Source organism: Panthera tigris (assembly GCF_018350195.1).
Source record: "Panthera tigris isolate Pti1 chromosome D3 unlocalized genomic scaffold, P.tigris_Pti1_mat1.1 chrD3_random_Un_scaffold_51, whole genome shotgun sequence".
Taxonomy (NCBI): Eukaryota; Metazoa; Chordata; class Mammalia; order Carnivora; family Felidae; genus Panthera; species Panthera tigris.
Genome location: NW_024962167.1, coordinates 1 through 54,649, shown reverse-complemented (window position 1 = coordinate 54,649; position 54,649 = coordinate 1). Strand labels below are relative to the sequence as shown.

Genomic DNA, 54,649 nt, shown 5'->3' with positions numbered 1-54,649 from the left:
AACAGAGAGAGACACCAAGAAACAGACTCTTAACTACAGAGAGCTGATGGTTACCCGAAGGGAGGTGGGTGGAGGGGATTGGTGAAATAGGTGATGGGGATTAAGGAAGGCACTTGTTATGATGAACACCGGCTCATTAAAATAAAAACTTTTTATTTTATTCTGTAATGCTTATTTTTGAAGAGAGAGGGAAAGAGAGAGAGAAAGAGAGAGAGAGGCAGAGCACAAGAAGGAGAGGAGAGGGGCCGAGAGAGAAGGAGACAGAATCTGAAGCAGACTCCAGGCTCTGAGCTGTCAGCACAGAGCCCAGTGCAGGGCTCAAACCCACGAACCCTTGAGACCATGACCTGAGCCAAAGTTGGATGCCCAACCAACTGAGCCCAAATAAAAACGTTTTTAAAAAGGCAACTTATGAAATGGGGAGAAAATATTTCCAAACCATAACCAATAAGAGGTTCATATCTAAAAACATATACGGAACTCATACAATGCAATAGCTAGCTAGAAAACTCAATTGAAAGATGGTCAAAAGACCTGAATAGACCTTTTTCCAAGACATAAAAATGGCCAACACATACATGAAAATGTGTTCAACATCGCTGATTAACAGAGAATGAGACACAACTTTATACTTGTTAGGATGTCTATTATCCAAAAAACAAGAGGAGAGAAGGAAACGCTCATATGCCTTTGGTGGGAATGTAAAGTGGTCCTGCTACCACTAAAAACACTATGGAGGTTCCTCAAGAAATTAAAAATAGAACTACATTGGGGCGCCTGGGTGGCTCAGTCATTTGAGCACCCGACTCTTGATTTCAGCTCAGGACATGATCTCAGGGTCCTGGGATGTAGCCTTGCATTGAGCCTGCTTAAAGATTCTCTTTCGCTCCTTCTGCCCCTCCTCCATCTCTCTCTCTCTCTCTCTCTCACTCTCTCTCTCACTCTCTCTCTCATAAAAAAAAATATAGAACTACTATATGACCCATCAGCCCCATTTCTGAGTATATTTATCCAAAAGAAATTAAATTATTATTTCAAAGAGATATCTGCACTCCCATGTTCACAACAGCACTGTTTGCAATAGCCAAGGTATGGGAAAAAAAAACATGCTTCCATTGATGGACTGAGGGATAAAGTAAATGTTACACACACACACACACACACACACACACACACACACTATGTATATATATGCACATCCCTGGTTGCCACGGATTAGAGAGTGGGGAAAATGGGTAGAGGTTGATAGAAGCAGATAAGGTTTTGTTATAACATGAACAAGGTTTGAAGATCTAATGTATGACATGGTGGCTATACTTGATAATTCTGTGTCCTATAATTGAAATTTGCTACCAAACTAAAACTTAAGTGTTTTCATATATATATATATATATATATATATATATATATATAGGGATTGAATATATATATTCATATATATATATATATATATATATACACATAGGGATTGAATATATTAATTGCTCAGCCCATGGAAATCCTCTCAGAATGTATACATATATCAATTCATCACATTGCACACTTTAACACTGAAAAACAAAAAAGGAACTAAAGTGTAGTCATTCCCATTTTCTGACTTGTGATCCCTACCCTTATCCTTTACATCTTGTTAAAAGCACGTTTTCAGTAAATGATATAAAAACTATATTCTTCACAGAGTAAAAACCTATATTATTTTAATAGATTTTTAAATAAAGTTTACTTATTTATTTTGAGAGAGGGAGCATGAGCAGGGGAGAGGCAGAAAGAGAGTGAGAAAAAGAATCCCAAGCAGGCTCCATGCAGTCAGCCCAGAGTCCCACCCAGGGCTCAAACCCACACACTCTGAGATCATGACCTGAGCTGGAATCAAGAGTTGGATGCTTAACTGACTGAGCCGCCCAGGCACCCCTTTAGACTTGTTTAAGACCCCAAGAAAACTGTTTTAAAGATGCAACAACCAAAATTTCTATAGAGAGTAGATTGGATACAGCATAAATGACAATTAACAAGGAAAATAGAAGAAATAATTGAGAATATAAGAAAGAGACCAAAAAAAAAAAAAAATACAACCATGGATACACGAGAGAGGTTAAGTAACAGGGAAGCTAGATAAGAAAGTCTAAATATATTTAATCTGAGACACTAAATCACAGAATCAAAAAGCCAAATGAATTCAAATTACAAAATATTCATTGTTTATTAAGGGAAATAATAAGACATCAAAACCTAGACACATAATAACATAACTGCAGTAAACCCAAAACCAAGGTGGCTAAGTCAGTTGAGCATCCGACTTCGGCTCAGGTCATGAGCTTGAGATACGCGAGTTTGAGCCCCACGTAGGGGCTGTGTGCTGACAGCTTGGACCTGGGGCCTGCTTCAGATTCTGTGTCTCCCTCTCTCTCTGCCCCTCCCCCACTTATGCGCGCGCGCGCGCGCGAGCGCGCTCTCTCTCTCTCTCTCACTCTCTGTCTCTGTCAAAAATATGTAAACACTAAAAAAAAAAAAAGTAAAATCGTAAAAGTAACCGAAGATTGTGCAGGAAAGGCGCATGGTGGGGAATAAATTATGTTCAAAGGAGAAACAGGTAGACAGCTAATTTCTCAATAGCAACTAGGAAAGACAAAGGACAGTGGAATGACACTTCCTATATGATCAAAGAAAATAACTACCCACCTAGAACTGTCTATTCAGTGAAAATGAGTAGACAGTAAGAGGAAATAAATACATTTCTTAAACAGAGATTCATTACCAGGCCATTCTCACTCATGAAAATTCTGAAGTATGTACATAAATGAACAGAAGAAAAATGGTCCCAGATAGAAATTCTGAGATGCAAGGAGAGGAAAAAAATAATTAAATATATAGGTAAATTGAAATGAACATTGGACGTGTCATATCAGTTACAAAAATGTTGAGTATTTTTAAAAGACACAAGACAGAATTAAAACACAAAGCAACAACACACATAAGTGCAGAGCGATGTTAAGTGAAGTTAAAGTGTTCAAAATTGCTTGCATTATTATTATCCATAAATAGAGACAAGAAAATCCTCACCAAGATATTAGCATATGGAGAGTAGCAATGTATAAAATCAACGAATGAGGCGGAAGGAACTTCCAGAAGGGCGGGAAGCGCGTGGGGGCTGCCTGGGAGCCCGAAGCAAGATCGTGAGGGGCCAGAGTGTGAAGTGGTGGGCGCTTGGAGAACCGCTGGTGGCCAGATGGCAGGAGAGGAGACTCAAGAGGTGGGGAGAGTGACGACCATGGGAGTTTTAGTGCCCGCTGAGGGGGGCGAGGGAGGGGGAGGTTTACGCCCTGGACTTCCAGGGCCAGGAGTCACGGGGCCACGATGACTCTGGGCATATACAGCGATGGAGGGAGTCAGAAGGATACAGGTGGACAAAGCCCGTGCTCCAGTGGCGGTATACTCTGGCCACCTGCACGGACACAGACCTGTGTAGACTCGGTAAAAGGCCTAGCGCCATGCACGCGCCACAATAGAAGCCCAGGCCTCTGCACACGATCATGGATGGGTGTACACGTAAGCACAGCTGCCCAGAGCCACGCACGCATACAGGCCCCAGAGGCCTCTCCACGCGGTCACGGACACGTGCACATAACCCCGGCTCAGGTACAGGCAGGAAGGGCCGCCAGGACCTGGCACACACCTTAACACAGATGTACACGCCCATGCACTCCCGGGAGCTGTAGGTCACACATTCCCATGCACACAGCAGAACACGGGCGCACACATCCACGCACACACCAGAACCGGACACGCGGACCCTGGCACACGCCAGACAGACACACACACACACACACACACACACACACACACACACTTGATCGCGCACGCGGGAGGCGCGAAGCTGTGGCCAGAGACTGCAGCCAGAGGCGCCCCCAGGCCCTGGGCAGCGCAGCGAACGGAGGGGGGTGGGGCAGGGGCCTGAGACGCCAAGCCCAGCGGGAGCCTGCACCTCTGCTCGCCGCGCTCGGGCCTCGCCTCAACACACCTCTTTCCCCCGACGCGCGCCTCCCGGGGGGCCCCTCCCCCGCGCCCGTGCGCTCGCCGGCCCCCCGCCGCGGCCCCGGGGTGCAGCCAGGCGGCCGTGCCTGGACCGCGGGACGGGGTGGAGGTGGGGGTGTGGGGCGGAGATAGGGGCCGGGCCCGGGCCGCGAGGCCCTCGTTGCCTGCCGCCCGCCGCAGCCGCCGCCTGAGCCCGGGATGGGGCGAGAGGCTGCGGCGGACGCCAGCATCTCTCCGCTGGGGGCGGCGGAGCCACCGCCGCCGCCGCCGCCCCCGCCGCCGCCGCTGCTGCCCCTGCTGCTGAGACGCGGTGGGAGATGGGTGAGTTGACCCTGGCGTCCTGGGGAGCCCGCGCCGCAGCCCCTGCATCCCCGTACTCCTGGCCCTCCGCCTCCATCTCCCGGCTCGCAGCGCACCAACCGCCCCCCGACCACGCCGTCACGGCTCGCACAGTCCCCTCCCTCCTGAGCGTGACTCTAGGGGTGGGAGTGGGAGCCCCGGGACCGGGGGTTGTGGGCGTCGAGACAGGGAGGTGGGGACGGGATTCCAGGGAGACTACTGGGCTCTGACGCCCCCTTCCCCAACCTGGCTGGCCCCAGGACGTTTCCCAGGCCCCAGAGGGCAAAGCCTCATGCTTAGATGCCCTCCCTAGGCCTGGGCGGGGGGCGTCCCCGAGGCGCGGGGCTCAAAAGGCACTTTGTGCGCTGTGCCCCCCACCACCCAAGCCTCAGGCGCGGTTCCAGAACAGGGCGGGTGCGGAGGCTGGGAATGGGGCTGCTTGTGGGGACCAGGCGGAGGGGCGTGGGGAGAGCACCCCTAGTTCTTTCCTTGGGGTTGGGGCGGGGGCGGAGCGCGGCGAGGCTCAGGCGCTTTTCACTGCACTGCCCAGGGTGGGGAAGGGAACCTGGCTGGGGAGGGCTCTATCAGTATCTGCAGATAGTGAGTTCTGGAAGCTGGGGTGGGGAGGAGAGCTTGGGTGTAAATGGGAACGGTGGCGTCTGAGCTGGGTGGCGTGCCATGAGAAGCAGAGGTGGGTCTCAGCCAGCCCTAGTAGCGGGAGGTCAGGTGACTCTCCTGGCTCTGGAAGACTCCCTAGAAGGCCTGTGGGCAGGAATACTACCCCAGAGAGACCGCCTCCATGGCGCCCCAGAAGTGGCACTGCCTCATACCCATAGCACTCCTTGGCACTCCTGGGACACCAGTCCTGACCTGCCTTGATGGGAGCTGTGGATACTGGCGGGTCACCTCCCCGGGCAGGGCAGGTGCTGAAGATCCAGGCCTCCGGGTGCTGAGGAGATAGGCACAGGGTCTTGGGAAAGTTTGGAAGAGGTTCTGGCAGCCCAGGGAGGAGAGAGAAGTTGCTGGAAGAGTTGGCTTGCTCAGCACAGAAGGGAAGGGCACTCTAGGTAGAGGGAATGGCTGGAGCAGAAGCTGTGAGATGTGAGCGCCTGGCCAGGGTGGAGAGTTGTGGAAGGGGGGGGGGGCTGGTCAGGCATGGGAGTGACCCACGTGAACGAAGGGAAGGAGGGCCAGGTGGAGGTGAGGTGTCAGGCCATCCCAGCGAGCTGGCACAAGCAAGCTCCCAAGGACAGCGAGGCGCTGATGGGGCGGGCAGTGCTGGCATCTGGCTCAGCAGGCCCTCTGGGAGTCTGCCCAGGGTCCCTGCTGTCGTCAGGGCTGCTTGGCCCACATCTGCCGGTGGCTGGATCACCCCAAGCAAGTCCGCTTTCTGAGTCTCAGTGTCCACATCTGTCAAATGGGGAGACTCCTCCACAGGGTTGTGGGGAGGTCTGCATGAGGTGATGAGTGTAGGGAGCCCAGCACCTGAGAAAGCCTCGGGAAATCCTTGGCCGCTGTGCCAGTTTGCGTACCTGGAAAACGGGGGCCTTGATGTCAGCTGGTGGGCCAGGCTCACTTTACCTGGTGGCGATGAGGATCCTGTGAGGGCTGGATGTGACCCGGGGAAGCCAGGGGCTGGGGGCACTGCAAGTCCGTGTGCTCATGCTATTCTGGAAGAAGAGAGAAGCAGTGGGCGGTGGCCGGGGCGGGGTGGTCCTCCTTGTGCCCCCATGGGCACCTTAGCCATGGCATTCAACGGACCCTGCTGTGTTCCCCAAGGCCAAAGCCTCTTTGTTCTCCATGCTGCACGATGCACCCCTTCCTCCTAGTCAGCCCTAGCCCTGCACATGGGGGACCAGGGCTCCCTTCCAGAAGGGTCTTCAGACACTGAGACCAACAAACACAATATCTTCCTGTGAGGGGCACTGTCATGGGCAGCCGGGTGGAGAGGACACAGACCTTAGCCCCAGGAGAATGGAATGTAGTTGGGCAGCAAGACCAGTCGGGTCTCCATGGTCTTGCGTAGCCCTGTGCTGGCTGCTTAGGGGTGTGTGTGGCGGAGGGCGGTGGTGGGGGGTGGGGGGTTGGGAGATGCAATAATTGCACCATGGGACAGTCAAGGGCAGAAGTGAAAAGCAAGGACTCCAGATCCAGTGGCCCAGGTTCAAATCTCAACTCTGCCACTTCTTACTGTGTGAACGTGGACTGGTGACTCTGCCTCTCCGTGCCTCTGTTTCCTTGCTTCTGAAATGGGAACGAGGCACACTAGTGCTATTTGAACAGCTTGGTTCAGTTTCTAGTGGGCATTTACACCCCCTTTTCCAGAATGGGTCTCCCAGTTCACCCCTGCCTCCTGGAAGACTACACAGCCTGCTCCAGTAGGCTATCGTCTTCCTTTTGTGTGTGAGTCCCTATAGGCGGGGGCCTGCCTTTCTGTGTCCGTTGCTTGGGCAGGGGGCAATGGTGTGCTGGCAACAGGCCCTCTGGGAGAAAAAGGTACCTGATCAACAGCGTTGGCAGGTTTCCATGGTGCAAATCTTCCAGCAAGGCCCATTTGAAGCTAGCAACAGCTTCAACATCTCACAGTGGGAGCTGGTCCATGCCAGCTTTAGCACCCAGGCATTCAGTAGGTGCTTAATAAATGATGGTTGAATAAGGACAGAAGGCTCCAAAGACTTGGAGAGCTGCCAGGCCATACTGTAGCTGAGAGAGGGAGGCATCAGACAGGCTGAGGCCAGGACAAGAGACCACTCTGAATAAGTAACCCGTGGTGAGATGGAGGGCAGAGGGGAAGGAGGACTGGTGTCCTCCCTTCCTGGGAACCTCTGCACCTCTGACCCTGCATCACTTCTGCTCTGGATCCTCTTGACCTTGGCCTGGTTTGGGCTGTCTGCACAGAATGACCTAGCTGGATCCCAAGCATTAACCTGAAAGAGCTCTGAGAAATGGTCCAGACGGGTCTCAAACGTCAGATTCTATTCCCTTGCTTATGCTGTTCCCTCTGCCTGAATGTCTGTTCCACCCACCTCTTCCTATGTGCCCTGAAACTCTGTCACCCTTCAAAAGCCTCCTCCACCCCAAATCCCACAGACCCTTCTCCCCTTCTGCTGTTCCTCTGGCCTTACAGCCCCTCTCGTGTGCACCCTGCCTGCCCATAAAAATATTAGTAGCTAACATTGCATCTGTACAGCAACCTGTGATAGAGGTACCGTGATAATCCCTTTTGTAGATGGGGGAATGGAGGCTCTGTCTTGTTAACGATCACCCATCCTTTGCCTCTCGGCTTGAGCATCCGTTCGTTGTGCAAGGAGGCTCCTTGCTGTGGGCTGGGCAGAGCACCACTTCTCTTTCTTCAGTGTGTTTGCTGTGGCGTGTTCCACTTGGCCGTGAGTTCCCTATCCTATAGGAGCTCGAATGAATGAATGAATGAATGAGTGAATGAGTGAATGAAAATGAATGAGTGAGTGAATGACTTTCAGCCCCAGGGAGCATCCCTGTTCTTCCTCCCTTTTCATCCCTGTGGGAGGAGACAGACCCTCCCGAGGACAGCCTCACACCATGGAAGGTTGGTCACAGGGACCCTGCTTGGCGACACCTGCCAGAAGGGAAGGGGAAGTGAGGCTTTGGCGGGGCCGAAAGCAGGCATGGTAGAAGGGTAGTGGACCACCCTCCTGTGGTCTAGAGTGGGGCTGACATGGGCCCACAGCCCTGCCTGTAACCCAGGAAGTTAACGGGGTCCCCAAATACTTTTTCTTGCACCGCCCCAAGTGGAAATTCCCCTGTTGGCCCCACTTATTTTCGTTTTATCTAGAAAAATAAAGTTGGAAATAATCATTCACACACCCTAATTACTCCGTTGCTTTCTGAATTTAGAGCCGGTTTGGCTCTAGACTTTGGCTCCTGCTGAAGGAGGAATCCCCTGGGAGGGGCAGGGTGAGGGCCAAGGCAGGAGGCCAGAGTCTGCGCTGACACTGGGGCCTCCTCAGGGTCTGCCCTGCAGTTGCCCTCTCTTAGCAGGCTGGGAACTTCCCAGAAGCAGCAGCCCAGATGGGGGTCTGAGCGAGGGAGGGTGGCCAGAGGCAGTCTCCAGGATTCTGGTTGACCGAGACCCATAATGGATGACTTCCCAGGCTGTTCTACCCCACCTCGACCTCTGAGTCATGATAATTTGCTGCTATATCGAGCACTTACTATGTGCTGGGCGCTGGGCCAAGCACTTTGTCTGCATCATCCCAGCTATGCCTGCTAACTTCCCTTGAAGCAGGTACTATTATTCTCCCTATTTGGCAGTTTGAGGGTGCCTGGGGGCTGGGGCTCAGGGCCGGGAAGTGGTGGGGCTGGGATTGTATCCAGACTGTAGAACCCCCAGAGCCCGAAGGGGCCCCTCGGATAGGCCCCTCAGTCACTCAAAAGGGAACGGTCTCTGAAGCCTGGACGCCCGAGACAACCACGTCACTGGTGTCCTGGCCTCCAGGCCACCCTCCTTGTGGCCCTGATTGCCACTCCCTTCTTCCCCAAAGTCCTGGGGCTCTGTCTCTGGAAGCCCCGTGTAGCCTCACCTGGGCGGCTTGGGGAAAATACAGATTTCCCAGGCCCTGCCACACCCCGCTGAGTCAGAATCCCACTGCGGGAGAGGGGGCTGGAAACCCAGATTTTAAAATGTTGTCCTGGGGATACAGAGGCCTGCGGACTCCCAGAACCACTACCCGGCCCAGTGGTGTTCAGGCTGCTTTAAGAGACTCCCTTGCACTTAACCCAGATCCCTATGACCCTGCCCCCGCTTGTGTTCTCAGCCTCTGCCCCCTGCTACCCTAACCCAGCTCTGCACACACCACACCACACTGACCCCCCACGCCCCAATTTGCCTTTATCCAGGTACCTACTGCCGCTGTTTATTTCTGGAAACAGGTCCCAGCTGGCCACAGACCCCACAGAGCTTGTGTAATACTCTGGACTGGTCGATCGCGGCCCCGTTCTTGCTAGCCCGGGCCTGGCACACAGCCTGGGGGAATCGTGGTGGGTGAGCGATGGTGGCCGGGGAAGGCGGAACAAGGGAGGGCTGCCCATGACAGGTGGGCCTTCTAGGCTGGGCGCACAGGCACTCTCTGGGGGCCGGCACCTTGCCTAGCATGCAAAAGGCATTTGATGACTGTTTCTTAACTGCTTAATATATGGTGATGGGTCGTGTGACAGGTGAGAGCCACTTTCGGCAGCAGTGCAGATTGGCCGGTTTAGGCAAAAGATGGAGAAGGTGCCTTCCGGGCCATCTCTGAGGACCGTGAATATTAATGGTCCGAACTCATTTATGGCTCGGATGGGAGTGGGGCTGGTGCTTTCTTGCTTGATTTCATTTCAGTATCTCAGGAGCCCTGGGAGGGGGTGCTGATGTAATCCTTATTTCGTTGAATGGAAACTGAGCCCTAGACAGGTGACTTAGTAGGGTCACACAGCTGGGAGGGGGTCCTACAGAACGGAGCCTTGCCCGTTGTGCGAAAAAAAATCAATGAGTCTGTACTCTACAGTTTATGAAGCAGTAACACCTTACCTCAGTTGGTTCCAGCTGTGGCTTGGAGGTGTGGCTCTACGTTTTCACCTATGCACATATCCCAGCGTCAGAAAACCTGCATCCAGGGGCCTTCTGTGTCTGTAAGGGGCGGTGGTGGGAAGAGATCCCGCCTCCGCGCTGGCCGGAGAGAGAAACAAAGACGCAGTGTTGGGGGCTCTGGCACATAGTAGGTGTTTGGGGACCCCTGTGGTCAGTTCAGGCAGAGCCAGCTCTGGTCCCATCTGGACCTTGGAACAGCCCAGATCAGTCTTCAGTCTTTGAGCCAAGGCCCACAGGGTGTGAGTGACGGGTCCAAGGTCATACCTGCCATAAGGACTAGAGCAGAGGGTGTGAGGCTCCTCCACCACGGCCAAGAGGTCCAGGGAATGGGTCAGGGGGATTCTGTCTGTGCGGGATGACCTCTGTCAGAGCCAATCAACCACAGAGCCTGGCCCCAAAGGGTCCCCAGGCAAACCCCTCTCAGGGGTGTCCAGGACTGCTGTGGGGCCTGGCGTGTTATTGCTGTCACGGAAGTTCGGGGCCATACCTGAGTAGGGGCAGTGGTCCTGTAGCCACCAGTGGGGGATGTAACAGACTCTGTGGTCTGCCTCCAGGCACTGGCATGTAGGGAGGGCGAAATGCACCAGCACCCCACCCAGACTAGAAATCCAGGTGCTGGCTTCCCCCACACACACCTCCCTCACCCCCGCCCCGCCCCGCCCCGCCGCTGGGCCTTTGCAGATGCTATCCCTCTGTCTGCAGTGGCCTTCCCCTCCTCTCCTGGAAGGTGCTGGCTCATCCTTTAAGACCCCTCCAGGAAGCTCTGCCTGACTCCCACCCCAAGGGCCAGGCTGATCTGCCCTGCCAGGATTTCCATCTGGCTGCTCCACAGGATGCTGAAAACCTTGAGGGCCTGGTCTGAGATGCCAGTGGAGTGGACAGGGAAAGCAGCTGTAAGGTGCAGCCCAGTTCAGGCGACTGTCCCTGCAGCCCAGAGAGGAGACCAGGCTGGGGAGCCTTGAGGCCAGATAGCTAGCCAAACATGCCCATTTCACAGAGGGAACGTTGAAGGCCCGAGGTCCTTGGGACTGACCTAGAGCACCCTGGGGAGTGGTTGGTAGTCCCTTTGTGGCTTGTAAGAGGAGAGCCCAGGGCTATGTGGCCGTACCCCTGCCCCACTCCGGTCCCCAGCTGGAGCATTTGTCTGCAGGATCCAGGTCAGGTCTGGGGGGGATGGGAAGAAGCCCAGGAGAGCAAAGTCCCCAGGGCTCAGGCCTGCACTCGGTCTTCCCACATGGAGGACAAAGCTCCTTAGAGAAAATGCTTGCTGTCCTAAGGCTGGCAGGAAATGTACATCGATAGCTCATTCCAGCAAGTAGGTGCAGGGCGGGGGGGGGGGGGGGGGCGGAAAGCCTGTGAGAACTTAGGCCAAAATGTTAGCCCTGGGGATGGTGGGCGATATTAGCCTTCTTTTGCTGTGATTTTCACATTTCCTAGGTTGTAGGTGAAACCTTTATAACAAGAAAAATGAAGTTACCATGGAAAGGAGAGAGGTCTAAGAAAAGGTGCCCTGAAAACAGCCAGCTCCCCATTCATGAGACTCTGGGGTCACCATGTGTGAGTGGCTTCCAGAGGGACCCTGGCCCCGGGCCCATCCCCCAGAACAGGCGTGCCTAGGGCAGACAGCTTAGCCCGTGTGTCTCTCTTTCTCGGAATTTGGGTCAGCGAGAGTCCAGACCTGGGGCTACTGGGATGTAGCACACCCAGAATTCCATTCAAACCTCTGCTGTCCTTCCTGTCGTGCTGGTTAGGCCTCAGGGCCCTCGCCTTCCCACCTCCACCTGGAAAGCCACCCCACCCCACCCCACCCCAGGCTGCCCTCTGCCCCTCCCAGCCAGAGGTGGCCCTAGGGCTATTTGCTTCACCTCCATCCGGGTGCCCAGGTGGGTGCGTAGCACTGTTGACTGCCTTCCTTACCGACTCCGGCCCCAAAGTGCCTTTCCAGGGGGTCCTCCTACAATGTAGTCAAGTTCGACCTCGTGGAAATGGTCTTTGGAATCACAGCTGAGCCTTGATCCTGGGTGAGGATTCAATCTCCGTCTCCCCCATGTACCTAGTACAGAGCACCCATTCATTCGGTCAGCTGTTATTCAGCCAAGTGCCAGGGCCCAGGCTACGTGCCAGGGGCACAGATCTGCTGACTTGAGGGTGTGACGTGTGTGTGTTTTTGAGCACGTGTTTTGTGCACATCGCCTGCACGCACACACAGCGTGAGCATCTCTGTCATATGTGAACTCTGGTCTTTGAGGCTGTGACAGTGTGTAATCCTGCCGGGACTCTGGGCACACGTGGTTGATTCATTCTGCAAGTGTTTAACAGACACCCACTAAGGAAGTACCAGGCTCTGACCCCAAAGAAACATGACCCAAGGTCTCTGTCCTGGGGAAGTGCCGTGTTGGGGGCTGTCTCAGTGCGGGCTGGTGGGGGCAGAGGCCGGCAGGGCTGGGGGTGGTCAGAAACGTGGTCCTGGAGACACGGGGAAGGGTGTTCCTGCCCAGCTGTGAGGATGATCTCCAGTATCCCCTTCAGCCCAGTGACCTGGGGCCTGGGACAGGCCTCCCCGGCCATTTTCATGTCCTAAAGCAGCCCCGAGGGCCGACGGAACCGGAGCTCCAGGTGGTGACCCGTGGGCCCCGACTGCTGGGGGCTGGGAAAGAATACAGGGAATGAAAATGAAGCCTGTTGGCTGGAGAACCTGCCTGGGCTGCAGACCTTTCTAGAGGCGAACTTGGGGACCAGGCACCGGAACACAGCACCTGGAAAGTAGAACCCCGTGATCCAGACCAGAGAAGCGGGATCACGGAACTTAGAGGAGGAAGACGGAGCAGCAGACCTAGAATGTGGGCCTTCTAGAACCTGGAACACTCACGTCGGCCGGAAGCTGGAAGACCCAGTCTGTGCCCCCGGTGGTCAGTGGGGGAAACTGAGGTCCGGCAGGAACGGGGAGGCCTTGAGCATTGGTGAGCTGCAGTGGCACGCACGTGGTCTCTGCTGAGCCAGGACCTCCCCACAGCTGGCTGCTGCCAGACCTCGGGTGAGTCCCGTCCCCTCTCCAAACCTGTTTCCCCCTCTGTGAAATGGTCACGTGACGGTGAGGCAAGATGGAGCACTTCACCTGGTGCTCAGGCTCTCCCGGCAAGCTAGTGGCACGGCTAAGGCCTGGACCCTGGCCACCTGACTCCTGAATGACTCTGTCCCCTTGTGGTGATGGTCTGGTCACTGCTGTTCCTTTCTCTTCTTTCTCACACTCAGTGGGACATTTGGGCACTTGCGGCCCTTTTCCGGAATGCTCTCGGGGTCTAGCAGAGGGAAAAGACTAACTAATCAGAGGAGCAAGAACAGACTGGCGGCTCCATATGAAGGAGCAGGGGCCCGGTGCCCACAGCCCTTCATGGTGCCCTGTGCCATTTGGTGAGGGCTTCTTGAGTGTCCCCTGGTGGAGACGGTCGGGTCCTGAGCTGAGGACGCCGCAGCCCCTCGAAGTCAGGGGTGGGCAGAGGTGGATTGGGAAGGGAAAAGAGAAAGGGCTCATTGTTCCAGTTCCACGGAGGCTCCACAGGGGCACGTGCTCCAGGCCACCTCTCCTGAAGGAGGTGGACGACCTTGCTCGGGCTCCCAGAGAGCTGGAGCTGTAGGATCTGGGCCAGGAGCAGCCTGGTCACTTCCCCAGATCCCTGTGAGGCGGCGTTACCAGCCCCCGCTTTTCTGCCTCCATGAGAGCAGGATTCCAGAGTTGCGGGCGGGGGGCATTGGAGCCAGGGTTCCAGCCCATGCTTTGAGTCAGCAGCAGCCGGGCATGGTGCCAGGCACTGAGCACCTAGGTAGGAACCGAGATCCCTTCCTGTTTCCCCTCCTTCCTTGCCGGGTCTCCTCCGGACCATCAGCCATCCTGCTCAGAGTGCTTGGAAGGCTGGAGTCCTTCCCCGTGTCTCCGCTCTCCACCACTTCCCTCCCATTGTGGGGGACCCGTCGAGTTCCTGTACATGAGCCACCTCATCGGGGTGTGCCTTGCCCAGGCAGGACTAGACTTTTTCGAACCCCAGACCAGTTCTGAGAGCCCAGCAGCACTGACTGCAGGTGCAGGTGTGTGAATTTGGGGGCGGATGGGGGGGTGTCATTTATTCATTCAACAGGCCAAGGTCAGCGCCTCCTTTGCATCAGGCTCTGTGTGGGGCCCCAGGAGAGTTGGGCAGCACTGCCCAGTGTAGGGTGAGGCAGCTCAGTCCTTCCTCAGCCTGGGGGAAGTGCAGTTCAGCTGAGCCTCCCTGGGCAAGGAGTGAAAGATTACACAGAAACTTGGAGCCTCCTAGAGGATTTGGACTTTATCCTGGGAGCAGGTGTTCGAAGCTGAGAGGGGCAGCATCAGATGTGGCTTTTGCTTGGCTCGTGGGGCTCAAGCCAGGAGCCCCTTCCCTGGCAAGGCTGCTGCTGTTGTCCAGGTGAGCGTAGATGGTGGCGCAGGCAGCGTGGGACAGTGGCACAGGGGGCCGGGTGGGACAAGTACCTGGGCATGGAAGAGACATGCCTGGCGATGGGGAGCGCGAGGTCAGCGAGAAGCCAGATTCAGGATGACTGCCGGGCTCCTGGCCTGGGAGACTGGGTGGATGGTCATATCTTGGGTTATCAGCTCAGGTTTCAGGAAGCACTATTTGAGCGAGTTCTTTGTGGCCGGTCTTGTGGCAGAGGGTCCCAGGCAGGATGGGAGCGGACTCTGAGCCCAGGCCTCTGCCCTCCAGCTTGGCCCAGACCCCGCCGGGTCTGCTCCTCTCTCTCCCTTAACCCTACAGGCACTTTAGCCTCTTGAGTGCAGGGCTGCACCTCGCAACTGTGCCCTGTCCACATGGGGGAACGCCACTCCACTCCTGCTGCCTGGGTCCACGGGGACCACCCTCTGACCCGGCATGCCAACCCTGTTCTTTGATGTGTCTCATCCCCTTGCTGTGCAAGGGCATCCCCCCCACGCCTCAAGGCCAGCTCCTGGAACAAAGCCTCTCCCCACTACAGCTTGAATCTGTCACCCTCCTGGCCCTGTGCTAGAGCAGGCTCCCTGAGGACAGGAGAAGGCTGGGGCACACCCTCCCTTCCCCTCCCCCACCTCAGGCCTGTGGGCTAGAGATGGAGCTGAAGCTGCGTGCTGAAGTGGCCCTTTGTACGTTGTCCCCCTGGGGGAGGGGGGGAGCCTGTTGGGAGGGGCTGGCACTACCCGACACCCTGTGCTGATCTCATGGGCACTGAGGATCCAGGTGGGGAGTGCGGGGTGCGGGGGCGGAGCGGGTTCTCTGGGCCTGGGATCAGGGGAGAACACCCTGCCAGGTTGGGCTGGCACTGGCCGGGCCTGCAGCCCCACACTAGATGGTACTTGGCACTCAGAGTCTGTCATCACTTCTCAGGCAAGGTCTGTCCTCAGGGAACAGTTGTCTAGGGAGCGCTGCTCCGGCCAGGCTAGGTCCTGGGAGTGGGGCGCCACCGCGACCGGTGACTGGTGACTGAGGCTTACATGCTTAAGATGAGCCTGCTCTCCTGTTGACATTCTGAGCGCCAGGGTGTGGGTGGGGGAGACAGACCATGAACAGGTAAACAAGGAGCTGGCTAGCTTCCGCTGTGAGTGCTGGGGAGCAGAAGACCAGGGCAGGGGACAGTCGCTGTAGCTGGAGGGCCAGGAGGGCCCCTCTGAGCAGGCAGCCACATTCCAGGCCAAGGAGCAGCCAGTGGGAGGACCCTGCGACTGAAAGGTGGGGACTGTGACTAGGGCCTAGTGGACGAGGGCTGCGAGGGCAGCAAAGATGCGAGGACCAGCTTGGCGGGGTCTGTGGGCCCAGAGAGGAGTTTGCATTTCATTCTGAGGGAGACTAGTGTGCAGGTGGGGTCGAGGGGAGGGGGGGCGTGGCCTGGTGGGGACTTTGCAGTGACAGAATTTGTGGGGCCCAACGCCAAATGAAAATGTAGGCCCCGAGGGGCGCCTGGGTGTCTCAATGGGTTAAGCATGCGACTCTTGATTTCTGCTCAGGTCAGGAGTCCAGGGTTATGGGATTGAGCCCTGCGTCTGGCTCCACATCGAGCCCGGAGCTTGCTTAAGAATTTCTCTCTGTTGGGGCGCCTGGGTGGCGCAGTCGGTTAAGCGTCCGACTTCAGCCAGGTCACGATCTCGCGGTCCGTGAGTTCGAGCCCCGGGTCGGTCTCTGGGCTGATGGCTCGGAGCCTGGAGCCTGTTTCCGATTCTGTGTCTCCCTCTCTCTCTGCCCCTCCCCCGTTCATGCTCTGTCTCTCTCTGTCCCAAAAATAAATAGAAAACGTTGAAAAAAAAATTAAAAAAAAAAAAAAAAGAATTTCTCTCTCTCTCCCTCTGCCCCCCTCCCCCACTCTTGTGCGCTCTCTCACTCTCTCTCTCTCTCTCTCCCCCAAATAAAATAAAATAGGGGCACCTGGGTGGCTCACTTGGGTGACCACTTCTGCTCAGGTCATGATATCGAAGTTCATGAGTTTGAGCTCTGCATCGGGCTCTGTGCTGACAGCTCAGAGCCTGGAGCCTGCTTCAGATTCTGCGTTTCCCTCTCTGCCCCTCCCCTGCTCACGCTCCGGCTCTCTCTCTCAAAAATAAACAAAAAAATAAAATAAAATAATGAAAAACACGAATGAATTCACAACTATATTCAGTTAATCTGAGAAATGCAAAGTTGCTTTAACATGAGCAAATAATGTAATTCCCCACAGTAACAAATATTTTATTTTTTTTATTTTTACTTTTTTAATTTAATTTTTCTATTTTTTTTTTAGAATTTACATGCAAATTTGTTAGCATAGAGTGAAACAATGATTTCAGGAGTAGATTCCTTAGTGCCCCTTGCCCATTTAGCCCATTCCCCCCCCCACTACCCCTCCAGCAACCCTCAGTTTGTTCTCCATATTGGTGAGTCTCTTCTGTTTTGTCCCCCTCCCTGTTTTTATATTATGTTTGTTTCCCTTCCCTTATGTTCATCTGTTTTGTCTCTTACAGTCCTCATACGAGTGAAGTCATATGATTTTTGTCTTTCTCTGACTGACTAATTTCACGTAGCATAATACCCTCCAGTTCCATCCATGTAGTTGCAAATGGCACGATTTCATTCTTTTTGATTGCCAAGGAATACTCCATTGTATCTAGATACCACATCTTCTGTATCCTTTCATCCATCGATGGACATTTGGGCTCCTTTGCATACTTTGGCTATTGTTGATAGTGCTGCTATAGACATGGGGTGCATGTGTCCCTTTGAAACAGCACACCTGTATCTCGTGGATAAATGCCTAGTAGTGCAATTGCTGGGTCGTTGGGTAGTTCTATTTTTCGTGTTTTGAGGAAACTCCATACCGTTTTCCAGAGTGGCTGCACCAGCTTGCAGTGCCTCCAACAATGCAAAAGAGATCCTCCTTCTCCACATCGTCGCCAACATCTGTTGTTGCCTGAGTTGTTAATGTGAGCCATTCTGACAGGCGTAAGGTGGTAGCTCGGTGTGGTTTTGATTTGTAGTTCCCTGATGATGAGTGATGTGGAGCATTTTTTCATGTGTCGGTTGGCCATCTGGATGTCTTCTTTGGAGAAGTGTCTACTCATGTCTTTTGCCCATTTCTTCACGGGATTATTTGTTGTTTGGGTGTTGAGTTTGAGACGTTCTTGGTAGATTTTGGATACTAACCCTTTATCTGATATGTCATTTGCAAATACCTTCTCCCCTTCTGTCAGTTGCCTTTTCGTTTTGCTGATAGTTTCCTTCGCTGTGCAGAAGGCTTTTAGTCTGATGAGGTCCCAGTAGTTCATTTTTGCTTTTGTTTCTCTTGCCTCCGGAGACGTGTTGAATAAGAAGTTGCTGCGGCCAAGATCAAAGAGGTTTTTGCCTGCTTTCAACTCGAGGATTTTGATGGCTTCCTGTCTTGCATTGAGGTCTTCCATCCATTTTGAGTTTATTTTTGTGTATGGCGTAAGCAAGTGGTCCAGGTTCATTCTTCTGCATGTCGCTGTCCAGTTTTCCCAGCACCGCTTGCTGGAGAGACTGTCTTTACGCCGTTGGATATTCTTTCCTGCTCTGTGAAAGATCAGTTGGCCATACGTTGGTGGGTCCATGTCTGGGTTCTGTATTCTGTTCCATTGATCTGAGTGTCTGTTCTAGTGCCAGTACCATACTGTCTTGATGATTACAGCTTTGTAGTATAGCTTGAAGTCTGGGATTGTGATGCCTCCTGCTTTGGTTTTCTTTTTCAAGATTGCTTTGGGTCTTTGGGCCCTTTTCTGGTTCCATACACATTTTAGGATTATGTGTTCTAGCTCTGTGAAGAATGCTGGTGTTACTTTGATAGGGATTGTATTGAACATGTAGATTGCTTTGGGTAGTATCGGCCTTTTAACAATATTTGTTCTTCCTATCCAGGAGCATGAACTCTTTTTCCACTTTTTGTGTCTTCTTCCATTTCTTTCATAAGCTTTCTATAGTTTCCAGTGCATACGTTTTCCACCTCTTTGGTTAGATTTATTCCTACGTATTTTGTGGCTTTTTGTGCAACTGTAAGTGGGATCGATTCCTTGATTTCTCTTTCTGTTGCTTCATTGTTGGTGTATAGGAATGCAACCGATTTCTGCGCATTGATTTTATATCCTGCAACTTTGCCGAATTCATGAATCCATTCGAGCCTTTTTGTGGTGGCATCTTTGGGGTTTTCCATATACAGTATCGTGTCATCTGCGAAGAGGGAAAGTTTGACCTCCTCCTGGCCGATGTGGATGCCTTTTATTTCTTTGGGTTGTCTGATTGCAGAGGCTAAGACTTCCAATGCTATGTTGAGTAACAGTGGCGAGAGTGGACATCCCTGTCTTGTTCCTGACCTTAGGGGGAGACTCTCCCATTTTTCCCCACTGAGGATAATATTAGCGTCGGGTTGTTCATATATGGCTTTTAGGATCTCGAGGTATGCTCCTTCTCTCCCTACTTTCTTGAGGGTTTTTATCAAGAAAGGATGCTGTGTTTTGTCAAATGCTTTCTCTGCGTCTATTGAGAGGGTCCTATGGTTCTTGCCCTTTCTTTTCTTGACGTGATGAATCACGTTAATTGTTTTGCGGATATTGAACCAGCCCCGCATCCCAGGTATAAATCCCGCTTGGTCGTGGTGAGTAATACTTTTCATGTATTGTTGGATCCGGTTGGCTAATATCTTGTTGAGAATTTTTGCATCCATGTTCCTCAGGGAAAGTGGTCTATAGTTCTCCTTTTTAGTGGGGTCTCTGTCTGCTTTTGGAATCAAGGTAATGCTGGCATCATAGAAAGAGTTTGCAAGTTTTCCTTCCATTTCTATGATTTGGAACAGTTTCAATGGAATAGATGCTAACTCTTCCTTAAATGTTTGGGAGAATTCCCCCTGGAAAGCCATCTGACCCTGGACTCTTGTTTTTTGGCAGAGTTTTGATTACTAATTCGATTTCCTGACTGGTTATGGGTCTGTTCAAATGTTCTATTTCTTCCTGTTTCAGTGTTGGTAGTGTATATGTTTCTAGGAATTTGTCCATTTCTTTCAGATTACCCATTTTATTGGCATATAATTGCTCATACTATTCTCTTATTATTGTTTTTATTTCTGCTGTGTTGGTTGTGATGTCTCCTCTTTCATTCTTGATTTTATTTATTTCGGTCCTTTCCTTTTTTTCTTTTTTGACCAGACTGGCTAGTGGTTTATCAATTTTGTTAATTCTTTCAAGGCACCAGATTCTGGCTTGATTGATCTGTTCAACTGGTATTTTTGTGGGGTTGTTTGTTTGTTTGTTTGTTTCTTTCGATAGCATTGATTTCTGCTGTAATCCTTATTATTTCCTGTCTTCTGCTGGTTTGGGGTTTTATTTGCTGTTCTTTTTCCAGCTCCTTAAGGCATAAGGTTAGGTTGTGTATCTGAGATCTCTCTTCCTTCTTTAGGAAGGCCTGGATTGCTATCTATTTTCCTCTTATGACCACCTTTGCTGCGTCCCAGAGGTTTTGGGTTGTGGTGTGATCCCTTTCATTGACTTCCATATACTTTTCAATTTCCTCTTTCACTGCTTGGTTGGCCCATTCATTCTTTAGTAGGATGTTCTTCAGTCTCCAAGTATGTGTTACCTTTCCCAATTGTTTCTTGTGGTTGATTTCGAGTTTCATAGTGTTGTGGTCTGAAAATATGCACGGTATGATCTCGATCTTTTTGTACTTACTTAGGGCTGATTTATGTCCCAGTATATGGTCTATTCTGGAGAACATCCGTGTGCACTGGAGAAGGATGTATATTCTGCTGGTTTAGGATGAAATGTTCTGAATATATCTGTTAAGTCCATCGGGTCCAGTGTGTCATTCAAAGCCATTGTTTCCTTGTTGATTGTTTTGATTAGATGATCTGTCCATTGCTGTGAGTGGGGTGTTGAAGTCTCCTACTATTATGGTATTACTATCGATGAGTTTCTTTATGTTTGTGATTAATGGATTTACATATTTGGGTGCTGTCACATGTGGCGCATAAATGTTTACAATTGTTAGGTCTTCTTGGTGGATAGACCCCTTGATTATGACATCATGCCCTTCTGCATCTCTTGCTACAGTCTTCATTTTAAAATCTAGATTGTCTGATATAAGTATGGCTACTCTAGCTTTCTTTTGTTGACCATTAGCATGATAGATGGTTCTCCATCCCCTTATTTTCAATCTGAAGGTGTCTTTAGGTCTAAACTGGGTCTCCTGGAAACAGCATATAGATGGACCTTGTTTCCTTATCCGTTCTGTTACCCTATGCCTTTTGATTGGAGCATTGAGTCCATTGACATTTAGAGTGAGTACTGAAAGATATGAATTTATTGCCATTATGATGCTTGTACACGTGGAGTTTCTGGTGGTGTTCTCTGGTCCTTTCTAATCTTTGTTGCTTTTGGTATATATCTATCTATCTCTATCTATCTATCTATCTAGATAGATATATATATATATAGATACATACGCATACATATATATGTATATGTGTATATATATATATATGTATATGTATATATATGTATGTATGTATGTGTAATTTTTTTTCATCTTTTCTTCCCTCAGAGAGTCCCCCTTAAAATTCCTTGCAGGGCTGGTTTAGTGGTCACAAATTCCTTTAATTTTTGTTTGTCTGGGAAACATTTTCTCTCTCCTATCTTGAGTGACAGCCTTGCTGGATAAAGAATTCTTGGCTGCATTTATTTTTTATTTTATTTGTTTAATGTTTATTAATTTTTGACAGAGAAAGAGAGCAAGAGAGAGAGAGAGACAGCATGAGCAGAGGAGGGGCAGAGAGAGAGGGAGACACAGAATCCGAAGCAGGCTCCAGGCTCTGAGCTGTCAGTACAGAGCCTGACTGGGGGCTCAAACTCACAGACCGTGAGATCATGACCAGAGCAGAAATCGGACGCCTAACCGACTGAGCCACCCAGGCGCCCCCGCATATTTTTCTGATTCAGCACACTGAATATATCCCGCCACTGCTTTCTGGCCTGCCAAGTTTTTGTGGGTAGGTCTGCTGCAAACCTGATCTGTCTTCCCTTTTACGTTAGGGAACTTTTTTTTTCCCCTTGCTGCTTTCATGATTCTCTCCTTGCCTGAGTATTTTGTGAATTTGACTATGATATGCCTTGTTGATGGTCAGTTTTTGTGGAATCTAATGGGGGTCCTCTGTGCTTCCTGGATTTTGACGTCTGTGTCTTTCCCCAGCTTTCGTACATGTTTTCCGCTATGATTTGCTCACATTACCCTAATGCCCCTATCTCTCTCTCGTCCGCTTCTGGGACCCCTATGATTCTGATGTTGTTCCTTTTTAATGAGTCACTGGTTCTCTAATGCTTAAATCGTGCTCTTTTGCCTTAATCTCCCTCTTTTTTTTTTCTGCTTCGTTATTCCCTATAACTTTGTCCTCTATATCGCGGATTCTCTGTTCTGCCTTGTCCCTCCTTGCCGCCACTGCATCCATCCGTGATTGCAGCTCAGTGGTAGTATTTTTAATTTCATTCTGGCTATTTTTTACTTTTTTCATCTCTGCAGAAAGGGGTTCTAATCTATTTTGGACCCCAGCTAATATTCTTATTATCGTGATTCTAAATTCTGGGTCAGACAGCTTGCTTCTATCTGTGTTGGTTAAATCCCTGGCTGTCGTTTCTTCATGCTCATTCTTTTGGGGTAAATTCCTGCTGAATTCTGTGGTTCAGCTTGTGCAGATTGTTGTGTTAGTCCTCCAATCAGTGTTCTAGGTGTGTAGGATGGTTTCGTGTTGGCCTGGCTGTATTTCATGGGTGTGAGACACGCACAAAACTTCCATGCTGTTCCGCCATCTTGGCCCCTCCCCCCATTCACAAATATTTTAAAAACTTATCACAGGGTGCCTGGGTAGCTCAGCCGGTTAAGTATCCAACTTAGGCTCAGGTCATGATCTGACAGTGTGTGAGTTTCAGCCCCACGTGGAGCTCGCATTGGGCTCGCCACTGTCAGTGCAGAGCTTGCTTCAGATCTTGTCTCCCTCTCTCTCTGCCCCTCCCCTGCTGGCTTGCTTGGTCTCTCTCAAAAATAAACAGTTAAAAAAACCTATCTCAATAGATGTGAAATAAACATCTGTTAGCATTCAATAGTCATTCATGACAAAACTTAGAAAACTAGTATTATAAGGGAACTTCCTCAATATACTTGTAGCAGAAAGACCCTAAGTGACCCCATAATATCTGCCCTTTAGCGTTGTCACCTTTTCTTTATAATTCTTTTCTCTTAAGATCTGTGACTTGACTTTAGCTATTAGAATATGGCAAATGTAAAGGACTGTTGCAGACATAATTAATTCAGTTAATTCAAAGTCAACCAAAAGGAGGATTATGCTAGGCAAACCTGATCTGATCACGTGAACACCCTTTGAGGAGGACTGAGCCTTCTCTGAAGTGACATTCCCCTTGCTGGCCTCCTAAACTCAGCGGCCATATCGAGGAAGTCTACGTGGCCACGAACAAGGAACAGCCTTGCTCTAGGCTGAATATTTGTGTCCCCACTCACCGAAACTCATGTGTTAAATCTTCATGTTCAACGTGATAGTATTTAGAAGTGGGGGATTTGGGAAGTGATTAAGTCATGAAGGTGGAGCCCTCATGAATGGGATTAGTGCCCTTATAAAGGAGGGCTGTGAGAGCTCCCTTGGCCTGTGCCAAGGAGCAAGACCAGCGTCCATGAACCAGGAAGCAGGCCATCGCTGGACACTGAATCTGCCAGTGCCTTCATTTTGGACTTCCCAGCCTCCAGAACTGTGAAAAATAAAACTTTTTTTCGTAAGCCTATGGCATTTTGTTAGAGCATCCCAAAAGGACTAAGACAAGTGTCTGGGAACGCTTAGGACCTAAGCCTCCAACTAGCCGACTAGCAAAGAGCTGTGGAAATGAGTCCAGTCATACAGTCACAAGGAAATTCTCTTAAAAACAAACGCAATGGGCTTGGAAGCAGATTCTTCCCCATCGAAGCACCCAAATGGGGAAGGGCCGTCTAGCGGACACCTTGGGTACAGCCTTGTGAGAACCTGAACAAAGGACCCAGCTAAGCCATTGCTCAGCTTCTGACCCATAAAAATGTGAGATACATGTGTGTGGCTGTAAGACACTGTGTTGATGGTGCTCTGTTGTAAACGGCAAGAGCAAACCCAAGAGACTGATAAAAGATATACACTTTAAAAAACCCCACTATCTACATAGTTGTAGAAAACTACTTTTACATGTTGCAATTTCAAGAAGACACGAACACTCACTATCCTCACATTTACTCAACGTCATTCTTGTAGTAGGAAAGAAAAAAAAATGAAAGCTCTAGGAATTGGAAAGAACCCCAAATGCCACTATTTATAGATTATATGTCGCTGCATGCCCCAAATCCAAAGGAATCTGCAGATAAAACACTCGAGTAAGAAACAATATATTGTGGGGAATAAGCTTAGACAATTAAAAGACTAGTTGTTTGGAAAAATCAGTATAAGAAATGTCTTTCCTTACAAACTATTGGCAGATTCAATGCAATTCCAATGAGAAACGGCTTTGGAGAGCTTGCCAAGTTGATTAAAGAAGACCTGTGGAGCCCTTCCTTCCTTTCTTCTTTCTCATCCCCAACAGTTTAGTTTCCAGTCCTAGAAACAGAGGCATGGAGTTGTGGGGGTCCAGAGTGAGGTGCTGGAGCTTAGACAGAATGGGGAAGGCATTACGTGTGGGACAGTCACCCTGCACAGTGTTGGAGCTCAAGTGAGAGCATCCCTGAAAAGTGAATGATATAGAATAATGAAGTATCACAGACTGGACAGGGTGGGGAGGCATCTGCACAGGGGAAGAATAGCCCAGCGTGGGTTTTCAGAACCTGCAGGGGGGCAAACCATCTGCAGAAGAGGTGGCCTGGCACAGGGTGTCTGAGAAAGGATATGTGTACGTGTCTCAAAGTACTTCCCCACAAAATACTAACTAATTGGAAAGTGGAAAGTTAACATTCCAGGCGAGAAACCTGGCAGATACTACCTCCGCTGGCCAACATTAACATCACCAGTATTGGGACAAATCAAAATTGTAGGTCACATGAGAGGATGCAATGAAAAGAGTAGGTTGTAGTGATACTCTTGCTAAAAATGTATGATCTGAATTTTACCGTAAGGAAACCTAAGAAAAATCCACATTGAAAGACATTGCACATTCCTGGAATTTACTCGTCAAAAGGTTAAAAGTCATGAAAGTCAAGGAAAGACAAAGGAACTGTTCTAGAGTGAAAGAGACAAAGACACACAACTGCATTCAATACATGGCTCTGAACAGGACCTTCCTTGGTATCACGTATACTACAGATAAGTGAGCAAACTTAAAAAGAATTATGAGGAATAAATGATAGAATTATACTGAACCCTTGAACAAAAGAGTTTTGATGGGTGCACTGACTACACATTTTTTTTTCAGTACTGGAAATGTATTTTCTTTTATAATTTTCTTCATGGTATTTTTTTTCTGTAGCTTACATTAAGAATATAGTACGATACATATCATATACAAAAGACCACTGGTAGTAGCAGTGGTTAAGTCTCTGGGGGTCAAAAGTTGTTCATGGCTTTTTGACTGTGGGGGGCAGGGGTCAGAGCCCTTAACCCCATTGTTCAAGCGACAAGTGTATTAGAGTTAATGTTCTGATTGTGAAGGTTGTATGGTAGTTATGTGGAATGTACTGACTTGTAGGATTTAAATGCTACAGGAATCAGGCATCCCGTTAGCAATTTACTTGCAAATGGCTCTGGGGTGGGGGAGGGGCAGTTCTTTTTTCTTTTGTTTCTCTATTTTTTCTTTTCTCTAACTTTGTTTCCAAAAAGCAAATAAAAAATAACTAACTAAATAAATAAATAAATAAATAGAAAAGGTGAAAAGCCTTATGCAAATTTTATTTCTCCATGTGGAAAGAGCTATGAATCAGTGTTGACAATTAAAATTATAAATAGGTTTTATGGCACTATAAAAAATTGTAATATGTACAAACATTGGCAATAGCCATAGCAGGAATACATCAAACTAATGTCTAAATCTTTAGGCCCACATATAGTGATAAAAAATTGGAAAATACAAAAAAGCCATCCATGAACACTACTGAAGTATTAATGACAACTTGTTTGTTTGTGTGCTGTGCAAACAGCAGGGAGTGGAACAGTCTGATGTATGTCAAACCCTCTAGTGCTGCTTTCCACGTACAAAATGTGCTTAAAATTTAATGAGATGCCAAGAAACATAGTTTAAAATATTATACAGATTTTCATTACACACATGTGACACAAAAACATTTTCCTTTAATCAAGATTTTTCCATATAGTGGACAATGTTTTGTAAGCATCCAGTAAATTTTTTCTATTTATTTTTCAAATCATATATTTTTTGTTCAAAATCTGTACATATTCTCGTGACGCTTTCCATACTGGATCTTGATTTAGAATTGAATCATCAGTAGATACTAAAGGAGTTCTACAGGATCCTCGTTCAAATTCGGTAGCAGCTGAAAAGGAAAAGAAAGAATTATCTTCTTTCTCCAAAATACTTTTCACTACAAGTCCTTAAAAAAAAAAGAAAGAAAAGAAAAGAAGAAAAGAAAAAGAACAAAAGAAAGTTGGGGCCTTTATGAAAAGGTGTTAAGAAAATTGAAAAATAACTACGTACAACTGCAATATGAAACCCAAGATTAGTACTAAATATATTTTGCTCAGGGTTGCACACTGAATTAATTGCTATTGTGGATAAATATCAGAGTTTCTGGTTTTTTCATTACAAGGTGAAATTACAAGATGAGGACACAGTCCACCCTGAACAATCATAAACTATAAACTGAAACATCAAACAGGCATTTCCCAACATTTCTGAACAGGACCTTCCTTGATATACAGATGTAAGTGACAGGTATAAAACACAGCACTACTGGAACACACAGAAGGGACATCCCAGTTTTGCGTCAATATTGTCTGCTTTTTGGTGAAGGTGATATGTAATCTGACACCTGAAGGACAAGGAAAGAGTATGCTAGGTAGAGGGAGGAAGCACATACAAAGAGCTAGAAGTGAGGAAGAACACTTGTGCAATTATGAGTAGTTTAGTTTGAGAAGGTGCTAGAGCAAAGCAGCAGAGTAGGGAAATAGTGAGACAAGGCTGAATAATCTGGCAAGAAGCAAACTGATTTGGGTGTTTTCATTCCATGCTAAGGAATTTAAAGTTTTTCCCAAGGGCAAAAGCAATGACAAAGTCAGTGAGTGAAGATTGAAACCCGTTACCTGTCAAGTGACAGCTATATGACCTCTAATTACTTAACCAAGCATTACTAAGACGACTTTGGCTTTTTGGGTCTTCTATCACTAGCGGAAACAACAATTTGATAAAGCACACCTTTTCTGAGACTTGTGCAGGTTGACAGTTCCATAGGGATGGCACCAGTGAAGGAAGATTATCGCCAGAAATAATAACAGATATATAGATTTAGGGAGATTGAAAAAAACTTCTTTAACGTTTATTTATTTTTGAGAGAGAGACAAACCACAAGCGGGCAGGGGCACAGAGAGAGGGAGACACAGAATATGAAGCAGGCTCCAGGCTCCGAGCTTTCAGCACAGAGCCCTGTGTAGGGTCTGAACCCACCTGAGCTGAAATCAGTCGCCCAACCGACTGAGCCACCTGGGTGCCCCTAGACTTTTGGGGGATTTTAAAAGAGCTATGAAACATGAGGACTAAATGAGGAAGAAGTGTGTTCTTCATTATGCTCATGTTTTTACATTTTTTATTAGATATGTACAAAAAAAATGTGAATGCAGCATCCATTATCCAAACAATAGAAAGGGATGCCATTTACTATTTATAGTTTATTTCAGAAATCAATGATATCTAACTTCATACATTTTTGGCAACATACCTTCTTCTGGTGCTCTGGTTACTGCTTTCTCCAACTCCCGCTGCATCTGAAATAAGTCAAATATTATTTAGAATGTGTAAGGTAAACAAAAGACATTGTAGGAATTATATATAGCTTACGACATGTGGTCTTGAAACAATACTTGTAGAGATTAAACCGAAGTTAGGGATTGCTTACATAGAAAGACAATCACATGAATAAAATAAATTCCTACCTATTTTATGTTAGTTTTAGATAATTGAGAACAGATACATACATACATACATACATACACACACATGTATATATGTGTGTATATATATATATGTGTGTGTGTGTGTGTGTGTGTGTATACGTATATATAATGCCATTTAAGTGAATCTGCTAAAAAGCACAATTAATATTGATCTATTGAATGTGTATAATCTCTGAAAGGTGATGTTTGATCTTACTGGTACAAAAAAGTTTAAACAAGAATTATATTGTATACTGAATTATTACTTGGAAATGATTAGAAAACCTGCCATTTATGAAAGTTCAATCAGTTTTTTACCTTAATGAATTGTTCCTTAAATGGGCTTTCCATTCTTTCACTTTTAGAAAAACAAAATTTGAAGCAATGCTTTTGCTATTAATTTTTCAGGACTGACTCTTAAATACATATAAAATGAAGAATGTGGGACTGTCATACTGTCATGTGGAAATTCTATTGGCAAAAAATTGAGTAATAATATTTTGCTATCTGTATTATGACTAAAACACTTATTTCTTTTCATATGCACACAAAGATTTCAGAAAATCTCTTTGAAGAAAGGAAAAATAGAGGGTTACAACAGTTTTCAAGCTTAGCTTCTGATTTATAACTTTCTCAATTAGAGATAAGGAAAACAATATACAATTTTCAATTGTAACTTGTTTCCTTTCTCCAAATTAGGACCCAGTTTGGAAACACTTGACTTATTAAAGTTATGGTCATCTACTTACTTATGAAATGTGTACGAATATTTCCAACTACAGGTGACCCTTGAATAACACAGAGGTTGCGGTGCAGTCAAAAACCTGCATATAATTTTTCATCCCCCCAAAACTTAATTACTAATAGCCTACTGTTGACCGGAAGCCTTACCGGTAACATAAACAGTCGATTCGTACATGTGTTGTACAGTAGAATAAGCCAGGGCAAAAAAATGACATTGAGAAAAACAGAAGGAAGAGGAAATACACTTACAGTACTATACAGTATCCAAAAATAATCCATGTGTAAGTAAAGTAGACCCGCACAGTTCGAAACCATGTTGGTCAAGGGTCAACTGTATATTACAAGTGTTCCTATCGAGAATGTTCTTATTTAGATCTTTCTTATGCAAGGTAGCCTCTCCCTGAATGCCCCAAACGGGCTCCAAAATAGTGTACTGAACAGAATCAACACTGGTGATAAGGATTCCAATGTCTTTACAAATGTAGGTGTGAGGACAAATGTTTTGGCTGACATGTTTCCCAATATTTTCAGAAACTATTTTCCCTAATACCTTTTTTTAATTGAAGTATAGTTGACAGACACTGTTACACTAATTTCAGTATACAAATTCAGATTGGACAATTGTAGACACTATGCTATGCTCACTACCGTACGTGTAGTTACCCTCTGTCACCATACAACATTAATACAATATTATTGAGGATATTTCATATGCTGTGTTCTTCATTCCTGTGACTTACCTATTTTATAACTGGAATTTGTACCTCTTCCTCCTCTTCACCTATTTTGTCCTTACCCTCTACCCACCTCCCCCATACCAACCACCAATGTGTCCTCTGTAGTTATGATTCTGTTTGTTGACTTGTTTAGTTTTTTTATATTCCACATGTAAGTGAAATCAGATGGTATTTATTTGTCTTTCTCCGATTTATTTCACCTAGCATAATACCCTCTAGGTCTATCAATGTTGTCACAAATGGCAAGATCTCATTCTTTTTGATGGCTGAGGTATATTTCATTGTATACATATTACACATCTTCTTTATCCATTCATCTATCGATGGACACTTAGGTTGCTTCCATATTTTGGTTATTGCAAACAATGTCTCAATAAACATAGGGATGCACACAGCTTTTCAAATTAGTGTTTTCATTTTCTTTGGGTAAATACGCAGTAGTGGAATTAATGAATATCTATTTTTAAGTTTTTGAGGAACCATAACACTTTTTTGACAATAGCATTATATTCAGGCTTATAAAATGAATGGGACAACATTACTATACCAGACTTATAAAATTAATAACTCAATACCAGATGACGGGGGAAGGCTTTATTCAAACAACTTTATATTACCATTAATAAATACGATATAAAATATAAACCACGTTTTTTACATGACATGACTTAAGGAACTGTCGAGGTAATGTTGCATCTTTTCCCCAAAAGCTCTTTTCCTAAATATTTACCTCTGTGACCTTTATGTTTATTTCTAGGTGAAAACTGTGTTTCGATGGTGAAAATAGCTTTCAAGTCCATGAATAAGGACACATGTGTACTTTTATGTATACCATTCCATTTATCAGAGATATACGAGGGTGAGAAAATTATACACAGAAAAACTATATATCAGCAAATTTTAATTCAAAGAACATTTTTAAAGAATTTTTAATTAGAAGGATTTTCTCATTACTGTTAGCATTCAAATATGGCCCATAGAAATCTAAGGTTCGGTTGGGGACACTGCAGGATTGAGGGACAAGGAAGTCACAGCCATAGTCTCCATCTCTCCTTTAGTTAGACAGCTCTACTTCTCTCTGTTTTACACAATACAGTGTAATGCAAAAAAAAAATTACGTTCTATTCTTTGAAAACAAAATTATTTTGAAGGTATAAAAGTCACTAATTTAGTCAAAATCCCGACTTTTGCATAATAGACAAAAAGGGCTCAGAGAGAGTGTACTTTGCCTGAGGTCATGAAAACAACTAGATGCAGACCAGGAATACACTTCTGGTCTTACCAAGCCTAGAGTTCTATGCCAGTTACTTCCTCATAGTCAGGAAAAATACGTATATTTTAAGTATAACTCAGAAAAACGAATACATAAAACTTTGTCATGTGGCTCAAAAATGATTAGGTATGAGGCACACAATAGTAGCTCTCTAACTAAATTACAAATTTTAAAGTCATGAATAAAAATAAAGGAACAGAAATTATGTTAACTCCTTTTAGTAGCAGTCAGTTTTTAAGCACAACTTTTTTAAACCACAGGACAGAGAACTTGAGAGAGAGAAGCTTTAGGTGAAGCAAGCAAGCTGAAACTGAGGAAATTCTTCCTGAAAGAATGATTTATTTCTTCCCAAGAAATTTTGGTTTATCAAAATCAATCAACAAATGAGGGAACCCATGGTGTGGTTATTTACAGCAAAATTTAAAACCCAACAGATTTCTCTTTCCCATCTAGCATGCTTCTGTCTAACCTCTCATCATTAGTTGGTATGTACAAAAGACACAATTCACTTTATTTATAATTTAAATCTGGTCAGAAATAATAGGTGAACCTTCACTTCTCACATTTGGACTTATCTCTCTCTCCCTCCTGACAGGAAGGGAGACTTACCTAACGGGTGAATTTGGAGAAGGAGCTAAGCAGTGCTTATGTGTTTCTGAATCTCCTCTTTGAAAAGATGTGCCTGCCCACAGTAACATGAATTTGGGTCTGCTCTCAGCTCTGTGGTAAGCACCCGGCCCCCGGGGTGGGGGTCAAGCATTTGTTTCCTCAATTTACAACTGTGTGGGGACGTGCCCAATTTGGGAGGAAGCCCAATGTGGCTAACATAACCTAAATCATATCCTCCAATTTGTTAGTGTGTATTAGTAATAAAGCTACTAAGTTTCTCTCCATCTCCCTGTCTCCTGCGTTCTGAATTTAGAAAGAGAAGAGCAGTGTTACTTGCCGCCTACCCAGTGTCACCTGTCACAGCTCCACCAAGAAAAATGACTAGACAACACTTACAGAAACATTCTCTTCTTCCTTGACTTTATAACTAATGTACATTGTTCAAAAGCAACGCCCACTCAAAAGAGAGAAAAAGTTGAAAGAAACCATTTTAGAAACAAACATAGAAAGTCAGACAAACTGAGGCCACAGAGGAATACCTTCCAAATGAAAGAACATGACAACACCTAAGAAAAAAAAAAAAAACTAACAAAACTAAGAAAAAAAACTAAGAAAAAAAAAACAGAGATAAGTGATGTACCTCATAAAGAGTTCAAGGTAAAGGTCATAAAGATGCTCAGTGAACTTGGGAGGAGAATGAATGGATCCAGTGATAACATCAACAAAGAGATAGAAAATATAAAAAAGAACCAATCAGAGCTGAAGGATACAATAACAGAAATGACAAATACACTAGAGGGAATCAGCAGCAGGTAGAAAGATGCAGAAGAACAGATCAACAATTTGCAAGACAGGGTAGTAGAAATCATCCAAGATGAAAAACAAAAAGAAAAAAGAACTTTAAAAGTGAGACTAGGTTAAGGGACCTGTGGGACAACATCCAGTGTAATAATACTTGCATTCAAGGGGTTCCAGAAAAAGAAAAGAGAAAGGGGCAAAGAACTCATTTGAAGAAATAAAAGCTTCATTTTAAAAATTCAAGTATTTTCTTGATTTAGCTATTTATAAAATGCTCTACAATCGTTCATCAAGAGCGATTCAATAAAAATTGAAACAAACGTGCTATAAGTCAAAAAAAAAGGAAAAAGAAAAAAGAGTGCCATAAGTAAGAAAGCAATTAAAGATGTATTCTCATGTAAGAAAATAGCAAAAATTTAACTTAAAAGAGAAATTAACCATTTTAGTGTTACAAGTTGATTTAATTCATAAAAAGGACTTACCGTGGATTCTTTTTTTTTTTTTAAAGTAGCCTCCATGCTTAGTGTAGAGCCCAATGCAGGACTTGAACTCATGACCCTGAGATCAAAACTGAGCTGAGATCAAGAGTTAGATGCTGAAATGACTGACCCACCCAGGCACCCCCTTGGATTCTTTTAAATAGTAAACATTCATATGTCGTTAAGTGTTTGGAGGACGATCATTCACTGACATACAGGGGTGCAAAAACTGGATGATAGCAAAACCTTCAAATGTTTATGAACCACTGCCAACTGAAAATAAGTCCAAGCATCTAAGTGTACCTGTGGTCAGCAGGCAATAACATTTACTTTCTAAAATCAAATTTAAATGAAAGCTTTTCAAGAAATTTAACATGGGTCAGTTTAGTTATATTTATTGAATACAGTTAATACTAGGTGTCTCTTGTGGTACACCTGGGTGGCTCAGTTGTTTTCAGTGTCCAAATCTTGATTTTGATTCAGGTCATGATCTCATGGTTTTGAGACTGAGCCCCACATTGGGCTCTGTGCTGAGCATGAAACCTGCTTGGGATTCTCTTTCTCCCTCTCCTTTTGCCCCTCCCCTGCATGCACTCACTCATTCTCTCGCTAAAATAAAATAAAAATAAGTATCTCTTGGAAATGAGACAACAAGGGACTAAAATATATATATATATATATATATATATATATATATATATATTCACATATATATATATATATATATATAATTTACCTCAATTCTTTCTTAGCACATATAATTATGACTTTTACTTCGTATGTATTAGTTACTTAAACAACTCAGAATTTCACCAAATTAAAAGCAACAATTATATCAGATATCTGAAACCCAAAGTAAAACAGATAATATAACTAACCTTCCACAAGGAAGTCTCCCAGTAGTCATATGACGGCCGTGGTTTTAAGGTAGGAATCACCAAGTTTCCTCTTGGAGTAAGGTTTCCATTGAGCACTGAATTATTTTCAAAATGTCCACAATAAGGTGTTTCCAGGCCTGGGCTCATAGTAAGAGTCCTGAGTAAAGTTTGATGCTGCTGTCTCTCCGCAAGAAGTTTTGTATTGTTCTCTGACAGCCTCTCATTAGTCCTGTGAAGATTAAAAAACACAAATACATTTTCTTTTTCCCTAAATCATTCCTAAATGACTCACATCTTTTTAAGTTTCCATAATAGTAAATAGCATTTGCCATTGAACAGTGTTTTAACACTGAACATGTGACAGAGCACACCTACTATCTAAAATTATACTTTTAAAATTGTTCTAAAGAAATACTTATGTTTCCAGCGGGACCCCTAACGAACAATTCAAGTGAGGGAAGGGAGAGAAGTGGCTATCAGTGATGTACACGGCTTAATGAATAATACTTGCTGTCTTCTGGAATGGCTGTACCGGCAGGATCCTTCAGGATGCCATTATATATACATACTTATATTTCGTAAACCTGTTTACAGATATAAAAATAAACCATCCCTCAAAGTCATTTTCAAGCATTTGCTTTCACCACTCTTGTACATTTCACTTACTATCTCAAAGAAACTGAGCATTTGACACCGAGGAATCAGTGAGACCAACAAGCTCTAGGGGAGATAGTAGATGGCAGAGGTGTGATCAGAAAGAACTAAAACAGCTACAGAGGCAATTAGCTTATAACAGTTACCAAGGCACTGGAGGCAGAATCTGCCCTTTCTGTCTCCCTCCCACCATGGTGCTCGTTTTAGCCACTTTGGGAATTATACTCCCCTTCAGCCCTGTGTGAGTCTTTCTGTATTTCACATATATGCCATTATGTAAAGTAGAAAAAACATAAAGGATACTTTGTCTCAAGGCCCACTCTAGTAATAATACCAAAGTTCACAATCAAGAGAATAAATGTACCAAGCTGCCAGGATGAGTAGTAGTAGTAGTACTTGAGCTTTTAGGTTAAAGATGTCATCTTCCAAAAATGAACTCATCGACATTTCTATTTAGGGTACTTCTGGCAAGCAATTTTATAATAATATACTTCTAAATGAGAAAGCTTCAAACAATGCACTTAAAGACTAGCAGATCCGATCAATGGAAAATATACAGGGCGGGGGGTGCGGGGGGGGGCGGTGGGTGGGGGAAGAGGTCCTGTAAAACCAAAAAGAACCAAAAAGAAGAGGAGGGATGCAAACTGTCCTGGACTAACATTTCAAAGGTAAGTTCACTTAGAAACATCATTTTCCAAAATTACACGATCTAGTTGGCTTTCACTTCCTACTCATCTCATGATCTTGGCTCCACAGAAATTATGCTTTAGAGGCAAATTAATAAGCTAAATTTCTTGTCTATGATTCTGTTTTGGCTTACCTGTTCAGCTTATTTCTCAAGGACTTTCTAACTTTTAATTCTTCTAGGTAGAGTTGCCTGTAGGTTTCCAACTCTGTTTTAGTAGATTCTTCTTGAGACGTCTTCATTGTAGAGACCTGAGATTCCAGATCTTTAATTCTAAGTTCCATTTGACTTCTCGTTGAAGCATGAGCATTTTCTCTTAACTGGTCCAAGTTTTCTTGAGCTGCTGCTTGTGCCTAAAGCAAATTAACGGGACAGTTTTAAAATAGCTATAATCTGAATAATTAATTATACCTGTTTCCTTTAGTTCTGAGTCAATGATTCAGAGAGCAATTTTAAATGAAAAAAAAGCTCAAGTGTAAAATATTTATCATCAATGTCAACTGAATTAAATATGATTTATAAAATTAAAGTTCAATCATTCTTGTATTAGTATTCACGCAATCTGATAATTCAAATAATAGAATCAATGACAAAATTTTTAAAGTCGACAATAACCTTAAGAATAATCCAAGTACAGTGCAATTTTTAAATCATAATTTTTCTTTTCCTCTTAATAGTGAGACTAGTTGTTTAAATCATCATTTTTTCTTATCCTCTCGATTTAGTAGGAACAATGATGAAAACTGAACTCGTTCAAGGGACGAACAAATGCCTCCAGAAGTCTACAAATTACCATAAAGCAAGTAGAGGAAACCCATACAACACATCTATCCAAAATGGAATTTGCAGTGAAATGAATGAAAGCACATTACAGATGAATCAATTAACCTGTAAAAACAGGGTGACTTCGTGTAATTTTTCTACTATGTCCAGTCGTGCTCTTTCTTCAATCTCCCGTTTATACTGTTCCACTTGACTGCGCTCTACCATATTCATTTCCATAAATTGTTTCAATTTTACTACTTCTTGTTGTAACTTCTTGTTATCGCTCTCTAGTTTTTCACGTTCTTCTTCGAAAGCTTTCATTGATAATAACTCTTGTTGAAGAATTTGATTTTTTGCATCCAGGTGTAGACATTTTGAAGATGTAGTTTCCAGTTGTGTTGTAAGGACATCAGCCTGCATGAATAAAACACTATAGTTTGGAAGTGGAGTGAAAAGAGTCTAACCCAAAACTACTATCAAATTTTTTTTCAGATTTTAAGTAACCTCTAAGCCCAGTGTGAGGCTTGAACTCACAATCTCAACATCAAGGGTGACTGAACCAACCAGGCACTCAAAATGTTAGATAAACTCATTTGCAATAAAATGTTCCCTGTCTTAGAATGTGGACCCTTAAACAACTCAGAAAATCAAGAGCAAAGTTAAAGCCATCAGGTGTTACTGAAATAGATCTTTGCTATCATTGTCTTTACTACACAACATTTGCACTTGATTCTATACTTTTATTTTTCTATCATTCTTTCATATCTTTCTTTCATAAAATAAGTCCCCTCTTAGGAGAAAGTCTCTTAGCCCTTCCCCGATCTTAACACTCCATAATTTTTAAAGAAGTTTTAGCAATATCATATTGACTTATGTATGCCCGAGTTCAAAAATACGTCCCAAGATAAGACTCTGAAAATAAGACTCTAATTCATGAATCTACAAGTAATGTTTCTAATGCCACGGCCTTTTTCGGAGCTGCAAATGTTTTCATGCTAATTTGAACTGCGTTCCCGGGAGAAATAATTCTCCAGGTTAAGAAATCACATCTCCCAGTATAAAACTTTAATTGGATAATCCACATATTTTTTTGAGACAAAAACAAAATTAATTCAATACTGTTATCTTGTAATCCTTTGTTACTTTCTAGGAAATAAGAGATCATACTAAACAACAACAACAACAACAACAACCACAACAACAACAAAACTGGCTGGAGTTTCAGTGATGCTGAGTTGGGAAGGTCTTCCATCCATTATATATGATTGGTAAGACAAGGTGAGTGGATGTGGTCGTTTTATAAATTTGTTGATACTTCTGTGAAAATCCTGCCCCTTAAATATATGCTGGCTTCAGTAACTGGTTTCTAGTGAGCAGAATATGCAGAACTGCTGTGATTTTTAACGTTTTATTTATTTTTGAGACAGAGAGAGACAGAGCATGAACGGGGGAGGGGCAGAGAGAGAGGGAGACACAGAATCGGAAGCAGGCTCCAGGCTCTGAGCCATCAGCCCAGAGCCCGACGCGGGGCTCGAACTCATGGACCGCGAGATCGTGACCTGAGCCGAAGTCGGCCGCTTAACCGACTGAGCCACCCAGGCGCCCCACTGCTGTGATTTTTAAGGCCAGCTTGGAAAATGTGATACAGCTTCCATCTCACTTTCTTTCTCTAGGGAAGCTCACCCTTAGAACCCAGCCACCACGTTTTGAGGAATCCCAGGCTACCTAGTGAGTCTTCATGTAGATACTCCAGCTGAGACTAGCCAACGTCCTAGCCAAAGGCCAGCTTCAACAGCCAAACACGTGCATGAACAAGCCTTTAGATGATTCTAGTCTCCAGCTTCCAGTTATGCCAGCTGATGCCAAACGAAGAAGAAATGAGTTGCCCTACTATGCTTTGCCTAAACTAAAGATTGGTGAACAAGATAAATGCTGTTTTGAACTACTAGGCTTTGAGGTGGCTTATTATGCAGCAGTAAATTACTACCACAGATACTGATACTAAAAATGGTGTGCTGCTATTCAAAAAACCTAAAACTAAACTTCCTTTGAACCAGGAGGTAGGTGGAACCTGGAAAGATGTAGAAAAGCATAAGAATGAGACCCAAAAAGGGCCTCCACGAGACACTTAGTGGAAGCCTGATGGCCTGTGAAGAGGCTGACAGCAAGGGTTTCTAAGCAAGTGAAGAAAATGACACTGGAGGAAAGGGAAGTCATGCTACAAAATACCTGAGAGTAAACAGATAGGAAAGAGAAACTAAAGAAAGACTATGCAACTGAAAGGAACCAGGACTTAGTGGGTTCAAGTATCTGTTTCTCATTTACAGCCTCTCTACGTGTGGAACTATCAAATAATGCTGACATGAAGAAATGGCTTTTGGGTTACGAGAAAATCCAGGGTGCTACCAGGAAAACAGAAAGATTTAAGGTATGCCTCCAAATCTTTAGGGATCTTAAGAGTATAAGATTTTTTTTTTTTAAAGTAGGTTCCACACCCGACATGGGGCTTAAACTCAGCACCCAGAGATCAAGTGTCACATGCTCTACCAACTGAGCCAGCCAGGAGCCCCAAGAGTAGACGAATTTTAAAGGCATCGTCATATAAGAGCTTCACAGGAAACCTGAAGCGAAAAGCTGATCTCAAAAGGACTTGGGAGGGTCGCTTTGCTAAAACACGGCATGAAATCCAGTAATAATTACAGAAAACTAAAAAAAGGTAAGAGATTTATAGTAGCAAACATACTATTTGCTAGCTTGGACTAAAAGAGACCAAATCGTGCAAAATGAAAAGAGGCCTTTGGGTCTTAGAAGTCCCACAGGGAGGAAGCAGGATGAAAAAACAGCTGCAAATACAGGTCATTCCTTATGAAAAGGAAGGAACCAAGAGCTCAAAGAGTAAAGAAAGGGAAGAGACATGGAGAAAGTATTCCCGTGGTTAGGACTAAGTCCTAGCTTAAGAACTGACAGCATGCATCAGGCTATATTTCAAAACTCTTATGGACTAGGGTGCTTCCCATCTTCTTTTTCTGAATGGGAGAGTCTTCAGCAGTTGACCAGAATGTTGCATTTGTGAGTGGCAAATAACTGTCTCTTTTGTTCTCAAGTCCTCATATTGAGAACACTTGCACTCAAGGGGCTATACTTTAGATACCATAACCCAGGCAGCTTATCCCCACTGCACCTGATTAAGATGGTAAGATCTTGGACTCAAGCCTTGAACCTGATGCCATGATAACTGAAACTTGCAGGAGGTATTGGAGGGGGAGGGGAGTGAATGTATTTTTCAGGTGGGAGGAATACAAACATTTGTGGCCAGTGGGTAAATTATACTGCTTTTTAAAGGTGTCCATAGGTTTCAAATATTAATTCCATAAAAAAAAAGACCATGGTACAACCTTAGTGACTTGCTCCTAATGAACAGAATATGTGACTATGATGCTGTGTGTATTCCAAGCCTAGGTGACAAAAGGCGATACAGCTTCTGCCTTGCTCTGTATCTCAGGCTGCTTACTTGGAATCTAGCTCCCCATCTAGTGAGGAAGTCTAGGCCACAAAGAGGGTCTAGGTGTGTCAGTTTAAGTGTTTCTGCTGCCTCCTGAACTGCAGTCCCAGGCAACAGCCAGCATCAACAACCAGACGTTAGTGAACAAGTCTTCAAATGGATCCAGCCCCAAATCTTTCAGTTGCCCCACCTGAAGCTGAGCGGGGCAGACACTAGCTGTCCTGGCACACTTTTCCTAACAGATTTGTGAACAAAAGAAATCTAACCTTTGGGGAGTTTGTTAAGAAGAAACAAAAATGATAAATGGAACAGTGGATGAAAAAAAAGAGATAAGACACATAAACTTGTATAGGAGAAGTTGGTCTCCATTAAAGTAGGATGCAATAAATGTTAAGATTAATTTATTAACAACCAACCGTGCTAATGAGAAGAAGCAGATAACTAGAAGCAAGATCTAAGAAGTTTTTCTCTCAGTTTTTCCCCAGTTAGGATCATATTAGCTGTTCATTTTCCATATATGGCCTTTATTATGTCGAGGTATGGTTCCTCTAAGCCTACTTTGTTGAGGTGTGCTGCTATTCAAAACATCCATCATGATCATATGGTCCTGTCAATCGATGCAGAAAAGGCCTTTGACAAAATTCAGCACCCTTTCTTAATAAAAACCCTTGAGAAAGTCGGGATAGTGGGAACATACTTAAAGATCATAAAAGCCGTTTATGAAAAGCCCACAGCTAACATCATCCTGAATGGGGAAAAACTGAGAGCTTTTTCCCTGAGATCAGGAACACGACAGGGATGCCCACTCTCACCGCTGTTGTTTAACATAGTGTTGGAAGTTCTAGCATCAGCAATCAGACAACAAAAGGAAATCGAAGGCATCAAAATTGGCAAAGATGAAGTCAAGCTTTCACTTTTTGCAGATGACATGATATTATACATGGAAAATCCGATGGACTCCACCAAAAGTCTGCTAGAACTGATACATGAATTTAGCAGAGTTGCAGGATACAAAATCAATGTACATAAATCAGTTGCATTCTTATACACTAACAATGAAGCAACAGAAAGACAAATAAAGAAACTGATCCCATTCACAATTGCACCAAGAAGCATAAAATATCTAGGAATAAACCTAACCAAAGATGTAAAAGATCTGTATGCTGAAAACTATAGAAACCTTATGAAGGTAATTGAAGAAGATATAAAGAAATGGAAAGACATTCCTGCTCATGGATTGGAAGAATAAATATTGTCAAAATGTCAATACTACCCAAAGCTATCTACACATTCAATGCAATCCCAATCAAAATTGCACCAGCCTTCTTCTCGAAACTAGAACAAGCAATCCTAAAATTCATATGGAACCACAAAAGGCCCCGAATAGCCAAAGTAATTTTGAAGAAGAGGACCAAAGCAGGAGGCATCACAATCCCAGACTTTAGCCTCTACTACAAAGCTGTCATCATCAAGACAGCATGGTATTGGCACAAAAACAGACACATAGACCAATGGAATAGAATAGAAACCCCAGAACTAGACCCACAAACGTATGGCCAACTAATCTTTGACAAAGCAGGAAAGAATATCCAATGGAAAAAAGACAGTCTCTTTAACAAATGGTGCTGGGAGAACTGGACAGCAACATGCAGAAGGTTGAAACTAGACCACTTTCTCACACCATTCACAAAAATAAACTCAAAATGGATAAAGGACCTGAATGTGAGACAGGAAAGCATCCAAACCCTAGAGGAGAAAGCAGGAAAAGACCTCTCTGAACTCAGCCGTAGCAATCTCTTACTCGACACATCCCCAAAGGCAAGGGAATTAAAAGCAAAAATGAATTACTGGGACCTTATGAAGATAAAAAGCTTCTGTACAGCAAACGAAACAACCAACAAAACTAAAAGGCAACCAACGGAATGGGAAAAGATGTTTGCAAATGAAATATCGGACAAAGGGCTAGTATCCAAAATCTATAAAGAGGTCACCAAACTCCACACCCGAAAAACAAATAACCCAGTGAAGAAATGGGCAGAAAACATGAATAGACACTTCTCTAAAGAAGACATCCGGATGGCCAACAGGCACATGAAAAGATGCTCAACGTCACTCCTTATCAGGGAAATACAAATCAAAACCACACTCAGATATCACCTCACACCAGTCAGAGTGGCCAAAATGAACAAATCAGGAGACTATAGATGCTGGCGAGGATGTGGAGAAACGGGAACCCTCTTGCACTGTTGGTGGGAAGGCAAATTGGTGCAGCCACTCTGGAAAACACTGTGGAGGTTCCTCAGAAAATTAAAAATAGACCTACCCTATGACCCAGCAATAGCACTGCTAGGAATTTCCCCAAGGGATACAGGAGTACTGATGCATAGGGGCACTTGTACCCCGATGTTTATAGCAGCACTCTCAACAATAGCCAAATTATGGAAAGAGCCTAAATGTCCATCAACTGATGAATGGATAAAGAAATTGTGGTTTATATACACAATGGAGTACTACAGGGCAATGAGAAAGAACGAAATATGGCCCTTCGTGGCAATGTGGATGGAACTGGAGAGTGTGATGTTAAGTGAAATAAGCCATACAGAGAAAGACAGATCCCATATGTTTTCACTCTTATGTGGATCCTGAGAAACTTGACAGAAACCCATGGGGGAGGGGAAGGGAAAAAAAAAAGAGGTTAGAGCGGGAGAGAGCCAAAGCATGAGAGACTCTTCAAAACTGAGAACAAACTGAGGGTTGAGGGGGGGTGGGAGGGAGGGGAGGGTGGGTGATGGGTATTGGGGAGGGCACCTTTTGGCATGAGCACTGGGTGTTGTATGGAAACCATTTTGACAATAAATTTCATATATTGAAAAAAAATAAAATAAAAATAAATAAATAAAATGAAAAAGAAAACATCCATCATGAATGGATGTTATAGTTTGTTATAGTTTGTCAAATTATTTTTCTGCATCTATTGCAATGATATGATTTTATGCTTTTTTTGAAAATTAATATGAGGTATCACATTCATTGATTTGCAAATATTGAACCACCCCTGCAAACCAGGGATAAATCCCATTTGGTTACACTGAATGATTTTTTTTAATGTTTATTTATTTTTGAGAAAAAGCACAAGCAGGGGAGGGACAGAGAGAGATGGAAACACAGAATCTGAAATAGGCTCCAGGGTCCAAGCTGTCAACAGAGCCTGAAACTGGGCTCAAACCGACGGACCATGAGATCGTAACCTGAGCTGAAGTTGGATGCTTACCTGACTAAGCCACCCAGCTGCCCCTGCCCCTGGTGAATGATTTTTTAATGTATTGTTGGATTCAGTTTGCTTATTTTCTTGAAGATTTTTGCATGTTCATCAGAGATGCTGGCCTGTAATTCTCTTTGCGGTGTCTTTATCTGGTTTTGGTATCAGGGTAAAGCTGGCATAGAATGAATTTGGAAATTTCCCTTCCTTTTATGTTTTTCTGGAACAATTTGAAAAGGACAGGTTAAACTTTTTCTTTTCTTTCTTTCTTTCTTTCTTTCTTTCTTTCTTTCTTTCTTTCTTTCTTTCTTTCTTTCTTTTTCTTTTTTGGTATTAGCTCTTCTTTACATGTTAAAATTTACATCTGAAGTCATCTGGTCCTAGACTTGTGTTTGTTGAGAGTTTTTTGATTCCTGATTCAGTTTCCTTGCTGGTTATTGATGTTTTTTTTCAAATTTCTATTTCTTCTTGTTTTAGTTTGGTAAGTTATATGTTTCTAGGAATTTATTCATTTCTTCTAAGTTGTCCAATTTGTTGGCATACAGTTTTTCACAATATTCTCTCATAAATGTTTGTATCTCTGTGGTGTTGGTTCTTATTTCTACTCTCACATTTGTGGTTTTATTTATTTCGGTCTTTTCTATTTTCTTGTTGATTACTCTGGCTAACGCCTTATCAGTTTTATTAATTTTCACAAAGAACCAGCTCTAGGTTTCATTGATCTGTTCTAGTTTTATCTGTTTTTTGTTTGTCTATCATTCATTTCTGCTTTAATCTCTTTTTTAATTTTATTTTGAGAGAGACCACACATGAGTGGGGGATGGGCAGAGAGAGAGAGAGAGAGAGAGAGAATCCCAGACAGGTTCCATGCTGCCAGCAGAGAGCCTAACACGGGGCTCGATCTCACTACTGTGGGATCATGACCTGAGCCAAAATCGAGAGTCAGACACTTAACCAGTGAAGCCACCCAAGGGCCCCCTGCTCTGATCATTATTACTTGCTTTCTTCTGCTGGCTTCAGGCTTCATTTGTCGTTCTTTTTCTAGCTCCTTTAGGTGTAAGGTTATGTTGTTTGAAATTTTTCTTGCTTCTTGAAGTAGGCTTATATTGCTTTGTACTTCCCTCTTAGGACTACTTTTGCAGCATCTCAAAGGTTTCAGACCATTGTTTTCTCATTTCCATTTGTATACATGTATTTTTTAAAATTTCTTCTTGTATTTCCTGCTTAACCCATTCCAGTGTAGTAGCACGTTATTTAACCTGCATGTATTGTTTTTTAATAATTAAGGCCTGTTTTTTGTTTGTGATCCATTCTTGAGAATATTCCATGTACACTTGAAAACAACGTGTATTCTGTTTTAGGATGGAACGTTCTGAAAAAATCTCTTAAATCCAATCTGGTCCTGTCTGCCATTCAAAGCCATTCTTTCTTTCTTTCTTTTTTTTTTTTTTTAATATATGAAATTTATTGTCACATTTGCTTCCATACAACACCCAGTGCCCATCCCAACAGGTGCCCTCCTCAATACCCATCACCCACCCTCTGCTCCCTCCCACCCCCCATCAGCCCTCAGTTTGTTCTCAGTTTTTAAGAGTGTCTTATGCTTTGGCTCTCTCCCACTCTAACCTCTTTTTTTTTCCTTCCCCTCCCCCATGGGTTCCTGTTAAGCTTCTCAGGATCCACAAAAGAGTGAACACATATGGTATCTGTCTTTCTCTGTATGGCTCAAAGCCACTCTTTCTTTGGTGATTTTCTGTTAAGATGTATTTTTTGGTGATTTTTTTAACTAAGATCTATTGATGTAAATGGGGTGTTAAATTACCCTAGTACTGTATTATTATCAATTAGTTCTTTTATGTTGGTTATTGTTTTATGTACTTGAGTGCTCTCATGGTGGGTGCATAAATATTTACAATTGTTAGATCTTCCTATTGGAATTATTATGATATAGTAGCATTCTTTGGCTCTTGCTACAGTCTTTGTTTTTGGTTAAGTTTATTTATTTTGAGAGAGACAGAGTTGGGGAGGGACATAGAAAGGGGGGGAGAAAATTTCAAGCAGCCTCCATGCTGTCAGCCTGGAGCCCAACATGGGGCTCAAAGCCACCAGCCATAAGATCATGATCTGAGCCAAGACCTAGTCGGTCGCTCAAATGACTGAGGCACCCAGGTGCCCCACAATGTTTGTTTTAAGGACTCTTTTGTCTAACAAAAGTATCGCTACTTTTTCTTTTAACGTGATAAATTTTTCTCCATCCCCTCGTTTCCATTTGTTTTGAATAGAATTTATTGTCAACTTGGCTAACATACAGGGTGTACAGTGTGCTCTTGGTTTTGGGGGTAGATTCCTGTGGTTCATCACTTATAGACAACACCCAGGGCTCATCCCAACAAGTGCCCTCCTCAATGCCCACCACCCCCTTTCCTTTCTCACCCACCGCTCCCCCCATCAACCCTCTATTTGTTCTCTGCATTCAAGAGTCTCCTATGGTTTGCCCCTCTCCTTCTCTGTTTGTAACTACTTTTCCCCTTCCCTTCCCCCACGGTCTTCTGTTAAGTTTCTCAAGTTCCACATATGAGCGGAAACTTATGATATCTGTCATTCTGTGACTTATTTCATGTAGCATAATACCTTCCAGTTCCATCCACATTGCAACAGATAGCACGATTTCACCCTTTCTCCTTGCCAGGTAGTATTCCAGTGTATATATAAACCACATCTCTTTACCCACTCACCAGTTGATGGGCATTTAGGCTCTTTCCACAATCTGGCTGTTGTTGAAAGCACTGCTTTAGACATTGGAGTACATGTGCCCCTATGAATCACCACTCCTGTATCCTTTGCATAAATTCCCAGTAGTGCTCTTGAGGGGTCATAGGGTAGTTCTATTTTCAATTGTTTTTGAGGAACCTCCGCACTGTTTTCCAGAGCGGCTGCACCAGTTTGCATTACCACCAACAGTGCAAGCATCCCCTCACTTTTAATCTGCAGGTGTCTTTATGTCTAAAATGAGGTTTTTATAGGCAGCATACAGATGGGTCGTGTTTTTTAATCCATCCTGTCACCCTAGGTCTTTTGGTTGGAGTGTTTATTGCATTTATATATAAAATAATTATTGACAGGTATCTATTTATTGTCATTTTACTACTTGTTTTGTGGTTGTTTCTGGAGATTTTCTCAAATCCTTTATTGTTTTTCTCTCTTTGATGTCTTTCTAATTTGCTTTAATGATATATTTGGATTTCTTTCTCTTTATTCTTTGCATGTTTATTAGTGGGTGTTGGTATATGATAAGCATTAATTTGTATATCACCTCCTCTGCATGTAGCAGTCTATATTAAGTTGATGGTCAATGAAGTTAGAACTCATTTTTTTTCTCCTCCCCATGGTTTAGATAAGCTATTATATTGTACATCCTTTTTGGGGGCATTCCTTGACTGATTTGTTTACAGAAATATACATTTTTACTGCTTTTACATTTTCTGCCTTTATACTGTCACTTTTGATCTCTCCTTTCCACTCAGAGTTCCCGATAATATTTCTTACAGGCTGATTTAGTGGTCACAAACTCCTTCCATTTTTGTTTGTCTGAGAAGTTCTTTACCTCTCCTTCTATCATGAATGATAGCCTTACTGGATAGAGTATATTTGGCTGCAGATTTTTCTCATTCAGCACTTTGAATATATCATGCCTTTTCCTTATGCCTTGCAAAGTTTCTATTGAAAAATCTCCTGCTAGCCTTGTGGGTTTCTCCTTGGAAGTTAATGACTTGTTTTGCTGCTTTTAAGATTTGTAGCAGTGGGGCGCCTGCGTGGCTCAGTCGGTTAAGCATGACTTGATCTTAGCTCAAGTCGTGACCACGCAGTTCCTGGGTTCAAGCCTCCAGTGGGCTCTGCACTGACAGCACAGAGAGAGTGCTTGGGATCCTCTCTCTCTCTCTCTCTCTCTCTCTCTCTCTCTGCCCCTCCCCTGCTTGTGTCTGCGTTCTGTCACAGAATAATCAAAAGCAAAAACAAAACAAAACAAATAACAAAACACTAAAAAAAAAGATGTTAGCAGTATATTTTGCAAATTTAATTACAACATGTCTTGGGTGTTGATTTTGATGGAAGTTCTCTGTGTCTCCTAGATCTCAATGTCTGTTTTCTTCTCCACATTAGGGAATTTTTCAGTTATTTTGTCTTCAAGTCAATTATCTGTCCCCTTCTCTCTGTCTTCTTCTTCTGGGACTCCTATCATATGAATGTTTTTACATTTGACGGAGACACCGAGTTCCTTAAGTCTATTCTTCATTGGATAATTCTTCTTTGTCTTCTTCAGCTTCATTGTTTTCCATTACTTTGTCTTCTAGGTCATTAATTTGCTCCTCTGCTTCTTCCAGCTTGCTGTTCATTTTACTGCACTCTTCATCTCTGATCCTTGAACTCTTTTATGTCTGTGGTAAGGGTCTCACTGATGTCTTCCATTCTTTTCTCAAGTCCACTGAATATCCTTATGATCATGGTTTTAAATTCTCCATTAGGCGTGCTATTTACATCTGTCCCATTTCGGTGTCTGGCCATGGCCTTATCCTGTTCTTTCATTTGGATAAATGCCTCTGTCTTTTCATTTTGTCTAAGTATCTGACAGCTTCTGTGTCTTAAAGAAGCCAGTTATGTCACCTGCTCCCGAAAGTAATGGACTGAGGAAAAAGACGTCATGTAATGCCTAGGGTCTAGCACTTCAGGGAGTGTCACCAGTGTGTGCTGCATGTGTCCTGCTGTTGTGTTCTGGCTATGCTATCCTTCAGGCCAGTCGTCTGCAGAGGCTCTCCTTGCCTGGTCTGGTGAGTGTTTGGTCCCTGACCTGAATGTAGTGAGTTTTAACTAGGTGTGCTCTGGTCTGCTTAGGAAATGAGACCTGTCACCACCTCTACTGGAACTGAGGCCAAGGGAAACCCTCTGGTTGGGAGATGTAGTGTGGGCAGGTGTTTGTCCTGGTCTTTTGGGGGAGGGGTCTGCTGTGCTGCAACTCAAGCAAGAGTGATTGAGAAGGGTAGTTCCACCAGAGGGCAAGGGGGTGGTGCTTGGTGTAAGCAAGTTAGGTAGCCAGTGTTAGCAATGCACTGCTTCCTGCAGGTGGCTTTATGTTTGTGGTGAGGGGCAGGAGAAGGAGATGGTGCCAGCCAGCGGCTTTGTTCCTACAGACAGGTCTCTCTGAACTTTGCCTCTGAGGGACGTGCTCTGAGAAGAGCAAATAATCTCCCCACTGTGTGCCCCAGGCACTCTTCAGATCACTGTATCCATGCTGTATGCTCCCACGTTGTTTGCCTGCCCTCTGCCCAAGAGCAGTGCAGTACCTCAGGGCTCTATCCCAGCTAAACCGGATGCCCTTTAAAACTCCAGACTTTAAGCACTACTGGTGGCAAGAACTCACGCAATTCAGTCCCTCTTGTTTTCCAAGCCAGTGGGTATGGGGAAATGTTCTCTTTGTGCGTTCCCCTGTGCGTTCCTCTCTCTCTCACCCTTATCCACAACCTCGACTCCCTCCCCTCTGCAGCAGCCAGGATCGGTTTCTCTTCTAGACGACATTTCTGCATCAAGGACCTTCTTTGATGTGGCCTCTTCTCTCCCTTTTGTTGTGGAGTTTGTTCTGTCAGTCTTCAGGTCGATTTCTGGGGTATTCAGGGTGAGCTGATTGTTATCTAGTTGTATTCGTGGGATGAGGCAAGCCTAGAGTCCTCCTACTCCTCTGCCATCTTCCTGTGTCTAAGAAAGTTTCCTAAGATTCCCTTCACTTACAACAATTCTTACAAGTAGGCAGGAATGCCTCTTTAGAATTTCCCCTCAAGTGAAGGTAGAAGCACAGAGACATATGATTTGAAGCACAATAGTTGAAAAACTAGAAAGAGTCAATCTGATAACCAAAATTGGGCCTTTGATCTGATTTCAATTAAAGGGAATAGGCAGCTTTGAGTATTTTTTAATCCATTGAATACTCAATCTTCATTCTCCTTCCCTCAGTGAGGAAATAAAGAGAATGTTATGAAATCATTTTTCATCTTCTCAGTAGCACAACAAATGTACTGTCCTTTAGCACTACTTCAATTAACTGCACATTCTCCTTTACCTTACTCCAACCTTGCTTGTGGGGGGAGGTAAGACCATTTCATCTTTGTGTTGTCCCACAATGCTTCTCCATATCATACAAGCTGGCTTCAAAAATTTTTTGTCATTCAAATTACCAATCTACTATTTGTCTCTGATAAATCAACATAATACTACCTCACTTTGTACAGCTGAATTATTTGAATGATGTAATGTATATTCCATTAATTATATGCTGAGCTATAACGCATAGCTATGCATATCTTTCTATTTAAGTGAAAGAAAGCCATACAGGCTACTGTGTTTTCCAAGAATGTAGGATCTGTGCCAAGAATAGGATTAACACCAGTGTTACACACAAGAACCAGGTCAGAAGAGGATCTCATTGTGAATTGCAAGATGATGGATTAGCAAGATTGCTTAACAGGAAAGAGGAATAGCCCAGAGTTAATCTTTTCCTTCCTAGATGGTGAAAAGTATGGGTGAGTCTATGCATTATAATGAGAGAATAAAATATAATGAAGTAAGTGGTAGACTGAGTCAAGACATCCTATGGCCAAGATTTGATGGAAATGAAAGTTGACAGCACTGACTGAGAGACTAAAAGTTGGCACAGGCAGGGAACATGGGTGGCTCAGTCAGTTGAGCCTCAACCTCTCAGGTCATGATCCCAGGGTCATGGGATCAAGACTCCTGTCAGCCTTCACACTAAGTGTGAAACCTGATAAAAATTATCTCTCTTCTCTCTTCTCTCTCTCTCTCTCTCTCTCCCACACACACACCCACATCCTGCTTGTGTATGCTCTAAAAAACAATAAAATAAATAAAATAAAAATATAAAAATAAATAAGTAAATAAGTAAATAAATAAATAAATAAATAAAGTCTGAACACACTAAAGAAAGAGCATTTTAACTTTTTGAGCCTGACTTCACATCGAGTCATGGGGTCAGCAAGGCATAGGCTGGCGAAAGGGTCCTTCAGGAAGCAAAAATCTCTATAGGTGCAAAGTTAAGTTCTACTACATTGACTTTTTATTATTACATAAGTGACTGGTAATTTGCAAGATAACTAGGAAAAAGTTTTCATAAAATTTGATACGGTACTGGCATAAGGACAGACATATAGACCAATGTATTAACATTGAGAATCTAAAAATAAACTCTCACGTTACAGTGAACTGATTTACCACAAGGGTGCCAGACAATTAAATGGAATGAGAATAGTTACAGTATTGTAACAATTGTAACAAATGGTACTGGGACAAATGGATATCCACATGCAAAGTAATAAAATCAGACCTCTACCCCATAGCATATATACAAAATTAACTTAAAATCTAAGAGCTAAAATGATAAAATTCTTAGACAAAAGCTGACGTGTATATGTTTGTGACTGGATTTGGCAATGATTTCTTAGACATGACACCAAAAGACAAAAGCGGATTAAGTTTACTTCATCAAAATTAAAAACTTCTATGCTTCAAATATCACCATCAAGAAAGTGAAAAGGCAAGTGACTAAATAGGAGAAAATACCTGACAATCCCATATCTGCTAAGGGATTGGTATGTAGGCTATTTAAATAACTCTTCCAATAATGAAAAGACAATCCAATATAAAAACGGGCAAAAGAATGGATTAGTTCTTTCAAGATGATATAGAAATGGATAATAATCACGTTCAAAGGGAGATGTTCGGGGTGCCTGGGTGGCTCAGTCAGTTAAGCTTCTGACTTGGGCTCAGGTCATGATCTCACTGTTCGTGGGTTCGAGCCCCGCATCGGGCTCTGTGCTGACAGCTCGCAGCCTGGAGCCTGTTTCAGATTCTGTGTCTCCCTCTCTCTCTGTCCCTCCCCTGCTCACACTGTCTCTCTCAAAAATAAAAGAGACATGTTCAACATCATTAGTTATAAGAAAATGCAAACCAAAAACCACAAGATGCCATTTCATACCCACTAGAATTGCTATCATAAAAGCAACAGATAATGACAAACATTGGCAAGAACCAGGAAAACGGGAACTCTCAAAAACTGCTGATGAAAATGTAATGTTGCTGCCACTTTGGAAACAGTCTGGCAGTTCCTCAAAAGGTTAAACTAGAAAAACAATTTTTCTAAACATATTTGAGAGAGAGTGCACAAGTGGGGTAGAGGGACAGAGGAGAGGGAGGGAGAGAACCCCAAGCAGGCGCCAGGCTCAGGGCAGAGCCCAATGTAGGGCTCGATTCCACAACCCTGAGATCATGACATGAGCTGAAATCAAGAGCTGGCCACTCAACCGGCTGAGCCACCCAGGTGCCTGCCCCTCCTCAAAAGGTTGAAAAAACAAAACAAAAACAAACAAACAAAAAAGGTTTATTTAACAGAGTTACCATATGAACCAGCAACTGTATTTATAGGTATATACCCAAGAGAAATCAAAACATGTTCACATAAAAAGTTGTTCATTACACAGAAAATAACCTCAAAATGGATGAAAGACCTCAATGGAAGACAGGAAGCCATCAAAATCCTCGAGGAGAAAGCAGGCAAAACCCTCTTAGATCTTGCCTGCAGCAGCTTCTTATTCAAAACGTCTCCGGAGGCAAGGGAAACAAAGGCACAAATGAACTAGGGGGACCTCATCAAAATAAAAAGCTTCTGCACGGCGAAGGAAACAATCACCAAAACGAAAAGGCAACCGACAGAATGGGAGAAGGTATTTGCAAATGACATATCAGATAAAGGGTTAGTATCCAAAATCTACAAAGAATTTCTCAAACTCAACACCCGAAACACAAGTAATCCAGTGAAGTAACGGGCAAAAGACATGAATAGACACTGCTCGAAAGAAGACATCCAGATGGTCATACAAATCAAAACCACACTGAGATACCACCTTGCGTCTGTCAGAATGGCTCACATTAACAACTCAGGCAACAACAGATGTTGGCGAGGATGCAGAGAAGAGGATCTCTTTTCCATTGTTGGTGGCAATGCAAGCTGGTGCAGCCACTCTGGAAAACAGTATGGAGTTTCCTCCAAAAACCAAAATGAGACCTACCCTACCACCCAGCAATTGCACTACTAGGCATTTATGCAAGGGATACAGGTGTGCTGTTTCAAAGGGACACATGCACCGCCATGTTTATAGCAGCACTCTCAACAATAGCCACAGTATGCAAAGAGCCCAACTGTCCACTGATGGATGAATGGATAAAGAAGATGTGGTATGGGGCGCCTGGGTGGCTCAGTCGGTTAAGCGGCCAACTTCGGCTCAGGTCATGATCTCGCGGTCCGTGAGCTCAAGCCCGGCGTCGGGCTCTGTGCTGACAGCTCAGAGCCTGGAGCCTTTTCCAGATTCTGTGTCTCCCTCTCTCTGACCCTCCCCTGTTCATGCTGTCTCTCCCTGTCTCAAAAATGAATAAAACATTAAAAAAATTAAAAAAAAAAGAAGATGCGGTATATAGATTCCATGGATTATTACTCGGCAATCAAAAAGAATGAAATCTTGCCATTTGCAACTACGTGGATGGAACTGGAGGGATTACGCTAAGTGAAATTACTCAGTCGGAGAAAGACAAAATTCATAGGACTTGCCTCGTATGAGGACTTTCAGAGTCAAAACAGATGAACAAAAGGGAAGGGAAACAAAAATAATATAAAAACAGGGAGGAGGACAAACAGAGGAGACTCATAAATATGGAGAACAAACTGAGGGTTGCTGGAGGGGTGTGGGAGAGGGGATGTGCTAAACGGGTAAGGGGCACTAAGGAATCTACTCCGGAAATCATTGCTTCACTAAATGCTAACTAATTTGGATGCAAATTTAAAAAAAATAGAAACTAAGATACAACAAAAAGAATAACGCCCCCCGCCCACCAAAACTTTCTAACCCAGGAAGCCTCTGGTTTGGGGATTCAGGAGATAAGGACCTTCTAGAGAAGTCAGAGCTATGGAATGAGTTGGCTGAAAGCTATCTAAGTTTTTGTTTCACAGGGAAGACTTTAAAGTGGCGGATAATTTCATGCCATAACCCTAATTCCTTTCTATAGGCATCTACAGAAAATCCCTCATTATTCTTTACTAAGCTTCATCAGTATCGGATATTCTTACAAATTTTAGTTTTAGAGACCTTAAAGATTTCTTTAGGACACAGCAGCAGGACAACGCCTGGCACTCTCATTCATAGAAGACTGATCAACAGAGTGTCATGTTACTCGCATGAGAAGTTCCCTAATACAATGTGACTCATTGATAAGAGGTCTAGAAAAGAAAATAATTTTCAATGTCTCTTCAGCCACAAAAAGGACCAGTCAACAGAATGTTCTAGTTCCCCTGACGGGTATAGCTGTCCAATGAAACTTGCATGTATATTATATAGCTTTTGTGACTGACAGAAACGAGTTGGTCAGTGTATCTACCTCATTGCTCCCACTTAGGATTTACAATGTGAGTCCTACAAAGGAGGGTGAGAGTGGGATGACATTAACTGTTCTGCTTGGAAAACATTTGGGGTTTCACTACATATCGATAAATTAGAATCCTGAATGGCACATTAGTCTTTTTTGAGATCGAATTGTGAAATCTCTGAAAGGCTGATCAACTCAAGTGAACGGAAAAAAAAAGAAAAAGAGCTTCTGAACTTGCAATGGTAGGAGCCCTATGTTTCTAGGTAAGGCCCTGACCGAGCAGCCATTTCTACTTTTTCACTGGCATTTCTTTTCCTTTACAAAATCCAACAAGGAGAAAAGTCCATTCCTTTGAGAAGGACGTTTGCGTAATGACCTCTAGTCATTGTTGATGAAGAGAATAAATTGCAGATTTGTAATTACAAATTACAACAAATCATCATTAAAATAACCCAACTCAAACTCTCACTGAAGGGATGAGATTACAAGAGGAAGTCAGAATTCAAGATGAAATGATCACTCAAAGATTGGGGACGTTTGAAACACGCAGAGAAATATTACCAGGGACTCGCACACCTGTATGCCAACGTTCACAGCAGCATTATTAACAGTAGCCAAAGGTGGACTAAACCAAATGCTCACTATGGTATATACAAAATGTTGGTTTTTTTAGACTCTCACAATGTTTTTTTATGAAAATCTCACTATAAACATCATTACTTTATGAATTCAATCAACTTCATCTATATAGAAGAATTACATCACTAGTAGCAAGTAGGAACAATATGAACCTACTGTTTTGATCTGTGAGATTTTTCATATGATCCAAAACATTCTTATGTACCACTAGTGAAATAAGGATTCCTTTTCAGTAGGATAGACATTAAGAGATCGACTTACCAAACTTGTCTTTATCACGTTGCTCTCAAGATCTTGAATTTGGGCCGCTTGATGTTTGATGGTTTCTTCTTGCCTGGCATTTTTCACCTGTAGCCTAAAATGCAGATCTTAAGATAATTATGCTCACACATAAATTTAAAACAACACCGTATAATTTCTGAACAAATGAGGGTATTACATAAATTCTTAAAATGGTGTCAAGAGGAAGATTTGGGAATTGTGCCATTTTTCTCATTGTGTTTTGTGGACAAGGTGCAACATTGAGAGATGAGATGCCACAATTCTGCATTTCAAAATAGCTCAAAGCTGGAATTTGTATCCAGCTGAACAATGATATACTGGCATAAGTAATACATTTCCCATACTACACTGCTTATCTGCTTTATAAGTAAACAAGTTATTTTCTGTGAGGTTTAAATTATACTTTTGCATATGATCTTTCATCTCCTCAGCATATCTTACGGCCTCTGCATGTCGTTCCTGTGCTTCTTGCAACTAAAATAAAGAAAAAAAATAATTTTAACTTCTGAAAATCTCGTAGAACACCATCACCTGTTTCTGTAACTAAACGTTTTTTTTTTTTTTTGACTTGACTTGACTTGAGAGAGAGACAGAGAGAGAGCATGCAGAAGTGGGGAAGAGAGGCAGAGGGAGAGACAGAGAAAATGGTAAGCAGGCTGCAAGCTCAGGGTGAAGCCTGATGTGGGGCTCGGTCTCATGACCGGTCTCATGACCGGTCTCATGATGTGGGGTTTGGGATCATGACCCGAGTGGAAATTAAGAGGACGCTCAAACAACTAAGCCGCCCAAGTGTCCCTGTAACTAAAATCTTTTTGGAGCCAGCCACACTCTCCTCTACATGCTGATTGATGGCTACTCTGAGGTCATAACAGGAGAGTTGAACTGCTACACAGAGACTATGGCCGACAAAACGAAATGTTTCAATACTCTTACAGAATAGTTTACTAACCTTACTCTCCTACAAAACATAACATTGTTAATGTTTTTAAATTATATATGATCAGATAAATGTACAAATGTATCTATTGGTCAAATGGAGGAAATATAGGAATTTACCTTATGGTAAACATTTCTATTTTCATATCCCAAGCACCACATCAACTATGATTTTATATATTCACATAGGTGTTGACGTCGCTATTCTCCATGATTATAAAACTGAACATGCTGCCTTCAGTGACAACAAGATATTTCATGGAAGAATTTGAGAAGCAATACCTAGTAGGGGCCAGAATGCATGGGTCTGA

At 44.0% G+C, this 54,649-nt stretch overlaps 1 protein-coding gene and 1 long non-coding RNA gene across 3 annotated transcripts; one reads left to right on the top strand and one right to left on the bottom strand.

The window, feature by feature from the left end:
* Window positions 1-25,787: 25,787 nt before the first annotated feature.
* On the bottom strand, window positions 25,788-53,886 carry LOC122236229 (ankyrin repeat domain-containing protein 26-like). The gene is made up of 7 exons (XM_042977121.1): window positions 53,844-53,886; window positions 53,382-53,475; window positions 35,368-35,658; window positions 34,615-34,832; window positions 33,141-33,369; window positions 27,409-27,454; window positions 25,788-26,010 (listed from the first exon to the last, which is right to left on the bottom strand). The coding sequence occupies exons 1-7, from the start codon at window positions 53,852-53,854 to the stop codon at window positions 25,877-25,879; spliced, it is 1,023 nt and encodes a 340-aa protein (XP_042833055.1). The 5' UTR covers window positions 53,855-53,886; the 3' UTR covers window positions 25,788-25,876.
* LOC122236233 lies at window positions 29,880-31,711 on the top strand. 2 transcript variants are annotated; one of them, XR_006214330.1, is made up of 3 exons: window positions 29,880-29,962; window positions 30,972-31,101; window positions 31,299-31,711. It is a non-coding gene; the product is annotated as an uncharacterized LOC122236233 (long non-coding RNA). The 2 variants fall into 2 exon arrangements; XR_006214329.1 differs by lacking the exon at window positions 29,880-29,962 and adding an exon at window positions 30,712-30,861.
* Window positions 53,887-54,649: the final 763 nt, after the last annotated feature.

Coding starts and splice junctions, on each gene's coding strand:
- LOC122236229 (XM_042977121.1), bottom strand. Junction 27,455..33,140: donor GGGAGACTTCCTTGTGGAAG/GTTAGTTATATT, acceptor GACTTATTTCAG/ATGCAGCGGGAGTTGGAGAA. Junction 26,011..27,408: donor AACCAGAGCACCAGAAGAAG/GTATGTTGCCAA, acceptor TTTCCTTTTCAG/CTGCTACCGAATTTGAACGA.